Source organism: Manis javanica, chromosome 2 (assembly GCF_040802235.1).
Source record: "Manis javanica isolate MJ-LG chromosome 2, MJ_LKY, whole genome shotgun sequence".
NCBI classification, from domain to species: domain Eukaryota; kingdom Metazoa; phylum Chordata; class Mammalia; order Pholidota; family Manidae; genus Manis; species Manis javanica.
Genome location: NC_133157.1, coordinates 141,155,880 through 141,227,968, shown reverse-complemented (window position 1 = coordinate 141,227,968; position 72,089 = coordinate 141,155,880). Strand labels below are relative to the sequence as shown.

General features: G+C 39.5%; 1 pseudogene; it reads right to left on the bottom strand.

Moving 5' to 3' along the window:
• Positions 1-24,800: 24,800 nt before the first annotated feature.
• On the bottom strand, positions 24,801-51,229 carry LOC108408310 (meiotic nuclear division protein 1 homolog pseudogene; annotated as a pseudogene).
• Between the last annotated feature and the right edge of the window lie 20,860 nt (positions 51,230-72,089).

Below are 72,089 nucleotides of genomic sequence, written 5' to 3'. Positions count from 1 at the left end.
GCATGGGAAGGGTTGTGCAACACAGAAAAGACAAGTAGTAATTTTACAGCATCTCACTACACTGATGGACAGTGACTAATGGGGTTTGTGGGGGGGACTTGGTGAAGGGGGATTCTAGTAAACATAATGTTCCTCATGTAACTGTAGAATAATGATACCAAAATAAGTAATAATAAAAAATTCTTGGGGGTTTTCTGGTTGGGTAAAACTTAAGTTATCCCTGAAGCAGTCATAAATAAGGCCCAGGCTTTCCCTCACCCAATGACTGTGGCAGTATTAAAAGAGTTTTTGGGTCTTTTGAGCTATTGGAGAGTGTTTATCCCACACTTGGCACAAATTATGAACCCCTTATACTGGTTGGTATGAAAGGGCATCAGGTGGGACTGGGATGAAAGATGTGCAGCTGCTTTTACTACAGCTAAGTGAGCAGTCAAGGATGTACAGGCCTTGAATGTAATGGAGTCATCACGGCCCTGTGAGCTATGTGAATGTGATCAAGGATGATTATGGATGGGGTCTTTAGCAGTGGCATGAACAGACCCACCAAACTATTGAATTCTGCTCACAACTATGGAAAGGAGTAGAGGTTCAGTACACCCTGATAGAGGAGCAACTGGCCACTGTGTACCCTGCCCTGCTGGCTATGGAGCCGATCACTGGAACAGCTCTGACCAAGGTAATAACCACCTATCCAAGTGCAGGCTGGGTGTGAGATTGGACCCAAAGGCCATGGAATTGTGTGGGACAGATGCCTACACTGGCCAAATGGGGTGCATATTTACAGTAGCATAGCACCCTCTCTACTAGCCCCTTAAGTGAAGAACTCCAACACTTACTGGGGCAAGTGATGTATACCAGTGGGAAGAAGGAAGAACTTGCTTTTTAGCCATTGGTAGCTGAGAGCTCTTATCAGGAGGGAAAAGCCCCTATACCTGAAGATGCATGGTATACAGATGGCTCCAGTTGTGAACAATCCCCAAAGTGGAGCGATGTGGCTTTCCATCCTAAGACTGAGACAATATGGATGGAGGATGGAGAGGGGAAGAGCAGTCAATGACCTGGGTTGTTTGCAGTATGGCTCGTGATCACTCAGGAGCTCTCACCTATACCTGTGAGCACTGAAAGTTGGGCCATCTATCTAGCTCACAGGGCCTTGATGAGTCCATCACACTCAAGACCTGTACAACCTTGACTGCTCACTTAGCTTCTTGACCCTATGGCTACCAACATGGTACCATGCCAACTTGATGGTTGGTCACTGGCCCTTTTGGGGTCAAGAGTTGTGACAAGACTTATGGGCCTGTGGTCAGACTAAGACAGTAACCATATATCATGTGACTGGCCATTTGCCTTTGGCATCCCCTGGAGATGATGAAGCAGGCACATTGGCCCAGATGTATTGGCCAGAAGGAAAGCCTGCCTCTGATGTACCGCAGTGGTTACATCAACGTTTGTTGCACATGGGGCAAAAGACAATGTGGGCTTTAGCCCATTGGTGGGGCTTGCCGTTGATGTTTGAAGAAGTCAGCAGAGCCTGGGAAGAGTAAATTGTGTGCTCTAGGGGAAACTTACACCGAGTCCGGCAGCAACATAGGGCAATAGTAAAGGGGCCAATACCCCTTGTCAGGTGGCAGATAAACTATATTGGGCCTCTGCCCATATCAGGATGCCATGACTTTTGTGAACACAGCTACTGGACTGTTGGTTGCTTTTCCTGCATGTTGTGCAGATCAGCAAATGACCAAAAGTGGTCTAAAGTGACTCTTTGCAGCCTATGTCTTGCCACACGTAATTGAGAGTGATCAAGGCACCCATTGTACTGGACATGCATTACAAGGATGGGTGCAGCAATTAGGAATAAAGTGGAAGTTTCATGCACTCTACTGGGGCAGGCATGATAGAGATCTAAAATAGTTTGTGGAAATCTGGTGTGAATTCAGACATTAATATTCTACAGGGCTAGTCAGTTCACTTTGAACAGTGCTATGGCATTTGAATGAGATGCCCCAAAAATGATCCTTGAGCTCTCTGGACTTGCCAACACACATTGCTGCCTATCCTATACAACTGTACATGCAAACCAAAGAGGAGTTATTGAAGCCAGGATATGGTCAGCAGAGCCACATCCTGCTGCCAGCCCCAATTGCATTAAACCCTAGAGACTGTCGAGTGTACCTGGCCCTGGACACTTCAACACATGGACCGGTGATGACTGGCTCTTCTGGCACTTTGGAGAAAAGGCCTGCAAGTTGGCCTTCCGTATGTTCCTAGAGTAACAGCAGAATGGCCTCCAAAGATCAAGGTAGTGTACCCAAACATCTGGGAATTAAGAGCATCTTATAGTGAAGTATTGTTTTATCTTTATGGCCAATGTATATTCATCTTGTAGCCCTATATATTGACCCATCTGTAACTTCCACAGGGAGGTGGGTGAATTTCTGGTATACTAGACTAAGATGAGATCCCATTCTTGCCGCTGTCCTATCACAGGACTACTCTCTTGCATGCATCCTAGATGATGGTCAAGATTTGCCTATGCTGGTGTCTTAAAACATGTATCTTATCGCCCTTAAGGTTATTTTCTTCTACAGTCCCTGTGGCCTGGACCCATCCCCTGGCTGCAGCTGCTGCATAATGATTTCTCTGAACTCACTACGCATTCAGCTACTGACCACCAGTGAAATGGGTGAGCTATGCACTTATTCTGCATAGGATTTTGAACCTAGCTGAGTCCTCCAGCTTGAGGATTGTCATGATTTTATTGCTGTTGTTACTGTATGTTCTTAGTCTGGTTACAGTGCTCCAGTTTTCTCACACAGAGGCCATTGGGGATGATGGAGAGCAAGTAGATTGTGAGGAGAGACTTCTGGAGGGGTGTGCTCTGGGTAAAATTGCAATATTTCAAGAACTTCTTGTCTGTCCTTGGTGCATCTCCATATCAATAAGTGTTTCCAAGGGGTGGAGAGAAGTAGTCCATCTCCATATTAATAGGTGATTATGTGGGATAGCAAGGGCATATCTGGACCAGAGAGGTTGGTTTGGTCTCCTTTTTGCAGCCGGGTCATGAGAGACATGCACAAGCAGAAGTGGACGACTGCGTGTAAGCAATAAACAGGTTTCTCCCACTTTACTTCTCCCTTTGACTGATTTCAGCTTTGTAACTCTGGCGGGAAAATCCAGGGGCAAAATACCTGGTGTCTTAAAACATGTATCTTGTTTAACGAAATGAGTTAAAGGGGAAATAAAGTTAAGAAACTCATTTATTTATTATAAGCAGTTGTGCCGTCTCTCTCTTGACCAGGCTGCAGCAGAAGAGAGCTCCACCCAACCTCTCTGGTCCAGATAGACCCTAGCACGCCCTTGTAATTACCTATTGATATAGATGGACTACTTCTCTCCACCCCTTAGAAACCCCTATTAATATGTAGACGCCCTAAAGCCAGATGAGAGATTTCTAGAAATATTACAATTTTACCCACAGGCTTCAAAGGTAGTTTACTCCAGGCAGGGAATATATCCCCTTCCCACCCACCTCCATCCCCAGAGTTACAGACAGTATAGCATGGAGAATATAGCCAGTGATTCTGTAACATCTTCCTATGTTGACAGAAATTAACTGTAGTAGTGGTGGAGAGGATTTAATAATATGAATAACTGGTGAGCCACTGTGTTGTATATGTGAAACCAATATAAGATTGTATATCAACAGTACTTCAATAAAAAGAGAAGAAGTGTTTTTCTTTTTAACTTCAGTAATACTTATTTTTTAACTGAATTTTTTGACTTCCTTGATTAAATAAAGTTTCAAGAAAAATGTTAAGTCTGTTTCTTTTCTGGCCATTATTATTGTTACTGTTGCATGATTGTTATTAGAACTAATTTTATTTTTTAGAAGAATGGAGTGTTAAAATATTACCCACTCAGAGTGTCAAATACACTAGGTACATACCAGTTACAAAGCCTGAGGCTCTTCACTTTCTAATAAGCACATCAGGGAATTCTAATGCAAATGTGGCCTTAAAAAACAAAGGGCTAAATCATTAAAGATCTTTACAATCCCACTAAACTTTCCTTCACCTTTCAATACAGAGGTGCCACGTTCTCTCTCACAATGAACTCACCAGAGACTCCCTACTATACTCACAGTACTTTCTGCATCTTTGGACTGTTATCAAGGGATTGATTTGAACACATTTGCCATTCTCAAGTGTGCCCTAATTTTTAAAAATACGTGTGTATTGTTTCTGCCAAAGTATATCATAAGTTTATTTGCATTTAGGAATTGGAAATCCTGAAATTATTTGGATTTAGAAAATTACATAATATCTATGATTTCACTTTCTTCCTTTTAGCATGGTGTTGGCAATACCTATTTTAGCTACCTTACACTACTCTATAGGTTAGAATTATTAAATTGCATGTATAATACACTGAAGCTCAGATACTCAGTATGGTTCCAGTATAATAATTATATAGTAACTACACAATACTTTTTGGAAAATGCAATTCCATCAGTTTTTGAAATTAATAAAGAACTTGTATGTACTTTAATAAAAAATATCTGGTTATATTTAAAATATAAAGGAATTACTTCAAAATATTCTTAATTGTACATCTTTCTGTCATTTATATCCATATTATGGATTTTTTGCCTGTCATTTATTTATAGTCCTAAGGTTCTGGAAAATGATCAAAGCAAGATGCTTATGTGAATGCTTGTCTTTTCCTGTCCACATTTAAGTCTCCCAGAAATAATTTTCCAATCCCATGTCAAAAAAACCTTTAATCTTTTTTTAAAATTTCCAACATCACCAGAAAATAAGGTGAGAATCACAGATTTCCTGAAAGGAAGTTTATCCAACCTTTGTAAAGAAGTTGTAGTATATATGTCTTTAACACAGTGGACAATATAGATTCAAAAGTAGCAAAAGTCCACATTAAATTATTAACAAAATATTTTCTTATACTATTTTATGAAACTGCTTCAATAGTATTTTTCACTTAAAAACATTTTTATTGTATTTCTGTACACTATCAATAAAGAGTTCAAAAAATGAAATTGAGGAAGCAATTACATTTAAAAAACACCCATTTAAAAAACAATAATTGGAAAGAATTTTATCAAAGAAATGCAAACTTGTACACTGAAAATTACAAAACATTGCTGAAATAAATTAAAGAAGACATCCCATGTTCATGAATTGAAACACTTGCTAAGATGGCAATATTTTCCAAATTGATCTACAGATTCAACACTGGCCCTACCATAATCCCAGTTAGGTTTTTTGCAGAAACTGTCAAGCTCTTCATAAAGTTCATATGGAAATTCAAGGGACCAAAACAGTCAAAACAATCTTGGAAGAGAACAAAGGTGGGGCATTCACACTTCCCAATTTCAAACTTACTACCAAACTACAATAATCAAGATAGTGTGGTGCTGACAAGATTAGACGGATTAATGAAAAAGAATTGAGCATCCAGAAATGAACTGTTAAATGATTTTCAGAAGGGGTATGAAGACATTCCAATGGAAGAAGAATAGCCACATGCAGAAGAAAAATTGGATCTCCTACCTCATACTATATACAAAAATTTACTCATTCTGGATCAGAAACTTAAATGTAATAGCTCAAATGATAAAACTTTTAGAAGAAAGCATAGGAGTAAATCTTTGTGATCTTACATTGGGCAATGGTTTCTTATCTGTGGCACCAAAAACACAAGCAATATGTACACACACACACACGTTTGATAAAATGAACCTCATCAAAATTAAAAACCTTATGCTTCAAAGGACACAATCAGGATAGTAAAAAGATAATACACAGAATGTGAGAAAATGCTTGCACATTACATATCACATAAACAACAAATATCCAGACTATGTAGTGAGCTCTTACAACTCAGTAATAAAAAGACAATCCTATTTTTAAAAGCTGAAGATCTGAATAGACATTTCTACAAAGATATACAAATATCCAATAACCACATGAAAAAATGTTCAATCTCATTAGTCATTAGGGAAATGCAAATCAAAATCACTGAATAATCACATCCACTAGAATGGCTGAAATCAAAGATGATAACAAGGATGTGGAGAAACTGAAACTCTAATATAACTGAGGGAATTGTAGAATAGTGCAGCCACTTTGGAGACTTGATTGGCAGTTCCTCAAAAAGTTTAGAGGTATTACATAGCCCAGCAATTCCACCCCTAGAGAAATAAAGACATACATCTCCAGAAAAACTTGTAAACAAATGTTCAAATGGTATTATTCATAATTGCTAAAAAGTGGAAACAATTCTAATATCCGTCAACTGATTGATGGATAACTAAAATGTGGCATATCCATACAATAGTATATATGATATGAGAATTTCAACTCCCCACAAAGTAAATAGAATCACTGTATGACCCAGCAATTACACTAGATACATACCCATGAGAATTTAAAACCTACGTCCACAAAAATATGATCTCAGATATTTATAGCAGTACTTTTAGCAGTGAAAAAAAAATGCAACTCAAGTGTGAACTGATGAATGTATATGCCAAATATGATCTATTCATACAGTGGAATATTATTGTGCCAACAAAAGTGAACAAAGTACTGATTCATGCTACCATATGGATGAACATGGTAACATATTAAGTGACAGAATCTAGTCAGAAAAAGACATACTCTGATTCTGCTTATATGGAAATGTCCGCAATAGGTAAATTCTGAGACAGAAAGTAGATTAGTAGATCAGTACTGCAGAAAAGAAGCAATGGGACATGATTGCTAACTGACATGAAGCTTCTCTTCAAATAATGAAAATGTTCTGACATTAGATTGTGGTGATGATTACACAACCTTATGAATACCCTAAAAACCTGAATAGTAACACTTTAAGATGGTGAATTTTTTGTATGTGGTTTTAGGAGGAAGCCTCTGTCTCACCTCACATGCCGCCTTCTTTAATCCTCTCTCTGATCATGGAGGAACTGAGTTCCATGGGGGATTGCTGGCTCCCTACTGTTATGGGGTCTGAGATATTTTTCTATTCCTCTTTAAAGAGAAATAGTCTCACAAGGGCACAACTATCTTCATTCTAAAAGCATTCTTATCAATTATTACAACTCCATTTAGCATCTTCTTGACATTTGTGATATAAAATATGCCAAATTCTTCTATGGCCAAAGTTATGTGGTGCCCTATTAAGATTTTGTCAGTTACGCCCATTGGCAGGGGTGGGGCAATCAGATCTGGCTTCATGGAGTAGGTCTTGTTAGAACCAGGCCCTGAAAAATGCTGTAGAATTTTGATAAACAGAAGATAGAGAATGACATACTAAAGAAGGAAGCAGCCCTGGCATGAGGAAGTCTGCTCCGTGAAACAGAGCAGCTTTAACAGATGCTCCTGCAATGGAGGGAATCAAGTCCAAGCACTTCACATGGGTAGAAGCCCAGCCTATAAACAGGGCCCAGTCATAACCAAAGGTTCATACTTAGTTTTCTAGGAGTTGTTAATTACCCAGACTTCACAACAGTGTGAAATCACCCTGTTACCCATGGGTGTGAGAGGAGCATGTGCATATCATCCTTCAAGGCATAGGGCTTAACGCCCTTGGGAAGAGAAACTCTAGAGCTGGGCAATGGGTAGCTGATGCTACAGACCCATGACTAAAGGCATCAAGGTTTGCTGATGGGCAGGGACAATTCTGGGAACTTCACACATTCCTCATCACACCCCGATCTTATGTATATACTATTATTCTCTCCAGTTTATAGAGGATGAAACCAAAAGGGGATAACTCAACAGCCCAAGGTAACAAAGCAAGTAGGATTTGAAGCCCACATCCATCCTTAAGTACCAGTATATTCTCTCAACCTTATTTAAAATTTTTTCAAAATAATCTAGAAATGTTCACAGTGTGAAAACTGGGAATGCCCTTAATTGCACGGGGCCTAAAGTCTAGTAGCTACCAAATGAATGACTACTGAGTAAGTGAATGACTGGATAAATGAATGAATGAATGTAAGAGGCTCCACTGAAAGAAAGATATTGGTTCTGAAAGGCTGAGAGCATTAGAGGACACAGGAGGGAAAAGAGAAAATTTCACATTCCCGGGAGGCTGCAGAGAAAGGATAATTGTCTTAAAAATCTGTATGAAATCTGCTGGAAGACCAGTCACCATGGGCTTGTCCATTTTTGGGTTTCTGGTACAAAAAGAAATATAAGTATGTGTGGTGAGAAGCCAGACCACCTTGAAAGGCCATTGACCATTGCATTAGATCTTTCTCGCATTGGGGCTTTCCCTGGAAATCGATTTCCAGTAGTCCCTAGAGTTGGAAGTTATCATGCCTTTTCTGTCCTGCAGAGTCTTGTACCTTTGGGGACATGAACTTTGATGATAAGGAAAAGCCAGATGACAAGAGCCTGTCCCAGTGGCATTTACTGACATCTATTTGAGACATTGGGTTGTGTTGATGGCACAAAGATCACTGGGAAGATAACCACACATGCATTAGTTCCACACTGTCGATGCAGCCATGTGAACTCACAGCTTAGAGCTGGCAGGAAGGCCATGGAATATCTCGATAGTCTTTGCCCTTCTTAAAGCCCTTTTCAATTATTTGATGTATATTTGTACATAATTTTTTTCTTGTATCAGTGAACCTATACACCTATTAAAGTTTAACATGAAATTATATTGGTCAGGTTTCAGATTTTTTTGCATCTTAACAATGTTTTGACAAATTTTTCATGGACTGGAGAGATTGCCGCTCCTGGGGCTGGCCAATTGTTAGAGGTGACAGAGGGCTCAGAAGGGGCATGCCTTTCATATGCAAACCAACTTATCCCCAGGCTGCACTCCCAGTCAATGGACAGCCAACGTTACAGACCCAGAACAAAAGGCGTCAGGGTTTGCTGACTGGCAGGGAAGGGGCAATTTGGGGAGCTTCCCATATTCTACTATTTCACACATTCCTCACCACAACCCGTATCTTATGTTTATAGTATGATTCTCTCTGGTTTACAGAGGATGAAACCGAAAGGGAATAACTCAGCAGTCCTCTCAGCCTCTCACACAGTAAGCCAATCCCTGCCCTCAATCATCCCAGGGCCAGGTATCAGAAGACTGGGGACCACCTCGATAGCCCAAAACTTGCCAGAATTGTTCAAACAAGCCATTACCAGACCAATCACTCTGCCCTGCTGGCCTTCCCTGCAGAAAGCCCAAAAGACTGGCGCAGGCTGTCACCTCCTGCCTGTGCTCATGACCAGAGGCAGGCTTCCTCTGTGGCCCTGCAGGCAGGTAGCCCCGTTCTCTTGGGAAACGTGAGTAATCAATTCTCGCAGCGGCATTGATATCTCCATGTCCTCACTCAGTCACTTCCACAAATGAAAATCGCATGAGACAGGAATGTGTTTGGGAAATCATGTGTGTCGTCATGTGCTCGCACACAGACCTTGGTGTTTTAATGTATACACACACAACCATATGTATAAATGTTATGAAACCAAGCATATCTATATTTTATTTTAAAATTTGGGGGCATTTAGCTACATTATCAAAGTAGGAAAAAGTGCAAAAAATTGGTTTTAATGTATACATACACACCCATATGCATAAGTGTTATGAAACCAAGCTTATCTATATTTTATTTTAAATTTGGGGGCATTTAGCTACATTATGAAAGGAGGAAGAATTGCAAAATATACAAATGATTTTGACCTGTAAGATTAGTATTTTTGAATAACAGAGTAAGAAAAGGAGAGATTATTTAACATATCTGCACAGACCTTTAATGCATTCCATGCTACTGTTGAAATGGCAAAAGAAATTAAATGTTGTTAGACAAGGTCAAACCTAGTAGAAATTATAGAGAAAGAAAAGTTGTGTATGTGTGTTTAATCTGAGAAAGCTTATCTTCAGAGAACATCGAACTAACAATAACTATCTTTGATATGACTGTAAGAAACCACCTCACTACAGGAGAAGGAAAAGTTACTGGAATTTAGTTCACAGTTGAAGATGTCAGAGGGTGTCTGCTCTGAGGTTATTTGTCATAAAATGCATCTTAAATTTGAGTAACACCATCTTAAGGCTATCTTTCTTCATACAAAGTTTATTAATGTTTTAAAATTCATGAGCCACATTATGCCTAAATTCAGAGTTATTATATCCTGGCCTAATTACTAACATCATCCCCCTTTGCTCTCAAAAGTATGCCAGTTTAGACATAAAATTACCACAAATTGCACATTCACCTGTGTAACCCTCACTTATTCCTAGGCAGAACTGTTTTAGAATATGATTAGTGTCCCATCTGCTGCAAGAATGTTATTATAAAGTGTTTACCCTAAAAGACTCACCGTAAATCCTCTAAAACAGTACTTAATATAAACAGTTCTTGTATTCAATGAAAAACTGTGATTTTATTTTTTAAGTTTACACTAAAACCGTAAGCTTATATATTACCAATGATCACTAAAAATTATTACCATTGTCAAGCCTGTTTTCTTGATTTTACTGGTCGGTTCACTTCAGCGCCTTTAAGCTGCAATCAGATTTCATTATCTGGAAGATGCCTTTGAGGTTTTGGTGAGCCTACAGACTTCTAGGAGAACTCTCCGTGCACAGAAGGCCTTTGAACGTAGAGATATCCTGAGGGTAAATCAAATCAGCTAAGATCTTTCATAAAACATGTGCTCATAACACCCCATGGATATTGAAAACAGCTGATTTTGATGTTATTCAGAATTTATCTGATCTTCGTCTCATATCTGTCTTGCACATTCCATAAATCATGACACTTTTCTCTGGTATTTTCTCCTCAGGATCCAGAATAAGGCCCCCTTTCCTGGGCGTGGCACAGTCCCCTCAGGACCAGGGTGTCTCCTGCCTCAGTCTCCTTCCTCTTCTCTATTCCAGGATTTCTCTGCCTCAGAGACAAACTGACCTGGGGTTGTGGCTCCACATGGCAAACTTTAGTCTTCATGGTTTTATTTCTTTACCAGCATCTCTGAAACCATATAAGAATATCTGGGAATTATTTGTTTTCAAATTTTATTTGCTAATTTTCCTAATACATAAAGTGAAAAATAATCACTTCTTTTCCTCATTTCCCTTGCAATGGCAATTCACTGTTAGCCCATTTTCAGGACTGAGGCAAGCAATAAAATTTGCTGGGAGCCCACAGTTTGGTGAACGAGCCTGTCCCATTGCTACTCAGACTTGCAGAATGGATCCTAATGGCATCATCAGTGTTGCCTGGAAGCAACTTCTTGGTCCTTACTCTGACCTGCTGCATCCAAACCTTTGGGGGAGAGACCCAGGAATGTGCCTTTGAACAAACTCCCTAAGTGATTAGGTGCATTCAAGTTTAAGAAGCATTAGCTGTCCTAAGCCCAGGATCTGATGAGGATTGGTCATCAATAAAGGAACTCTCAGGTTGGGTAGAAATAACTTTTTATTATTATTGCTATTGCCTTGGTCACTTTAAATTACTGGTTCTGGTGATGAGTGAGAGAAAGAGGAGAGCCTAAGTAATGATTCTTGCTACAGAGAAAAGGATTTAAGTACATTAGAGTGCAGGTCTAATTGAGAGGTGGCAAAAATCTAAGACATTAAACATTGCTGGTCAAAATGTGGTCCTTGGATCAAATGCATGGGAATCACCTGAGACCTTATTAAAAATTCTGAATCTCAGATTCCTTGCAGGCTACCTCATAAAGTCTGCACTCTAGAGATCCCCAAGTGCCTAGTATGCACCTTCAGGTTGAGAGAACCCCCAGTTAGATCACCACAGTCCCTTCATGAGACAAGGGAATATTTCACAAAACTTGTAGCTGTTTACAGCCAGTGCAGGAACTGGTTCATCTAAAGAGAGAAGAGATGTTGGTGAAGGAGGGTTAAGTGGCAGAATAGCATTGGAGTTCTTCTCTCCCCACAGACAGCAGGCAAGCTACCTGGAGGACCAGCTTATGGACAAATACTGGTATAATTTGCGGTAGTGAGGGTTGAGAGATAGAGGAGATCCTTAGAATAGCACGGTACTTTGGGCATTAACAGACATGTGACTGTAGTCTTAATCACAGACAGGTGAGGCTGAGACATTTTGGTTGTAACAGAAATACTATACCCTGTGTAATAATCACAATGTACAAAGTCCCTAATGACAGAGGTAAATGTTCCTGGAGGTTGGAATGAGCAATTACATTGAATCACCCTAGCTTGAAAGTTACTAGAATGTTCTTCCCTAAGAATATGATTTATATGCTGTAAGTAGAGGAGAAAGATTTCTACTCTCTGTGAGCAAAGATAGGGAAAAAATATCAGCCAAAATAAAGTATATCTTTTAGGGGATGGCAGTGTCCCAAAACCCCTCTTCCAAAGCCACATAAAATACCCAGACATCATGCATCTGTTCCTGGCAGGTTGTTACATGTAGTAATTTGTGATAATAATAAATCAGTGTGTCCCAAAATTTGTTCTGTAGAACCCTCAGAATTAAATAAATTTGGGAAACATTGCCAGCTCTATCTTCTTCTTAAATATTCACAGTGCATGTGAGCATATTTAATGGCTCTGAGAAATCTGATGATAGCAAGCCTCTCAATCTTGTTTAACCAGTAAGTTCCTGAAGTTATATGATCTTGAAACACTCCTTTCATATGATACCTGTGAATAGTTGTGTGGTTTGGCTTGATACAATGTATCAGAGCACCTTATTTTTTGGTATTTGTCAGATCTCTTAAAACTGACATGAGACAGCCCCCAACAATATTCTTGGTGCAAGAGATTCAACATAACGTTGAAAGATGTTGAGGACACACAAGAAGCAGCTGAGGCTGAGAACTGGCAATATGAACTGTTAGATCAAGAGACCATGGGATTCTATGTTGCCGCCTGGAATGGAGACTAACCCACTGATCACCCGGGAAGCAGGAACAGATGAAATCCAGAGTGTCCTGATAGGCAAATGAGACTGAATAGAGGCTGAAGTCCTGCTGATCAAGCTGCAGATGAGGGGGCACAGGAGTGGCCAAAGGAAAAACGACTTCAAACAAAAGGAAAAAATCTCAGAGTTGAAGATTTGGAAGATGGAGGACGTCTAAGTGATCAGCGATTGTCGTATATTTATGGGTGGGTGAAGTGGGGCTGAGATATTGGAGGTGCGGCAGCTGTGGGCTGCGCAGCAAGGAGGGCAGCAGATTACAGTGTGAGGAGGCGACTGACCCAAATGCCGAGGTGATTAAGGAATAGCAATCGTGTGATGTTTTATTTTAAAAAATGTGTGAGCATGTTCTTAGTGCCCTGCTAGTATTCCTCAGCCCTTACTACTTCAAAGTCCAGAAGCTGCAGAAGGAGCTCTGCCCGGGCGTAGGGCAGGCCACAGGAGCTGCAGAATAAGCACCCTGAAAACAGCCGCCAGCCCGTGACTTAGCTTCCTGTGTCTTAGAAGAGGTTGGCAGAATAATACTATTTCCCTTCTAAGAAAGGAAACAGGTTGTGCATTTTTCAAAGCAACCCCTGTCGTAAGAAGCAGAGCTAGTCTTCTTTTTTTTTTTTGAGAACAAAAATATATTTTATTTTATTTTTTTACTTCATAATCTGTAACCTGCTCCAGATCTGCCTTTGGACACATGTCACCATTTTTCAGCCACTCCTTAGTCTTCTGATATAAAATTAGTTCCCTTAAAGATCTCCCTAGGAATTGTTCATAAACTTAGGAACTTTAAATAGTAAAAAAGTGAGGGAAAGCTAAAAGTAAAATAAGTAATGAAGTACACCTATGAGACATGCAACTTCACTTTGTGGCTGCCTGTGGTAGGGGGCGTCTTAGAAGGGTAATCATCTGCTCCATCTGTGTCTCCTGTCTGAGGTGAGGAATGTTGCATGTACATGGATGTCCATGTGACCCACACGGGGAGGCACAGCTCTGGAAGGCTTGTCAGCACCTGCTTCTGCTGCTTCCAGGTCTAGGGTCATGCAGCACTTACAATTAGGTTCAGCCCTTGGAAATTTTCTGGAACTGTGTGGTTTTCCCTAATACAGAATTGGAGGACTAAAGCCACAAGGGTCATCCTTAGGCATGAGGCACAGGCTGGGGATTGGAATTCCACAAGGACACTTGACTGTATCCACAAAACTCAAACTATGAAAGGAGGACTATAGAGATTAAGCCAGCCCCTCATTTTACAGAACTCTACAGATCTTAGTTCTGGTATTTGGAGCAGGACCCAGGTGCTCTTCTTCTTCTTCTTTTTTTTAATTAACGTATCATAAGATATTATAATCTTATGATGATTTCAAATACACAGCACAGTGGTTCAACATTTACCCATATTATCAAGTCCTCCCCCTCCATTGCAGTCACCGTCTATCAACATAGTAAGATGTTATAGAGTCACTAATTGTATTCTCTGTGCTGTACTACTGTCTCTGTGACATCCTATATTGTAGTTGTGAATTATGTGCCCCTTAATCCCCTTCTCCCTCTCTCCCCACCCACCTTTCCCAAACCCTCCCCTTTGGTAACCATGAGTCCCTTCTCAGTGTCTATGAGTCTACTGCTATTTTGTTCCTTCTGTTCTGCTTTGTTTTTATGCTTCACAAATGAGTGAAATCATTTGGTATTTGTCCTTCTCTGCTGGCTTATTTCACTGAGCATAATATCCTCTAGCTCCATCCATGTTGTTGCAAATGGTAGGATTTCTTTTCTTTTTACAACTGAGTAATATTCCATTGTGTATACATACCACATCTTCTTTTCTTATTCATCTATTGATGGACACTTAGGTTGCTTCCATACCTTGGCTATTGTAAATAGTGCTGTGATAAACATAGGGGTACAAATGTCTTTTTGAATCAGGGATCTTTTTTTCTTCAGGTGAATTCCTAGGAGTGGAATTCCCAGGTCATATGGTATTTCTCTTTTTATTTTTTTGAGGAACCACCATGTTGCTTTCCACAATGATTGAACTAATTTACATTACCACCAGCAGTGTAGGAGTGTTCCCCTTTCTCGGCATCCTCACCAGCATTTGTTGTTGCTTGCCTTTTTGGTGTTGGCCATCCTAACTGGTGTGAGGTAATATTTCATGTAGTTTTAATTTGCATTTCCCTGATGATTAGCGATGTGTAGCATCTTTTCATATGCCTGTTAGCTATCCATATTTCTTCTTTGGAGAAGAGTCTTTTCAGGTATCCTGCCCAATTTTAATAGGGTTATTTGTTTTTTGGGTGCTGAGGTATATGAGTTCTTAATATATTTTGGATGTTAACCCCTTATCAGATGAGTTATTGACAAATATATTCTCCCAAACTGTAGGCTGCTTTTTTGTTCTGCTGATGGTGTCCTTTGCTGGACAGGAGCTTTTCAGTTTGATGTAGTCCCATTTGTTCACTTTTGATTTTGTTTCCCTTGCCTGAGATGTGTTCAAGAAAAAGTTGCCTAAGTTTATATTCAAGAGATTTTTGCCTATGTCTTCTAAGAATTTTATGGTTTCATGACTTACATTCAGGTCTTTGATCTATTTTGAGTTTACTTTTGTGTATGAAGTTAGACAACAATCCAGTTTCAATCTCTTACCTGTAGCTGTCCAGTTTTCCTAACACCAGTTGTTGAAGAGGCAGTCTTTTTCCCACTGTCTATTCATGATTCCTTTATCCTATATTAATTGTCCATAAAGAGCTAGTCTTCTGATGAACTAGTTTTCTGATTTCAGGTTCTGTGTCCTTTCCCTTATATCTTGAATTCCTATGTTGAATCCCTATATTTAAGGTGTGTTCTTGTCCATGAGATGAAAGCAAGAAGGATGGAGATGTGATAACATAATTGGATGTCTGAATAACAGTAGGTAAAGCCATGGGCATAAGACAGGGAAATAATGGTCTAAAGTCAAAATGAACATTATCATGATAAGGGACTCAAGTGTTAATATAAAGCATTAACTAAAATAAGGGATGATCTAGCAGATAGGACTGTTGAAAAACATGTTTCAGCTAATGTGATAAGTCAAGAGGAAAAAGACCAAAGATAGGTATATCTTTGAAAGACCAAAGTCAGGGGAGGTATGGAAACTTTTGAGGCATGCTCATGGTCATTAATAAGAGAAATTTCAACATTATAGAATTAATAGAAAACGGCACTACAGAATTGAAAAGATTACAGTAGAGTTTCAGTCTTCATTTTCATTATTTTATGCCTCTTCCTCTCCTGTCTGACTCATTCTCCCCATCCCTATCTATTCATCTCAGAGTCCTGAGAGCACCTGGCTGCTGACATTCAGGCTATTTAGGTTGATAGCTTTTGTGGGTTAGCAGACATCCAGACTTCTAACCACACAGAAATCCTGCCGTGCTTTGTAAGATGATGGAGTACATGTACTCCTATAAAACATTATTTCCACAATGACCTTTGAAATAATAGTTATAGTCTAAAATTAGTCACATTAGGTGATTGTTTTCATTATCTGCATTCTCTTTTCCTTTCTAATGAGATTAACATAACTGGGATTGATGGGGATTAGCTGGAAGGGCCTTTGTGAAATCAGAAGGCCTGGATGTCTTTCTTCATTTTCTCTCTGGCTAATTGTGATACCAAAAGCAAGCCATATTATAGTCTCATTAGAAGACTCTGTTGAGAAAAGTGGGAGTGGGGAGTCATCTGGAGTGTAAGGTACCTGCTGGTTGAAAAAGTTATGGGGCTAAAACTAATCTCACTATGATGAGTCTGTTGGAACTAGGCATCTGGGAAAATCAGCTGACTACTGACCAACCCAGGAAACTGCTGTTTCCCACCCCCTGCATGGAGATCAGACAGGATAAATAGCCCTGGAAAAGCCACAGCCCTGGTTTGAGGGTGAGGGTGGGGAATTGATAAGTATATGGTATCAAAATGACCATCGACATGGAGGCATGACCATTAATCATCATGATACATCTTAACAGATTTGAAGAGAGTATAGAGCACATGGTGGAGTGGGAGAAAATGAACTATGTAAATACAGAGAAGGGTGCCGGGCTGAGAACATGATTGGTCATGGCAAAAATGGCCAAGGATTTGGAAGATGTAGACAATTCCAGATGAATGTTAATAACATTAATAATCTAGTGCTACATTAAAAGCACTATAAAAAATCTTTAAGTTCATTTTCCCATTTTATTACAAGAAGTTCCAAATATACAGAAAAATGGAATTTTATGGTATAAACCTGTATACCCACAACCTAGATTCTACCATTAACATTTTATTACACTTGCTTTATTGCTATATATCAATACATCCATCCCTCTATTATCCATCAACAAATCTTATTTTTTGCTGCATTTCCAAGTAAGTTGCAGACATAAATACAATTCCCCTAAACTCAGTATTGCTTACAGTTCTTTTTTTATGGAAAAACTTACACACAATGAAATGGGCCAGCCTTAAGTCTACTATTCCTTGAGTTCTGACAAGTGCATTCACCTATGTATCTTAAACCTCTATCATAGTATAGAACATCTCTTTCACCTTCAGAAAGTTCCCTCATGTTCTTTTCTGGTTAATCTATGTCCCTAACCAGCCAGGGGCAGTCACTATGCTCATTTTTACCTCGCTAATTTTTCCTGTTCCAGAACTTCATATAATGGAATCATACAGTATATGGTCTTTGGTGTTGGGCTTTTATTCAACACAATGCTTTTGAGATTGCCCTCAAATTGTGTGTGTTAATAGCTTATCCTTTCTATTATTCATTAGTGTACCATTTCATGAACATACCATGGTTTGCTCATTCCTTCTTCTATTGATGGATACGTGGCCGTTTCCAGTTTTTGGTTATCATGAATAAAGAATATGAATATTCTTGTACAACTATTTTTGGGATATCCATTTTCATTTCTCTTGAGTAATATGTAGTAATAGACCACTAGGGTACGTGCATGCTTAATTTTCAAAGAAAATATGAGGTCATTTTGCAAAATGGCTGTTCCATTTTATACTCCCACCAATAATGTGTGACAGCTCCAGTTGCTCCATGTTGTTGAAAGCACCTGCTATTGTGAGTGTGTAGAGATATCTTGTTGTGGTTTTAATTTGCATATCCCTAGTGACCAAAGGCATTGGGTAGTTTTTAATGAGATTATTGACCATTCATAGATCTTCTTTTGTGAGGTGTCTATTCAACTCTTTTGCCCATTTTTTCATTGATAAAATAATTTTAAGTTGTACAGTGTCTTTTATTTATTCTGCATAGCAGTGCTTTGACAGATACATGTTTCTCTACTTGTGGCTTTCTTGTTCATTTACTTAACAGTGTCTTTTACTAAGAAATTTTAAATTACAATTAAATCCAGTTTATCAATTTTCTCTTCTCATGGTTTTTTTGTTTTCAATGATTTTTTTTCTATTAAGCTATTTTGTTCTACATATTTTTTCTAAGAAACCTTTAATTGACCCCAAGTCACAAAGTTAGTCTGAATTTTCTCCTGAGTCTTAGGGTGTGAGCTTTGACATTTTTTTTTGTATGATCCATTTCAAACCAATGTTTAAGCCCAGTGAAAAGTAGGAGTCAAATTTTATTTGTTTTCTAAATGGGTGTCCAGCTGTTCAGGCACCATTTGATGAAAAGATTGCCCTTTTCCAATTTGATTATTTCTCTTTGCTAAAAATCAAATAACTCTATAACCTTGGGTCTGTTTTCCTTCTGTATATTTTGTCCCATTGGTTTTTGCTGGTCCTTATCTGAGTGTTATGATGTTTTGAAAACTGTAGATTTGCATGTCTTGAAGTCAGGTGGTAAGTTCTCCAACTTTAATCTTCATAAGATTGGTTTGCATATCCTAGGTTCTTGGCCTTTTCATATAAATTTAAGAATTAGCCAGTTAATTCCTACAAGAAATACTGCTGGGATTATAATTGGACTTGTAGTAAATCTTATTTATTTTTGAATGCAGAAAAAGCTGGTGGGTTATTTGAGTATTTGTTTTTTATTCTGACCATACTTTTAACAGAATCAAAAAGACAATAGCATATAAAATAAAGGAAGATCAAATGATTACTGGCTGCAAAGTAGGAGCAAGCAAAGGGTGTAGGAATGGATTGGGTTGTGCATAGAAGAGGCATATTTTCCTCCAATTTTTGCCAGTAATTTATTCACTGCTTCATGATTCTTATATGCATGTTATATAAGTTACAAAGCAAACCACATAGCTCAGTCTGGATTTGTTTCCGACATTATTTACCGATGGTACTATAGCTCTATACCAGGAATGATAGTGGAATGCATACTTACCTGGTTCAAACATAAATGGAAAATGCTGCACAAGGGTGGTGTTTAACCTAAAGATTCCTATCCCATTCCTGTTTGTCAGCTTCCCTCAGTAAGCTTGGTATGACTTTTCTATCATTTTGTCTTTCTCTTCTCTTTTGATGCTTGATACCAGGAATGCATAACTCAACCTTAGAATGGATATGGAAGAAAATGATAAACAAGGAAGGAAAACCAACTTACTTCTTCAATTCCATTTAAATTCAGCTTTTAAAAAAAATAAGAATAATCTCTAAATTAGGCAGAATTTATATTCAAATTATACAAATTACAGAGATACACATAAGACAGGGGTTTGTTCTAGGCTGCTACACCAGTTAACTACAATTCTAAAGATATTACTTTTCTATTTGGCTGTAAACATCCCCTTGATGTGTATAAGCATGTGTGTACAAAATATGTGAGAGCAGATAGTTTGGATTTTGGTATCATCTCTTTACTTATCTGCTCTGTTTGTTAGGGCCAAATCTTTGAAATCATCTAGTAGTCTCAATCTTTAAATGTCTACAGTATTCTCATAAAAGATATCATTACTGGACTTTCTTTATTTTAGAGGCGGGATAAGGGGTCAGGACAATTTGGCCAAGGAATAGTAACTAAAAAATGGTTTACTATTAGATGTTTAGAACCTTCTTGCCTTGGTGAACACTCACCTTTGTAGTCTCACTGCCTAGTCTGTTGTCTGGAATGCAGTATGTGCTTTATTAACTATTTGTTAAATTGGATGTCATCAATCTTGGAGGTCTTCCCTATTTTGGCCAAAACACAAAGAAATTGGCAGGATGATCTTTCCACATTCTTGACTAGCTTGGCACTCTGATTTTAGCATTCAGTGTGATTCAACAGTCATTTTTTGAAAACTTGACAATGTTTTTGTAAGCCTGCTTGGGGGCCCTCTTCCTGGTGCAGTTCACAGAACATCTGTGCCAGAGTGCTCTGTGCATGTGGAATTTACTACTACTTCAGGGCTGGGCCATCATTTTAACAAACTGCTACATGTACTGCTACATAAAGTAGGGCTAGAAGATTATTGACTAGAGCCTCCCTCTGCCTCCTCAAGGACTATTCAAAGTTGCACACTGCTGTTGACCTTCAAATTGCCCTTTTTCCCCTATCCTAGAACCTTATGATAATATATTAATACTGAAGAAAATTCAGTGTAGTCTGGAACTATTATGGATCCCATTCAAGGGAAGGAGGGGCAGGAGATGAATGGCAAGAGAGAAGGAAGAGGATGGATCTAATGGAGAACCTACTAGGTGCCAGGGATTTTCCTGTGTATTGCACATAATATATAGAATATTTATTTAACACACTTTATGTGCCAGGGATTTTCACATGTTACATATTTGCCTCATTTGATTCTTCAGGTTAACATGTGGGTTAGTTTAATATCCATGTTTCATACAAATAGGAAGCTGAGGTTCAAAGAAAGTATTTACTGGAATTTGAGTCTAAGCCTGTTTGGCTGCAAAGCCCCTGTTGTCTCCATTGCATTGCTCTACCCAAAGGGGTTCTGTTAACAAAAGACTATATTTCACAATAGTATGAAACTGCTCACTCTGTCTTTTTTCAAGTTTACAAAATTCCAATTTATAATCAGGACCCCAAGCACAGGAGAAAGATTCAACTTCCTAGGGAGATTTTGGAAACAGAGCTAAGAAATAGTTTTCCTACTTCTCACTATTGTATCTTGTTTCTTTCTTAGCTGTCTCCTGTCTCTGCTGGGTATGGAGGATCTGGATTAGTGACAATGGATAAAAAATGAAAAGGGATGGCAGGCAATGGCGCCCTTCAGTGTAGCAAAAATGTCATTTTTAGGAGAAAGCTTCTATGTCTTGAGTGCAGAGATGGCTGTTGGCCAAATCACCCAGCTAGGAGGTCATGGGGCAGTATATTTCCACCTCCTGCTCAGAAGGCGCCCATTGTCTTTAGGCTGGTCCCCTGGGGCATCCCCATCTCTGCACTGTGGCATTCCAATTAGTCTTTGTGTGGCTGGTACCCATCATCCAAAATTATTCCTCTCTGCTCAGCTACAGAATTATCATTTCTATCCAACTGGCAACAGCTTGTCATCCTTCCCAGATATATTTCCATCTTACCAAAGCTCTTATCATGCCATTCTGCTGCATAAAAATTTTTGGTGTTTTCCCACTGTAGTTAGAGCAAAACCCAACTCCTTGCCATAGTCTATATGGTCTTAGGTGTTCTGGCCCAGCTCTCCCATTTCATGTCCCATTAATTCTATCCTCACTGGCAGGACCCGGCCACACTCCTTGCTTTTTCTCAAATACTCTAAATTCATTTTCATTTTCATTTGCTGTGACCTGGCTCTTCTCATCTTGCTCAGCTCATTTAAAATCTCAGACAGGACCTTTTTTGCCTTTTATCCTATACAGCTTCCTCTTCACCCACATTGGCTTCACTTTTTTTTTTTTTGAGAGGGCATCTTTCATATTTATTGATCAAATGGTTGTTAACAACAATAAAATTCTGTATCAGGGACTCAATGCACAGTCATTAATCAACCCCAAGCCTGTATCTCAACAGTCTCCAATCTTCTGAAGCATAACAAAACAAGTTCTTATATGGTGAACAAGGTCTTACATAGTGAATAGTTCTTACATGGTGAACAGTGCAAGGACAGTCAAATCACAGAAACTTTTGGTTTTGATCATGCATCATGAACTATAAACAATCAAGTCAGATATGATTGTTTGATTTTTATACTTGATTTATATGTGAATCCCACATTTCTCCCTTATTATTATTATTATTATTTTTTAAATAAAATGCTGAAGTGGTAGGTAGATGCAATATAAAGGTAGAAAACATAATTTAGTGCTGTAAGAGGGCAAGTGTAGATGATCAGGTCTGTGCCTATAGACTAAGTATTAATCCAAGCTAGATAAGGGCAACAAAACATCCACGGATGCAGAAGATTTCTCTCAAAACAGGGGGGGTGAGGTTCTAAGCCTCCCTTCTGTTGGTCCCCACATTGGCTTCACTTTTATCACATCATCCTTTGTTTTTTTTTCCCCGAAGTTTTGCAGTCTGAAATCTTACCTTAGATTTATTTGTTAATTTTGTTTTCTAACTTTCTCCATTGGAATGTAAGCTCCATTTGCCCAGGGCCATCTTTACCTATTCTTACTATATTCCTTGTGTTTAGAACAGTAAGTACTCAGTAAATATTGATCATATGAGGGTGTTAACACCAAGGGATGGCTGGCCGTCAATGCAATTCTAGCTATGATGGAAAGCATGTAAAGATTTTGTATAGAGATCAGGAATAGGAGGTAAGAATGAGGTCCGATTTTCTCTCTAAGATTTCTCCAAATTATTGGCATAAGCAAGTCAAAAACAAATACAGGCAGTTCTTGTTTTTCATGGTTCCAATATGCATGAATTTTCAGTTACCACAGTTTAGTTTAATAAACCATTCCCCCAACAACACAGCTAGACTTTCAGTTCCCATGATACATCAACTGTGAGTAACTGAATAAAGTACAAATTTAACTGTGAGCTCTTCAGTGCACACACCATTGCATAAACAGCAGATGTACATTACTACCGATGATCACATCACACCTCCGGGTCTGTTGGATGCGTCTCTACTCCTCTCAGTGCACACACAGACAGTAAGGAATGTAGTTGTGCTGTCTCCTTGTCTCCCAGTGATATAAAATGTCCCCCACATGACATTTTGTGAAAATAGAAACTCAAAAAAGGAAATTGGCCAACAAAAATTAAAAGTGCAGCAAAGAGATAAAAATTGACAATCTTGGAAATGAAATTTGAGTCAAACATAAATAGAATTGTAGAATAAATACCTAATGGTGGCAATGTGAACACAGCTGCCATTGGAGAGACTCTGATGTGCAGCCTCAGGGACAACGTGATGGGAATGGATTGACATAAGTGAACAATGTGGTTGGGAGAAAAGGATGACCGTGTCCCTGAGGAAGAGATGCCAGCAAAAATCACCACAGGAAAGGAATTATTGAAGATATTTCATGTCATCAAAAGCACAAAACATAAAATATTGGGAGCTAACCTACTTAGAGAGGAGCCCGACCATTGACAAGACACAGAAGATGTCCCTTTGTCTTGAGAGTTAAATGAAGGCAAGCAGTGTTCAAACTTTTTTTTCTTCTTCAAGAAATGAAACATTTCCACTCTCAATGTTCCTGCTGTTTTAAATTACAATAAGTAAATATTCATTTTACTGTTTTTCATTTCCCTTTACATTTATAGCTGACAGTAGGGCAGCTTTAGTATTTTGACAAAAATTTTGAAAAGTCACAGGACAATCGTATTTTCCCCCTTTGATCAGTAAGGTTGCTTTGCATGGTTTCCTTGCACATGGGCATCTTCTCAGCCACACACTAGTGTGCAAAGAGGGGACTGTCTACAGACTCACTAGCAACTTTATGCAACTGAATATGACTCCCGAGGAAGAACTATCAAAGAGGGATTTTCTTTAAAAAATAGAATTTTGCAGCAGAAAATTTATCACTGGAGATTTTGCTAAATAGTGTACATTTCTTTTTATATAAGATAGCTTCTTAATGATAAATTGTAAAAGATTTGGTAACTAGAAAAATTGTGAAGTAGAAAACAAATCACCCTTAATGCCACTATTATCTAAAGCTAATCATTATTAATATTTTGGAGGATATTTTCCGAGATTTTTCCTATGTATATATTTTGGTGAGCTATGGAGTGCTTTGTGCCTATTTTCTTCATTTGAAAACTGTTTTTAATCAAAATGTTATGTAGATTAGGCAATATCCAAAAAATTATAAATTCAATTCTAGAAATTTAACCTTAGGAAATAATGGGAAAACTGCAAGGGTATTTGTCACATCTTAGCTTATGAGAGTAAAAATAGGAGATAACAATTTACATACATCTTCGATGATTGATCAGATAAGTTTTGATCCATGTGTATAATGCAATATTATGTAGCTGTTCAGTTATGAACTAAATCTATATTTATGACACGGAAATAGTCTAAGATATTAAGAAATTAATTTAAAAAAGGAAATTATAAGATGTCATGCAGAGAATGGTTTAGTTTTGGGGAAAAAAGAAACCAAGACGTGTGTGTATGTATACGTCATATAAACAGAGGAGTTTGAACACGTGTACGGAGAAGATAGGTGTAAAGCGTGTGAGCCGTTAGTGCTGCGTAAAGGGAGCAGGTGCCCTGCACTGGCAGGGAAATCGGCACCCAGGCTCCATGTGCCCACTTAGGCCCGCGTAGGGTTCGTGCTCTGGGGGGCGCCGGGGCTCTGCGTGTCCTCTTTCCTGCAGTCTCTAGCCTGCAGCCCGATGGCGCGCTCCCGCAGCACCGCCCTCTCTGCCGCCCCTGTGCATTCGGCTCAGGTGGCCTTCCCGCAGTCCCACCCCGAGCCCCCGTCCCTGCTATGCCCCCCATGAGCCCCTACTCACCCGGACCCGCGCTCCCCGGCCGCCCCCGCGTCCTCAGCCGGCGCTGTGTCCCAGCCCCACCGCGCCCGCAGCACCCTCCCAAGGCCCCCGACGGCCACTGCGCCCCCCGCCCCCTGCCTGCCCCCACCAGCTCATCTGCCTCTCAGCCTCCCGGCGCTCTCCGTCCTCAGGCTGCTCCGCCCCCTCGGGCAGGGGCCCCAGTGGGGACGTGCTCAGCGCTGCTGCTGGTTCCTCACCCTCCGGTGAGTCCTGGCGCCCCGGGATCACGCAGAAGAGGGGCGCTACGGGCTCCCGGCGTGCGTACTGGATCAAGGGATACAGCGGACTGATTTCTCTTAAAAAATTTTCTTTCCATTCTCTTTGGCTACTTATTTATTAGAACTTTTGAGGGAAGAAAGATTTTCTGTAATCAAATCTAGGTGAAATATGTTTTTCAGACTTGTGCTTTTTTTTTTTTTTTTTTTTTTTTTGAGAGGGCATCGCTCATATTTATTGATCAAATGGTTGTTAACAACAATAAAATTCAGTATAGGGGGGTCAACGCTCAATGTACAATCATTAATCCATCTCAAGCCTAATTCTCTTCAGTCTCCAATCTTCTGAAGCATAACGAACAAGTTCTTACATGGTGAACGAATTCTTACATAGTGAATAAATTCTTACATGGTGAACAGTACAAGGGCATTCATCACAGAAACTTTCGGTTTTGATCATGCATTATGACCTATAAACAATCAGGTCAAATATGAATATTCGTTTGATTTTTGTACTTGATTTATATGTTGATCCCACATTTCTCCTATTATTATTATTATTTTTATTTTTAATAAAATGCTGAAGTGGTAGGTAGATGCAAGATAAAGGTAGAAGACATAGTTTAGTGCTGTAAGAAGGCAAATGTAGATGATCAGATGATCAGGTGTGTGCCTATGGACTAAGTATTAATCCAGGCTAGACAAGGGCAGCAAGACATCCACGGATGCAGAAGATTTCTCTCAAAGCAGGGGGGGTGAGGTTCTGAGCCTCACCTCTGTTGATCCCCAAATTCTCACCTGATGGCCCCCCTGCGACTGTGCCTGTCTTAGGTTGTTCCTCCCTTGAGGAATCTTACCAGTCTCTGGCTAACCAGTCATCTTCCGGGGCCATACAGGGAAATGTAAAGTTGGTAAGTGAGAGAGAAGCCATATTGTTTGCAAAGGTTAGCTTTTTACTTCTTTGCAGATTTATGCCCTGTGGCTTCTATGCCCAGCACTTGTCTCGAGGTATCTTTACCACCTGGAGGAATTATGATACTCGGTAAATTCGATATGAGGCACGAATTCTATTTAAGGGTTGTAATTAGGAAGGAAGAAGAAAAGCTATAGATGTAGCATATGAAGGAAACATGGGAGGATTGATTATTTCTTTGACATATCTTCTTGTAGAGTACCTTAAGTATGTATAGGTTTTAAACTACTAACTAATTTGCACACACATATTAACATAATAGGAATACGGTGTCATAAACAAAGCAAATCTATAATTACCATCCATCTCCAGTGAAGCCAAGAAAACCATTTAGGCACCCTAGGCATTTGTGAAAATTTATCTATGATATGATGGATATTGTCCAACTGTACTTGAACCATCAGAAAAATTAAAGCAGCCCATTTCTGGGATCTGTTCACATTCCATATGTTCTTTTAACCATAGATAGTCTATAGTCATGAGATTTTGGAGTGCTACAACTTGCACCCCTCCCAACTCCTGGTTGAGTTCCAACAGTACAGATCCGGTCAAATTCGTTGCCTCACTGTATGCACATGCCAGCCTAGACATCTCCGTCCTCATTCCTATGGCAAGTCCAGGAGACGGTGGGCTGGATGCAGCCACAACCGCAGCATCGTCCGGATCCCTGTGGAGGCTTTTTGATGATCATCCCCCGGCACAAGTCCTCCAGAGAGTGCTGATGCCGGAAGCTCCTCCTCATATCGTATCTTAGTTCATTTTCTGGGTATCCAAGCTAGGCCTTGATCTTCTGCATAGAAACAAACAGACCCTTTGCCCACACTTTGACATGCCCTCTATACCACTGTGCAGAACTCATTGGAGGTCAGCACACAATAACTGCTTTTTTTTTTTTTTAATTAAGAGAAAGGAATATTATCAGAAAAGAGTACCTCCATAGCTGATCATCTGACACCCTTTAAGTGATCAACATTAAGGATATTTAAAGCATGCGTTGATCTTTGATTTACCAATAGTTTTATTCTGTTAAGGAGTAATCCCCCTTTTCTTTCTTTCTTTCATTCTTTCTTTTTTTTTTTTTTAATTTTTAATCTACACTTACATGAAGAATACTATGTTTACTATGCTCTCCCCTATATCAGGTCCCCCCTAACAACCACATTACGGTTACTGTCCATCAGCTTAGCAAAATGTTGTGGAATCACTACTTGTCCTCTCTGTGTTGTGCAGCCCACCCTCCCCTTTCTCCCTCCCCACCATGCATGCTAATCTTAATACCCCCCTTCTTCTTCCCCACCCCCTTATCCCTCCCTGCCCACCCATCCTCCCCAGTTCCTTTCCCTTTGGTACCTGTTAGTCCATTTTTGGGTTCTGTAATTCCGCTGCTGTTTTGTTCCTTCAGTTTTTCCTTTGTTCCTATACTCCTCAGATGAGTGAAATCATTTGGTATTTCTCTTTCTCCGCTTGGCTTATTTCACTGAGCATAATTCTCCAGCTCCATCCATGTTGCTGCAAATGGTTGGATTTTTCCACTTCTTATGGCTGAGTAGTATTCCATTGTGTATATGTACCACATCTTCTTTATCCATTCATCTACCGATGGACATTTAGGTTGCTTCCAATTCTTGGCTATTGTAAATGGTGCTGCGATAAACATAGGGGTGCATCTGTCTTTCTCAAACTTGATTGCTGCGTTCTTAGGGTAAATTCCTAGGAGTGGAATTCCTGGGTCAAATGGTAGGTCTGTTTTGAGCATTTTGATGCACCTCCATACTGCTTTCCACAATGGTTGAACTAATTTACATTCCCACCAGCAGTGTAGGAGGGTTCCCCTTTCTCCACAGCCTCGCCAACATTTGTTGTTGTTTGTCTTTTGGATGGCAGCTATCCTTACTGGTGTGAGGTGATACCTCATTGTAGTTTTAATTTGCATTTCTCTGATAATTAGCGATGTGGAGCATCTTTTCATGTGTCTCTTGGCCATCTGTATTTCTTTTTTGGAGAACTGTCTGTTCAGTTCCTCTGCCCATTATTTAATTGGGTTATTTGTTTTTTGTTTGTTGAGGCGTGTGAGCTCTTTATATATTCTGGACATCAAGCCTTTATCGGATCTATCATTTTCAAATATATTCTCCCATACTGTAGGGTTCCTTTTTGTTCTATTGATGGTGTCTTTTGCTGTACAGAAGCTTTTCAGCTTAATGTAGTCCCACTTGCTCATTTTTGCTGTTGTTTTCCTTGCCCGGGGAGATAAGTTCAAGAAGAGATCACTCATGTTTATGTCTAAGAGGTTTTTGCCTATGTTTTTTTCCAAGAGTTTAATGGTTTCATGACTTACATTGAGGTCTTTGATCCATTTTGAGTTTACCTTTGTATATGGGGTTAGACAATGGTCCAGTTTCATTCTCCTACATGTAGTTGTCCAGTTTTGCCAGCACCATCTGTTGAAGAGACTGTCATTTTGCCATTGTATGTCCATGGCTCCTTTATCAAATATTAATTGACCATATATGTTTGGGTTAATTTCTGGGGTCTCTAATCTGTTCCACTGGTCTGTGGCTCTGTTCTTGTGCCAGTACCAAATTGTCTTGATTACTATGGCTTTGTAGTAGAGCTTGAAGTTGGGGAGTGAGATCCCCCCTACTTTATTCTTCTTTTTCAGGATTGCTTTGGCTATTCGGGGTCTTTGGTGTTTCCATATGAATTTTTGAATTATTTGTTTCAATTCATTGAAGAATGTTGCTGGTAATTTGAGAGGGATTGCATCAAATCTGTATACTGCTTTGGGCAGGATGGCCATTTTGACGATATTAATTCTTCCTAGCCATGAGCATAGGTTGAGGTTCCATTTATTAGTGTCCCCTTTAATTTCTCTTAAGAGTGACTTGTAGTTTTCAGAGTATAAGTCTTTCACTTCTTTGGCTAGGTTTATTCCTAGGTATTTTATTCTTTTTGATGTAATGGTGAATGGAATTGTTTTCCTGATTTCGCTTTCTATTGGTTCCTTGTTAGTGTATAGGAAAGCTACAGATTTCTGTGTGTTAATTTTGTATCCTGCAACTTTGCTGTATTCCGATATCAGTTCTAGTAGTTTCGGAGTGGAGTCTTCAGGGTCTTTTATGTACAGTATCATATCATCTGCAAATAGTGACAGTTTAACTTCTTCTTTACCAATCTGGATTCCTTGTATTTCTTTGTTTTGTCTGATTGCCGTGGCTAGGACCTCCAGTACTATGTTAAATAACAGTGGGGAGAGTGGGCATCCCTGTCTGGTTCCCGATCTCAGAGGAAATGCTTTCAGCTTCTCTCTGTTCAGTATAATGCTGGCTGTGGGTTTATCATATATGGCCTTTATTATGTTGAGGTACTTGTCCTCTATTCCCATTTTGCTGAGAGTTTTTATCATGAATGGATGTTGAATTTTGTCAAATGCTTTTTCAGCATCTATGGAGATGATCATGTGGTTTTTGTCTTTCTTTTTGTTGATGTGGTGGATGATGTTGATGGATTTTCAAATGTTGTACCATCCTTGCATCCCTGGGATGAACCCCACTTGGTCATGGTGTATGATCCTTTTGATATACTGTTGAATTCTGTTTGCTAATATTTTATTGAGTATTTTTGCATCTACATTCATCAGGGATATTGGTCTGTAATTTTCTTTTTTGATGAGGTCTTTGCCTAGTTTTGGTATTAGGGTGATGTTGGCCTCATAGAATGAGTTTGGGAGTATTCCCTCTTCTTCTATTTTGTGGAACACTTTAAGGAGAATGGGTATTATGTCTTCTCTGTGTGTCTGATAAAATTCCGAGGTAAATCCGTCCGGCCCCGGGGTTTTGTTCTTGGGTAGTTTTTTGATTACTGTTTCAATTTCTTTGCTTGTAATTGGTTTGTTTAACTTTTGTGTTTCTTCCTTGGTCAGTCTTGGGAGGTTGTATTTTTCTAGAAAGTTGTCCATTTCTTCTAGGTTTTCCAGCTTGTTGGCATATAGGTTTTCATAGTAGTCTTTAATAATTCTTTGTATTTCTGTGGAGTCTGTTGTGATATTTCCATTCTCATTTCTGATTATGTTGATTTGTGTTGATTCTCTTTTTCTCTTAATAAGTTGGGCTAGAGGCTTATCTATTTTGTTTATTTTCTCAAAGAACCAGCTCTTGGTTTTGTTGATTTTTGCTATTGTTTTATTCTTCTCAATTTTGTTTATTTCTTCTCTGATCTTTATTATGTCCCTCCTTCTGCTGACTTTAGGCCTCATTTGTTCTTCTTTTTCCAGTTTTAATAATTGTGATGTTAGACTATTCATTTGGGATTGTTCTTCCTTCTTCAAGTGTGCCTGGATTGCTATATACTTTCCTCTTAAGACTGCTTTCGCTGCATCCCACAGAAGTTGGGGCTTAGTGTTGTTGTTGTCATTTGTTTCTATATATTCCTTGATCTCTATTTTGATTTGTTCATTGATCCATTGATTATTTAGTAGCATGTTGTTAAGCTTCCATGTGTTTGTGAGCCTTTTTGTTTTCTTTGTAGAATTTATTTCTACTTTCATACCTTTGTGGTCTGAAAAATTGGTTGGTAGAATTTCAATATTTTGGAATTTACTGAGGCTCTTTTTGTGAGCTAGTATGTGGTCTATTCTGGAGAATGTTCCATGTGCACTTGAGAAGAATGTATATCCTGTTGCTTTTGGATGTAGAGTTCTATAGATGTCTATTAGGTCCATCTGTTCTAGTGTGTTGTTCAGTGCCTGTGTGTCTTTACTTATTTTCTGCCCAGTGGATCTATCCTTTGGGGTGAGTGGTGTGTTGACGTCTCCTACAATGAATGCACTGCAGTCTATTTCCCTCTATAGTTCTGTTAGTATTTGCTTCACATATGCTGGTGCTCCTGTATTGGGTGCATATATATTTAGAATGGTTATATCCTCTTGTTGGACTGAGCCCTTTATCATTATGTAGCATCCTTCTTTATCTCTTGTTACTTTCCTTGTTTTGAAGTCTATTTTGTCTGTTATTAGTACTGCAACCCCTGCTTTCTTCTCACTGTTGTTTGCCTGAAATATGTTTTTCCATCCCTTGACTTTTAGTCTATGCTTATCTTTGGGTTTAAGGTGAGTTTCTTGTAAGCAACATATAGATGGGTCTTGCTTTTTTATCCATTCTATTACTCTATGTCTTTTGATTGGTGCATTAAGTCCATTTACATTTAGGGTGACTATTGAGAGATATGTACTTATTGCCATTGCAGGCTTTAGATTCGTGGTTACCAAACGTTCAAGGTTAGCTTCTTTAGTATCTTACTGCCTAACTTAGCTCGCTTATTGAGCTGTTATATACACTGTCTGGAGATTCTTTTCTTCTCTCCCTTCTTATTCCTCCTCCTCCATTCTTCATATGTTGTGTGTTTTGTTCTGTACTCTTTTTAGGGGTGCTCCCATCTAGAGCAGTCCCTGTAGGATGCCCTGCAGAGGTGGTTTGTGGGAAGCAAATTCCCTCAGCTTTTGCTTGTCTGGGAATTGTTTAATCCCGCCATCATATTTAAATGATAGTCGTGCTGGATACAGTATCCTTGGTTCAAGGCCCCTCTGTTTCATTATATTAAGTATATCATGCCATTCTCTTCTGGCCTGTAGGGTTTCTGTCGAGAAGTCTGATGTTAGCCTGATGGGTTTTCCTTTATAGGTGACCTTTTTCTCTCTAGCTGCTTTTAAAACTCTTTCCTTGTCCTTGATCCTTGCCATTTTAATTACTGTGTGTCTTGGTGTTGTCCTCCTTGGATCCTTTCTATTGAGAGTTCTGTGTAATTTCATGGTCTGTTCGATTATTTCCTCCCCCAGTTTGGGGAAGTTTTCAGCAATTATTTCTTCAAAGAGACTTTCTATCCCTTTTCCTCTTTCTTCCTCTTCTGGTATCCCTATAATACGAATATTATTCCTTTTGTATTGGTCACATATTTCTCTTAGTGTTGTTTCATTCCTGGAGATCCTTTTATCTCTCTCTATGTCAGCTTCTATATGTTCCTGTTCTCTGGCTTCTATTCCTTCAATGGCCTCTTGCATCTTATCCATTCTGCTTATAAATCCTTCCAGGGATTGTTTCACTTCTGTGATCTCCTTCCTGACATCTGTGATCTCCTTCCGGACTTCATCCCACTGCTCTTGCATTTTTCTCTGCATCTCATCCCACTGCCCTTGAATTTTTCTCTGCATCTCATCCCATTGCTCTTGCATTTTTCTCTGCATCTCTGTCAGCATGTTCATGATTTTTATTTTGAATTCTTACTAGTTAGGTCTGTCTCCCTCTCAGGTGTTGTCTCTGTGATCTTTGTCTGCCTGTAGTTTTGCCTTTTCATGGTGATAGAGATAGTTTGCAGAGCTGGTACAAGTGACCGCTGGAAGAGCTTCCCTTCTTGTTGGTTTGTGGCCTTTTCCTGGGAGAATAGCGACCTCTAGTGGCTTGTGCTGGGCAGCTGTGCCCAGACAGGGCTTCTGCTTCCTGCCCAGTTGCTTTGGGGTTTATCTCCGCTGTTGCTGTGGGCTTGGCCTGGCTGGGGCTGTTCCTCCAAAATGGTTGAGCCCCGTTGGAGGGGGAGCGGCCGGGGGGCTATTTATCTCCATAAAGGGCCTCTGTGCTCCCTGCTGCCCAGGGGGTTAGAGTGCCCAGAGATCCCCAGATTCCTGCCTCTGGTCTAGGTGACCTGTCCTGCCCCTTTAAGACTTCCAAAAAGCACTCTCCAAACCAAAACAACAACAGCAACAATGAGAGAGGGAACAGAAAGAAAAAAAAAAGGAAAAACACGCGATTTTTTTTTTTTTGTCCTCAGGTGCCGGTCCCAGGCACTCACTCACTGGTCCTGCTGCCCTGTCTCCCTAGCACCAGGGTCCCTGTCCTTTCAAGGCTTCCAAAATGCACCCACCCACTGGTCCCGCAGGGAAGGAACGCTTGATATTCTTTGTCCTCAGGTGCTGGTCCCAGGCAGCCACTCACCAGTCCCGCCGCCCTGCCTCCCTAGCACCGGGGTCCCTGTCCCTTTAAGGCTTCCAAAAAGCACTCGCCAAAAAGAGAGAAAAAAAGGGGAAAAACGCGCAATTTCCTCCGTCCTCAGGTGCGGGTCTCAGGCACCCGCCCACTGGTCCTACAGGGAAAAACGCGCGATATTCTTTGTCCTCAGGTGCCGGTCCCAGGCACCCGCTCACCAGTCCCGCCGCCCTGCCTCCCTAGCACCAGGGTCCCTGTCCCTTTTAGGCTTCCAAAAAGCACTCGCAAAAAAGAGAAAAAAAAAGGGGAAAAAAGTGCAATTTCCTCTGTCCTCAAGTGCTGGTCTCAGGCACCCGCCCCCCGGTCCCGCAGGGAAAAACGTGGGATATTCTTTGTCCTCAGCCGCCGGTCCCAGGCACCCGCTCACCAGTCCCGCCACCCTGCCTCCCTAGCACCGGGGTCCCTGTCCCTTTAAGGCTTCCAAAAAGCGCTCGCCAAAAAGAGAAAAAAAAGAGGGGAAAAATGCGCGATTTCCTCCGTCCTCAGGCGACGGTCTCACCGGTCCCGCCACCCTGCCTCCCTAGCAACGGGGGCCCGTCCCTATAAGGCTTCCAAAAAGCACTCGCCAAAAAAAAACCGCTCTGGTTTCTTTCCACCCGCCAGGAGCCGGGGGGAGGGGCGCTTGGGTCCCGCCGGGCCGGGGCTTGTATCTTACCCCCTTCGCAAGGCGCTGGGTTCTTGCAGGTGTGGATGTGGTCTGGATGTTGTCCTGTGTCCTGTGGTCTCTATTTTAGGAAGATTTTTCTTTGTTATATTTTCATAGCTCTATGTGTTTTTGGGAAGAGATTTCCACTGCTCTACTCACACCGCCATCCTGGCTCCGCCCCCTGGCTTGTGCTTTTACAGAATAAAAAATTTGAACTCCAAAACCATGATTGTACCACTCATAATTGACCTTGCAAACTTATTCCTTGACTGTCTACTAGTCCAGGGACCAACAGAACTAGGATCCCAACCCTTACTTTACCTCCCTGGGCCCCACTCAGACTGCCCAGACTGCCTGTTCCAGCTCCCTTCTGTGATTTTCTTTCCAATCTCTGTGTTTTTTAAATATAATTTAAATTTTTATTGAGATATAATTGACATATAACCTATAGTCTCACGTGTACAACATAATTCACTATTTGCATATATTGAGAAATGATCATCACAGTTAAGTCTAGTTAACATCCATCACCACACAGTTACAATTTTTTTCTTGTGATGAGAATATTTTTTATTGTCTCACAACTTTCAAGTATACAATACAGCATTATTAATACAGTGACCATGCTGCCACTGACATCCCCAGGACTATCTATTTTATGGCTGAAAGTTTGCAGCTTTGACCTCCACAAATCTGTTCTCTGTGTTCAGGAGTTTGGTTTTTTGTTTTTGTTAGACTCCACACATAGGTGAGCTCATATGGTATTTGTCTTTCGCTGTTTATATTTCACTTTGCATAATGCCTTCAAGGTCCATCCATCCATGTCGTTTTAAATGGCCACATTTACTCCTGTATTATGGCTGAGTAATATTCCATTGTGTATATACCACATCTTTATCCATTCATACATCAATGGACTCTTAGCTTGATTCCACGACTTGGCTATTGTAATGCTTCAGTGAACACGGGTGTGTAGATAGCTTTTTAAATTAGTGGTCTTGTCTCATTTGGAGAAATACTCAGACATGGAATTGCTGGATTATATGGTATTTCTATTTTTAATTTTTTGAGGAACCTTCTTAGTTTTTAGTTGGCTCCACCAATTTACATTCTTATGAACAGTGCATGAAGATTTCCTTTTCCCTACATCTTCACCAATATTTTGTGTTTTTTGATGCTACCCATTCTAACAGGTGTTAGATAATACATCATTGTGGTTTTGATTTTCATTTCCCTGATGATTCATCATTTCATGTGCCATTGACCATCTGTATATCTTTTTTGTGAAAATATCTATTCAGATCCTCTGCCAATTTTTTAATTGGGTTGTTTGTTAAATTTTTTAACTAACTTTTTTATTTTGGAATATTTTCAGATTTATAACAAAGTTGCAAAGATAGTACCGAGAATGCCCATATATCCTTTGCCAATTCCCCCTAAAGTGAGCACCTTTCTCCATGTCTTTTTTTATTCATCAGTATCTACCAAGAGCCTACACTCAGCCTTACTATATTTGAGGCATAATCATCAAAATCACACAGAAAACTCTAGTGTGCAGTATTTGCTTCTTGGCTATCATTGGTCATATTATTTCAGTACCTTATCTGCCTTTTAAATCAAGTAGAATTTTGTAATTGTTTTGGCCTTGGAATAGAAGGCCTAAATTTAAGTCTTGACTCTGCTGTTGTGGATAATTTCCTCCTCTGTCTACTGTGGATAAGAGTATTATGTCGGCCTCAGGAAGCAGGAGAAGGGCCTTGTCACCTCCTTCGTTACCACTTCTGCAGTGTCTTGTAAAGGCCAGAGCATAGCAGGCACCCATATCAATGAATGAATGATTAAACAGGCAATTTCTATGAAGTTCATTGTCAATTGAAAAATGGCATATAGATGTCAGAGGAGTTTTATCTACTCATCCACAAACAGATTATATTTGTGGTATTCTACCCCATGATTGAAGCCCATCACTACTTCCTATTTGTTTATGATGGAGTCTGCACCCTTTGTGAATACCTGGCAGGCAGTAGACATAGTGAACTGCCTGTCAGTCTTGTTAAGCTATTCTTAAAGATGCTAGGCATCTTTATTGGTTTGTTGTTTTTGCTAATAAAAATTTCCTGACAGCTAATGAGAACTGAAAGCCAATATTGTTCTCTCTGCAGGTATTTATTGTCCTAGAGTGCTGATTTGCATTTTTGTTATATATTGTTTTCTCGATTCTATTTCATGAGAAAGGTAAATGCTTATAAACTGTGCATCTGCATTTTATTACCTATTTCTGGAAGGCAAAAATATTTTCATCTAACCCGTGCCTTTCACCTGTAATGAGTTTTGTGTTTCATTTTGATTTGATTTTCTCACAGTTCCGCTACATCAGTAGGCAAAGTATGACATATTATATTCAGGATCCTTTTGCTGGAAGTGCAAACTAAACATTTCATATATGCTATAGCTTTTAGAGGCCCCACAGGACAATGTCATGATTTCCATGCCCATAACTGTGGGTGAAATAGTCCATTGTTATTACTAAATCTTCTGAACTTACTGGTTTTGGGGAGGAGAAAGGTAAATATCTGAGTATTCCCTGAACATAGCAGGGAAAGTTTCACTTTAGTCTAATACACCCATGGGTCAGTCTCTTTACATAGAGAGTAAAGGTACTGGGAATAAAGATTTCAGTAGTGTGTCAGGTTTGACTGTAAGAATATTATTCTCTTTTTAAAGATGCATACACAAGAATGGAGTTCATTCATCTATAACCTCAAAGATTGCTCTGAATGACAATAAATGTTGTAATGCTAGTTTAGAATTACAGAGTTTTAGAATTGCAAGTTCTATTTTTACTGCTCATTTTATACATGAAGAAATAGATGTCCAGAGGGTCTAGGAGCCTGTCAATATACAGACAGCTAGTAACAAAGTCAAGGAAGAAATATAGGCCTTGGATCTGCATGCAGCTTTCTGTGAACTACAGATGATTTTTCACGATTACTAATTATTCAGTTTAGAGATTGTCCAGACTACTGATTTCCTTCTTTATCCTGCCTCTAGATTAGAACATAGAATATTTTCTAACTGTACCTGATGGGAGATAAATCCTTAGATAATCAATGTTGTACTCTTTAATAGATATAGTAAATATTTAATGGGAAGGAATTTTTAAAAGATAAAACTAAACTTTCTACAAGATTCTATGATCATTATCTTTAGCTTCATGTTTCCTTAAAAGTTAATTTAAAAAAATGTCTTCTTTATCATATCAACATAAACTCATAATAATATGCTATCAGATTTGATTCCAGATGTATCATCAATTAATGTGCTTCATCCTATGATATAAACAAATTACAGATTCACTGCAATCCCTCTCAAAATGTCAATGGCATTTTTCAAAGGACTAGAGAAAATTATCATAAAATTTGTGTGTAACTACAAAAGTTCCCAATATCCAAACAATCTTGAGAAGGAAGAACACAGCTGGGGCATCATGGTCCCTGACTTCAAACTATACTACAGAGCTACAGTAATCAAAACAGTATGGTACTGACATAAGAGCATAGATAATGGAAGAAAAAAAAAGCCCAGAAATAAAACCATGCATATATGGTCAATTAATATTTGACAGTGGAGGCAAGAATATACAATGGGAAAAAGACAGTCTCTTCAATAAATGGTATTGGGAAAATGCAAAATAATTCTTTTGCTACATGCAAAAGAATGAAACTGGATCACTGTTTCATACCATACATGAAAATAAACCCAAGATGGATTAAAGACCTAAATGTAAGAACTGAAACCATAAAACTCTTAGAAGAAAACATAGGCAATAAAATCTTGAACAATGCATTAGTAATTTTTTTTCTGAATTGTCTCTCCAAGCAAGGGAAACAAAAGGAAAAATAAACAAATGGAACTATGTCAAACTAAAAAGCTTCTGCACAGTGAAGTAAACCATCAAAAAAAAAAAAAAAAGAAAAGGCAACCTACTGTATGTGGGAATGTATTTACCAATGATATATTCTACAATGGGCTAACATCAAAAAATATATAAAGAACCAAAACACAACACAATTTTAAAAAATGAGCAGAGGATTTTACAAAGAAGAAATTCAAATGACCAACAGGCACATGAAAATATGCTCCATATCACTAATCATCAGGGAAATGCAAATCATGGCCACAATGAGATATCAACTCACAGTAGTTAGAATGGTCACTATTCAAAAGACAAGAAATAACAAGTGTTGTCAAGTAGTGGAGTAAAAGGAACAAACCCCTGTGCACTGTTGGTGGAACTGTATATTGGTGCAGCCACTGTGGAAAGCAGTATGGCAGTCCCTCAAAAAATAGAAATACCATATGATCCAGTAACTCTCGGAATTTATGGAAGAAAACAGAACTGTTAATTTGAAGAGATATATGCACCCCTATGTTTAGTGCAGCATTATTTACATAGCCAAGATATGGAAGCAACCAAAGTGTGCATCAATAGATGAACAAAAAAGATGTAGTACATATTCACAATGAATATTATTCAGCTATTAAAAAAAGAAGTAGAAAATAATACATTGAATCTGGTTCAACAGTCACACATGGATTACAATAAATAATGCACATCAGTGTAACTTATAACCACACTCTTTGAAATGAAATTAGAAAAAAGTTGAAGTTAGAGATGGGTTAGAGATATTGTGGCTTGTGGCAGAGGTTGGACTGATGGAGACATGGATTTTTAAAATGCAGTGTGAAAATGGGTCTGTTGGTTGAATGAAATTGTTTACATTTTTTTATTTTGGTATCATTAATCTACAATTACATGAAGAACATTATGTTTACTATGCTCCCCCCTTCACCAAGTCCCCCCCACATACCCCTTCACAGTCATTGTTCATCAGATAGTAAGATGCTGTAAAATCACTACTTGTCTTCTCTGTGTTGTACAGCCCTCCCCGTGTCCCCTAAAATTGTTTACATTTTAACACATATGTGGCTTAGTAGAGGCAAATTTTTTTCTAGTTCTACATAAGATTTTTAAAAGGAGTTGCATAGAATTACCAAGAAACCCTTAATGGAATAGTCACTGTCAGTATCCTTACAGAAGAAATAATTTCAAAGTTTACTTATGTCTTGGGTGAAAAAAAAAAAAAGACTAGAAAGATGTCTGAAATGGAAAAAAAAATGAAAGAAAGTGACAGAGAGGATGATGGGAAGGAGAGAACAAGAGGGAGAGAATAAACAGTGATGACATCAGCATTCATAGATGGTTTTTAACATCGTGATGGCTAGAGATAAGGTAGCATGAATAAAGGTATTTCTTCAGCAATTTTCTGCTCTCTAGCATTATTGCTTCTTTCTCTACTTTATTACTCCCATCTTTAAAACACAAACTACCATCCTTGTGGCAAAACTACTAAGTAATTGCCTCCTATCTTCAATTCCTTTTTTTCCTTCCCAATCTCCATACTTTTTATTTCCTTTTCTTGTCTCATTGCATTAGTTAAAACTTCTAGTAAGATATTGAAAAAGAGTGGTGAGAGCGGACATCCTACTTTGTACCTGATTTACTTAAGAGAAAACACTGAGTTTCTCATCATTAAATTTGATGTTAGTCATTGTTTTTTTTTTGTAGATATTCTTTGTATCTACAAGTTGAGAGGTTTCCCTGTATTCCTAATTTACTGAGTTTTATCTTGAATGGGTGTAGGGTTTTGTCAAATGCTTTTTATGCATCTATTGCTATGATAATGTGATTTTTTTTCATCTTCAGCTTTTTGATGTGGTGTATTACATTGATTTTAAATGTTGAACCAGCCCTGCATACCTGGAATAAATCCAACTTCATCACAGTACATAATTCTTTGTACTGTTGGATTAAATTTGCTAATATTGTTGAGGATTTTAGAACTTGGGTTCACTCCAATCCCCTTTTCTGCCATTCACTCTTGAATCACTTTAAAGATCTTTGCAACAGACTGCTTTTACAGCAGCCCCCCAATAACTTGTGTGAAACCAAAGGCTTTTCCTCATCCCTGCCTGTGCTAACAGCAGACTTGGCCAGGACTGATCAGCTCTTCTTCCTGAAGGCTTTTCTTTACCTAGGTTTCCTCAGAATATCATGCTCCCCTTCCTCTCATCTCTGCTGTCCCTCTTCATCTCTCTGACCTTGGACCCCATCTTTACCACCCCCAGGTTCATGGAATTATATACCAACTATACAGAGTCCACTCCCAAATCTTTATCTTCAGTTCAGACCTTTCCTCTAAACTCTAATTATATATCCAATGTTTCTGGAGAAATCTCCAAACTATGCCCAAACCACACTTTTGATTCTCCAAAATCTCCCATGTCTGCAATTTGATCTTCCAGTTGGCCAGGACCTAAACTCCAAGTTATATTTGGTTATTTTATTTTATTATCATACCTCAAGTTAATCATCAGGAAATCATCTTAACTCTACCCTTAAAGTATCCAGAATCTGACTTCTCACTGCTCCACTTCACCATGCCCTGGTCTAAGACACCACCATCATCTTACTAAGATGATTTTAATATATGTTAACACTTTTGCCTGCCATCTTCTGCCTGCTTGCTCTCTTGTAAGCCCCCTCACCAGTCTATTGTCCATAAAGCATCCAGTGTCATTTTTTTTTGAGAGGGCATCTCTCATATTTATTGATCAAATAGTTGTTAACAACAATAAAATTCTGTATAGGGGACTCAATGCACAGTCATTAATCAACCCCAAGCCTATATCTCAACAGTCTCCAATCTTCTGAAGCATAACAAACAAGTTCTTATATGGTGAACAAGGTCTTACATAGTGAATAAGTTCTTACATGATGAACAGTGCAAGGGCAGTCATATCACAGAAACTTTTGGTTTTGATCACGCATCATGAACTATAAACAGTCAAGTCAGATATGATTATTTGTTTGATTTTTATACTTGATTTATATGTGAATCCCACATTTCTCCCTTATTATTATAATTATTATTATTTTTTAATAAAATGCTCAAGTGGTAGGTAGATACAAGATAAAGGTAGAAAACATAATTTAGTGCTGTAAGAGGGCAAATGTAGATGATCAGGTCTGTGCCTACAGACGAAGTATTAATACAATCTAGACAAGGGCAACAAAACATCCACGGATGCAGCAGATTTCTCTCAGAACAGGGGAGAAGAGGTTCTAAGCCTCACCTCTCTTGATCCCCAATTTCTCTCCTGATGACCCCCCTGCGACTGTGCCTGTCTTAGGTTGTTCCTCCCTTGAGGAATCTTACCCGTCTCTGGCTAACCAGTCATCTTCCGGGGCCATACAGGGAGATGTAAAGTTGGTAAGTGAGAGAGAAGCCATATTGTTTGAAAAGGTTAGCCCTTTACTTCTTTGCAGATTTATGCCCTGTGGCTTCTATGCCCAGCATTTGTCTTGAGGTATCTTTACCACTTGGAAGAATTACGATACTCGGTAATTTTTGATATGAGGCACTAATTCTACTAAAGGGTTGTAATTAGGAAGGAAGAAGAAAAGCTATAGAAGTAGCAGATGGAAGAAAACATGGGAAGATTGATTATTTCTTTGACATATCTTGTAGAGTAACATAAGCATGTATGGGTTTTAAACTACTAATTAAATTGCACACATACATTAGCGTAATAGGAATACAGCTACATAGCAAAAGCAGACCTACAATTACCAGCCATCTCCAGTGAAACCAAGAAAACCAGTTAGGTACCCTAGGCATTTGTGAAAACTTATCAATGGTATGATGGATATTGTCTAACTGAATTTGAATAGTTTGAGAAAAATCAGACAAATCAAAACAACACATTCCTGAGGAACTGTTCACATCCCATGTGTTCTTTTAACAGTAGATAGTCTATAGTCGCACTATTTTGGAGTACTGCAACTTTCACTTCTAATTCTTGGTTGAGTTCCGACAGTATAGATCCAGTCAAATTTGCTGTTTTACCGTATGCACAGGCCAGCTTAGATATCTCCTTCATTCCAATGGTAAGTCTAGGAACCGGTGGGATGACTGCAGCTACAACTGCAGCAGCGCCAGGATCTTTGTTGAAGTTTTTTGATGTTCATCTTCTGGAATGACTTTTCCAGAGGATGTTGATGTTGGAAGTTCTTCTTCATATCATATCTTAATTCATTTTCTGTGTAGCCAAATTAGGCTTTGATCCTCTGTATAAACACAAACAAACCCTTCGCCCACACTTTGATATGATGTTTATATCATTTTGAAGAACTTATTGGAGGTCACCACACAGGAACTGCTTTTTTTTTTAAGAGAAAGGAATATTATCAGAAAAATGTACTTCCATAGCTGATCATCTGACACCCTTTGAAAGATCAAAATTAAGGATATGTAAAGCATGCATTAATCATTGATTTGCAGTTAGTTTTATCCTGTCAGGGAGTAATCCCCCTTTTCATTCTCATTTTCTTTTGTTATCATTAATCTACAATTACATGAAGAATATTATGTTTACTAGACTCTCCCCTATACCAAGTCACCCCCACAAACCCCATTACAGTCACTGTCCATCTGCATGTAAGATGCTGTAAAATCACTACTTGTCTTCTCTGTGTTGCACAGCCCTCCCCATGTCCCCCACGCACTATACATGCTAATCGTAATGCTCTCTTTCTTTTTCCCCGCACTTATCCCTCCCTTCCCACCCATCCTCCCGAGTCCCTTTCCCTTTGGTAACTATTAGTCCATTCTTGGGTTCTGTGATTCTGCTGCTGTTTTGTTCCTTCAGTTTTCCTATGTTCTTATACTCCACATATGAGTGAAATCATTTGGTACTTGTCCGTCTCCTCTTGGCTTATTTCACTGAGCATAATACCCTCTAGCTCCATCCATGTTGTTGTGAATGGTAGGATCTCTTTTTTCCTTACAGCTGCATAATATTCCATTGTGTATATGTACCACATCTTCTTTATCCAGTCATCTACTGATGGACACTTACGTTGCTTCCAATTCTTGGCTATTGTAAATAGTGCTGCAATAAACACTGGGGTGCATCTGTCTTTTTAAAACTGGAGTGCTGCATTCTTAGGGTAAATTCCAAGGAGTGGAATTCCTGGGTCAAATGGTAAGTCTGTTTTGAGCATTTTGAGGAACTTCCATACTGCTTTCCACAATGGTTGAACTAATTTACATTTCCACCAGCAGGGTAGGAGGGTTCCCTTTTCTCCACAACCTCGCCAACATTTGTTGTTGTTTGTCTTTTGGATGGTAGCCATCCTTACTGGTGTGAGATGATACCTCATTGTGGTTTTAATTTGCATTTCTCTGATAATTAGTGATGTGGAGCATTGTTCATTGTGTCTGTTGGCCATCTGAATTTCCTTTTTGGAGAACTGTCTGTTCAGTTCCTCTGCCCATTTTTTAATTGGATTATTTGTTTTTTGTTTGTTGAGATGGGTGAGCTCTTTATATATTTTGGATGTCAACCCTTTATCGGATCTGTCATTTACAAATATATTCTCCCATACTGTAGGGTACCTTTTTGTTCTATTGATGGTGTCTTTTGCTGTACAGAAGCTTATCAGCTTAATATAGTCCCACTTGTTCATTATTGCTTTTGTTTTCCTTTCCCGGGGAGATATTTTCAAGAAGAGGTCACTCATGTTTATGTCTAACAGATTTTTGCCTATGTTTTTTTCTAAGAGTTTTATGGTTTCATGACTTACATTCAGGTTTTGATCCATTTTGAATCTGCTTTTGTATATGGGGTTAGACAATGGTCCAGTTTCATTCTCCTACATGTAGCTGTCCAGTTTTGCCAGCACCATCTGTTGAAGAGACTGTCATTTTGCCATTGTATGTCCATGGCTCCTTTATAAAATATTAATTGACCATATATGTTTGGGTTAATGTCTGGAGTTTCTCGTCTGTTCCACTGGTCTGTGGCTCTGTTCTTGTGCCAGTACCAAATTGTCTTGATTACTACAGCTTTGTAGTAGAGGTTGAAGTTGGGGAGTGAGATCCCCCCCATTTTATTCTTCCTTCTGAGGATTGCTTTGGTTATTCGGGGTCTTTGGTGATTCCATATGAATTTTTGAACTATTTGTTCCAGTTCATTGAAGAATGTTGCTGGTAATTTGATAGGGATTGCATCAAATCTGTATATTGCTTTGGGCAGGATTGCCATTTTGATGATATTAATTCTTCCTAGCTAAGAGCATGCAATGAGTTTCCATTTGTTAGTGTCCTGTTTAATTTCTCTTAAGGGTGTCTTGTAGTTTTCAGGGTATAGGTCTTTCACTTCTTTGGTTAGGTTTATTCCTAGGTATTTTATTCTTTTTGATGCAATTGTGAATGGAGTTGTTTTCCTGATTTCGCTTTCTATTGGTTCCTTGTTAGTGTATAGGAAAGCCACAGATTTCTGCGTGTTAATTTTGTATCCTGCAACTTTGCTGTATTCCGATATCAGTTCTAGTAGTTTTGGGGTGGAGTCTTTAGGGTTTTTTATGTACAATATCATACCATCTGCAAATAGTGACAGTTTAACTTCTTCATTACCAATCTGGATTCCTTGTATTTCTTTGTTTTGTCTAATTGCTGTGGCTAGGACCTCCAGTACTATGTTAAATAACAGTGGGGAGCGTGGGCATCCCTGTCTTGTTCCCCATCTCAGAGGAAAATCTTTCAGTTTCTCACTGTTCAGTATGATGTTGGCTGTGGGTTTATCATATATGGCCTTTATTGTGTTGGGGTACTTGCCCTCTATACCCATTTTGCTGAGAGTTTTTATCATGAATGGAAGTTGAATTTTGTCAAATGCTTTTTTAGCATCTATGGGGGTGATCATGTGGTTTTTGTCCCTCTTTTTGTTGATGTGGTGGATGATGTCGATGGACTTTCGAATGTTGTACCATCCTTGCGTCTCCGGGATGAATACCACTTGGTCATAGTGTATGAGCCTTTTGATATATTTTTAAATTCAGTTTGCTAATATTTTATTGTGTATTTTATCATCTACATTCATCAGCGATATTGGTCTGTAATTTTCTTTTTTGGTGGGGTCTTTGCCTGGTTTTGGTATTAGGGTGATGTTGGCTTCATAGAATGAGTTTGGGAGTATTCCCTCCTCTTCTATTTTTTGGAAAACTTTAAGCAGAATAGGTATTATGTCTTCTCTGTATGTCTGATAAAATTCTGAGGTAAATCCGTCTGGCCCGGGAGTTTTGTTCTTGGGTAGTTTTTTGATTACCATTTCAATTTCTTTGCTCATAATTGGTTTGTTTAACTTTTGTGTTTCTTCCTTGGTCAGTCTTGGAAGGTTGTATTTTTCTAGGAAGTTGTCCATTTCTTCTAGGTTTTCCAGCTTGTTGGCATATAGGTTTTCATAGTAGTCTTTAAAAATTCTTTGTATTTCTGTGGAGTCTGTCGTGATTTTTTCATTCTCATTTCTGATTCTGTTGATGTGTGTTGATTCTCTTTTTCTTTTAATAAGTTTGGCTAGAAGCTTATCTATTTTGTTTATTTTCTCAAGGAACCAGCTCTTGGTTTCATTGATTTTTTCTATTGTTTTATTCTTCTCAATTTTGTTTATTTCTTCTCATCTTTATTATGTCCCTCCTTCTGCTGACTTTAGGCCTCATTTGTTCTTCTTTTTCCAGTTTCGATAATTGTGATGTTAGACTATTCATTTGGGATTTTTCTTCCTTCTTTAAGTGTGCCTGGATCACTATATACTTTCCTCTTAAGACTGCTTTTGCTGCATCCCACAGAAGTAGGGTCTTTGTGTTGTTGTTGTCATTTGTTTCCATATATTCCTTGATCTCTATTTTAATTTGTTTGTTGATCCGTTGATTATGTAGGAGCATGTTGTTAAGCTTCCATGTGTTTGTGAGCCTTTTTGTTTTCTTTGTAGATTTTATTTCTAGTTTTATACCTTTTTGGTCTGAAAAGTTGGTTGGTAAAATTTCAATATTTTGGAATTTACTGAGGCTCATTTTATGAGCTAGTATGTGGTCTATTCTGGAGAATGTTCCATGTGCACTTGAGAAGGATGTATATCCTGTTTCTTTTGGATGTAGAGTTCTATAGATGTCTATCTATTAGGTCCATCTATTCTAGTGTGTTTTTCAGTGCCTCTGTGTCCTTACTTATTTTCTGTCCAGTGGATCTATCCTTTGGGGTGAGTGGTGTGTTGAAGTCTCCTAAAATGAATGCATTGCATTCTATTTCCTCTTTTAGTTCTGTTAGTATTTGGTTCACATATGCTGCTGCTCCCGTGTTGAGTGCATATATATTTATAATGGTTATATCCTTTTGTTGGGCTGAGCCTTTTATCATTATGTAATGTCCTTCTTTATCTCTTGTTACTTTCTTTGTTTTGAAGTCTATTTTTTCTGATACTAGTACTGCAACCCCTGCTTTCTTCTCTCTGTTGTTTGCCTGAAATATGTTTTTCCATCCCTTGACTTTTAGTCTGTACATGTCTTTGGGTTTGAGGTGAGTTTCTTGTAAGCAGCATATATATATATATATATATATATATATGGTCTTGCTTTTTTATCCATTCCGTTACTCTGTGTCTTTTGATTGGTGCATTCAGTCCATTCACATTTAGGGTGACTATTGAAAGATATGTACTTATTGCCATTGCAGGCTTTAGATTCGTGGTTACCAAAATTTCAAGGTTAGCTTCTTTAGTATCTTGCTGCCTAACTTAGCTCACTTATTGAGCTGTTATATACACTTTCTGGAGATTCTTTTCATCTCTCCCTTCTTATTCCTCCTCCTCTGTTCTTTATATGTTGGTTCTTTTATTCTGTGCTCTTTCATGTTTCCTTTATCTGCTTTTAGTGGGTAGTTGATTTTATTTTTTGCCTTTAGTTAGTGTTTGGTTGGTCTGCTTTCTTTGCTGTGATTTTATTTTCTCTGGTGATATCTGTTTAGTCTTAGGAGTGCTCCCGTCTAGAATAGTCCCTCTAAAATACCCTTTAGAGGTGGCTTGTGGGATGCAAATTTCCTCAACTTTTGCTTGTCTGGGAATTGTTTAATCCCTCCTTCATATTTAAATGATAATCATGCTGGATACAGTATTCTTGGTTCAAGGCCCTTCTGTTTCATTGCATTAAATATATCATTCCATTCTCTTCTGGCCTGTAAGGTTTCTGTTGAGAAGTCTGATGATAGCCTATGGGTTTTCCTTTATAGGTCACCTTTCTCTCTCTAGCTGCCTTTAAAGCTCTTTCCTTGTCCTTGATCTTTGCCATTTTAATTATTATGTGTCTTGGTGTTGTCCTCCTTGTGTCCTTTCTGTTGGGAGTTCTGTGTATTTCCATGGTCTGTTCGATTATTTCCTCCCCCAGTTTGGGGAAGTTTTCAGCAATTATTTCTTCAAAGACCCTTTCTATCCCTTTTTCTCTCTCTTCTTCTTCTGGTACCTCTATCATATGGATATTGTTCCTTTTGGATTGGTCCCACAGTTCTCTTAATATTGTTTCATTCCTGGAGATCCTTTTATCTCTCTCTGTGTCAGCTTCTATGTGTTCCTGTTCTCTAGTTTCTATTCCATCAATGGCCTCTTGCATCTTATCCATTATGCTTATAAAGCCTTCCAGAGTTTTTTTCACTTCTGTGATCTCCTTCCTGGCATCTGTAATCTCCCTCCAGACTTCATCCCTTAGCTCTTGTATATTTCTCTGCATCTCCATCAGCATGTTTATGATTTTTATTTTGAATTCTTTTTCAGGAAGACTGGTTATGTCTGTCTTCTTCTCTGGTGTTGACTCTGATCTTGGTCTGCCTGTAATTTTGCCTTTTCATGGTGATAGAGGTAGTTTGCAGAGCTGGCACGAGTGACAGCTGGAAGAACTTCCCTTCTTGTTGGTTTGTGGTCTTCCTCTCCTGGGAGAACAGCAACCTGTAGTGGTTTGTTCTGGGCAGCTGCCTGCAGAAAGGGCTTCTGATTCCTGTCCGGCTGCTATGGAGTTTATCTGTGCTGTTCTTTGGGCGTGACCTGCCTCGGGCCGCTGCTCCGATATGGTGGAGCCGCATTGGAGGGGAAGCGGCCAGGAGGCTATTTATCTCTGTGACGGGCATCCGTGTTCCCTGCTGCCCAGGGGGTTAGAGTGCCCAGAGACCCCCAGATTCCCTGCTGCTGGACTAAGTGTCCCAGGACGCTTCTGTCCGGCTGTGTGGTCCCTGTCCCTTTAAGACTTCCAAAAAAGCACTCGCTTTTCTTTGTCCTGGGTGCAATGCAGGGACCCGCTCACAGGTCTTACTGTCCTGTTTCCCTAGTTTCCAGCACCTCACGCATGCACTGTGTCTGTGCTCTGGTATGGATGGCTGGGGCTGGGTATTTAGCAGTCCTGGCCTCCCTCTCCCTTCCTGCTCCAACTCCTCTCCTCCCGCCGGGAGCTGGGGTGAGGGGCGCTCAGGTCCCTTTGGGCCAGTGCTTGTATCTTACCCCTTCGCGAGGTGGTGGGTTCTTGCAGGTGTGGAGGTGGTCTGGCTGTTGTCCTTTGTCTTCTGGTCTCTCTTTTAGGAAGAGTTTCTTTGTTGTATATTTAAAAATATATTTGTTTTTTGGAGATTTCCACTGCTCTACTCATGCCGCCATCTTGGCTCCACTGTTCCAGTGTCATTTTTACAGCTGGTTTCTAGGGATATAATCCCTCTGCTCAAACCTCCAATGCCATCCAATCTCAGGGTAGAAATTCTATGACCTCACTGCTGCTAGTTTCCTTCTCCTAGCCTCCTGAGTGCTCCTTGGACACTCAGCATCTTTCAGCTTAGTGTCATGGCAAGGTTCCTGTTCTGCCATCTGGATTGCTCTTTTTCCAGATACCTCATGACAGGTGCTTTCACTCAGGGCTTCCAAGCCTTTGTTTGTTGACACCTTCATGACAAGCCTTTTCAGACCATCCCATTTAAAGTCCCAGCCCATAAGGCCTGTGGCATTGGCTATTCCTCCTCCCTGCTTTCTTTTTTTCTCTCAAAGCATTTAACTTCTAACACATATCATTTTATTCACTTTTGTGTTTTTCACCAGGTCTTCCCCTGCTAGGATGCAACTTGTACCAGGGCAGAGATTTTGCCTGCTTGTTCACCATTCTATACCCAATGCCTAGAGCAGATCTTGTCACTGTATTGAAATTTTTGTTGAGGGGATGCATAAATAAAACTTGGGGTCCTGCAAACCTGCTGAGAATCCTGCTGGTATAATCTGGGGTAGGTAATATCACTCCTTCAGGACTAAGTTTGTTGATTTTTAAAATAAAAGCAAGAGCTCTCATATGTTGTTTTGATGAACAAATTATATAAATGTATGTAAAATGCATAGTAGTATATTTAGGAAATTCTCCACATATTGTAGTTGTATGTGTGCACTTTAATTTCCACCTAAACCTTCTTTCAGTAATGTTTGTTTTTATACAGAAAAATTTTAGTGATTTTTTTCTTTCTTGGATTATAAGGTATTTGACATATATTAATATTTTAATAGAGTTATAATAGTAGTTGTAAATACCTTGAGTTGGTTTTCCTAAAAATTTTATTCAAGAAAAATTCAATGTGGAGGGTGAGGGGATGGGTAAAAGAGGGGAAGGAAAAACATTAGTGACAATGTTTGATTAAAAATAAATTTCAAACAATTATTTATAAATTATTTCTAAAACATGTTAGCACACATTTTAGTATCCCTATTCATGGGTAAGAAGTACATAGTTTTTAATCCAAGCTGTAATCAAATCTTAGCAGTAAAGGAAAAAAAATCTAGAATAAATGATGTTTATTTTTTCCACTTAATGCTAAATATAAAAGGTAATATTCTAAAATTTGTCTATATTATGCCTTATAAAAGAAAATGGGAAATGCTTTATTTAGCCCAAAGCAACTATGGGTTGGATACCAGCATTTCTGGAGACCAACTAAGTTACTAATACTTTTCTAAATTGTAAACATACCACTTAATATTTTAACCAATAATTGGTATTGCATTAACAGTTTACTGCTCATACCCTCTCACCTAAAATTTGAAAAACAAAATTTACTATGAATAATAGTTTTAAAAAGCATAGTGCTATACAACACACAGCTGCTTAAAAATATAGCCCAAATCTTAAAGTAATTTTCCTTTTATTTTTATTTTTGTATGATTTTGACAAAATGCTATAGGTACCTCAAAAAGACCTAGTCTAAAACTAAATGCATATTTCCTCTGAACTAACTTCCTTTTCTCAGCTAAGGGCATCATCACAAAGCTGGTTGCTGGGAGATTGCCTGGGGGTGATCTTAAGTTTCTTCTCTCTACTCTGATGACATTTGGTTGAGAAAGACAATTAGTGTTTACCATCCAAATATTTTGCACATCCATTGCTATTACCTTAGATTAATTCAAGCTGTTATTCCCTATAAAAACTAGTTTGAAGACAAGCTTTTTGTTGAGCCTCCAGCTTTGATCCCTTCTGATCTACTCTGCATTCAGTTCCTAGAAGGCTGTGTCTTCAGATTAGATTCCAGTTGCTTGTGTGCTCTAGTTCATGCTCCTCAGCACAGGTACATTATTTGATGTTCAGTCCACCTGGGTCTGGAGCCCTAGTACTGTGGGGCAGAGAGAAAGGGCCTCAGACAGAGCATAGAGATCTCCCTGGGCCACCCACAGTGTGCCATTGCAAAAGCAGTTGTCTACAAAGGAGAAGTCACCTGGGAAAGAGGTGAGTCAGAAGATGGCGGGGCCACACAGGTGAAGTGAGGCCCCAAAATCAGGATAGGATGAAAGAGAAATAGAACACAGTGCTATGAAGCAGGAGGCAAGAAGGAGAGATTCTTTTATTTTAATTTTTTACATTTTATTTAAAATTAATAAGATAAAAAAAGTTTTAGGTAAATGGAAATTCAGTACATTTGGTTGGAAAATATTTTAAAAAATGTATATACATATTCACAGGCACATAAATTCTTCACCAACATCAAACAATATGTATAGTCTATATAGTCAAACTCTTCTGTAATTCCAGAATTTTTATCAATTTAATTTTGTTCGAACCCAGTATTTCTCCTGGCCAGAGTTTTATTGTGAATGTGTTACCAGTCTGTTAGCAGCTTCTGTGGCTACTTTATTAACTTGGCATAGTTCTTCCACGACTTGCGGGTCACATTCTTGGTGTTTTTCTGCTTGGGCCTTTATCTGTTGCCTTTGGTCTCTAAGTGAAGAATGCTCTTTTCCTAGCATGGTTCACTTTTCCGTTTCATGCTGGCCTGTTTTAATTTTTTTACATTTTGTTTTTTCCCACACAGCTAACTGATTGAGAATCCCCTACTTCCTTCTCCTTGAATGAAGAGCTTTAGTTGGAAAAGCCCAACAATGATTGGGAACTCCAGTCTTCTCTCAGTTAATGGTACCTTCATGGAAGAAGCTTTAAAGGACTTCTTTCCCTGACAGAATGCCTTTCTTTTGGGGAGCGATCTTCTCCAGGTCTTTAAACTGAAATAGATCTTTCATTTCCAAAAATACTTCCACCATATCTTTTCCTCTGCACTCAATCCTTTTTCTGGACAGGACTTAACCCACCATGGCATGGCAGAAAGCCTAGCATAGGTGGTGCTTCCCTAAAGAAGCCACTGCCTCCCGGTCAGCCAGCAGTCCCAAAGCACAATAGGGCAGTTGCCCTTTGGTAAAAAGGAATGGATTTTCACAGAAATCTAACTGGCTGCCTTGCCAATGGGTTTCAGCCCTGGGCAAGTTCACTATGGATTCAATGTGACCAAAGAAATGGCAGTAGAACGTTCTTGGGGTGAAAGGGTTATTCCCAACTTTATTCCCATGGTGGCAGGTCAATTACTAGAATCCCATCCACTCAGAGCGAGTCTGCATGCAGCAAGCTGGTCTCTGCCTCTGGGCCTCTCTGCCTGTGCAGTCATCTCAGTCTCTGTCCTCGGTGCTGCCACCACTCCAACCTCTGCTCTCCTGCAGCCTTGCAGACATGCCACCGTGTCACCATAGCACTGGGCAGGGCTCTTTACATTGAGTCCATAATAACACATTGCCCACATGTGTGTAGTGACCTAGCCAACCAGGGCTAGATGAGAATCCTGGCCACAGGAACCTTCACTTTATCACACTGGCATAAGGTGAAGATTCCTTTGGTTACTTTTGAAATTGAGAGCATTTCTGAAATGTGCTCAACATGTTAACAATACATAAAACCACTCATTTGTCAAAAACAGAGAGCCCTTTGGCATATAGGTTGTCCCAGCATGTCCCTGTCCTCCGTGCCACTCTGCACCTTGGGTGACTGAATCCTGGAGTTGGAGCTCTGATTGTGCAGGGACCTTGGTCCTTCTGAGTTTGAGATTCCGAGGTCACAGTCTGGAGCAATTGAGGTATGTGACCTGACCTCCTGGAGGGAGCCTGGGAGATTCTGGACCCACTGGTCACCCCGCATCATGTCCTCTAGGGGGTGGTTTGTGGGGAGAGGATTGCACAGGGGCCATGTCCCATCTTCTGAGACAAGTGAAGCCTGCATTCTGTCTGCAGCCTGGGCACCAGCCTTCCAGCAGTGCTGTAAAACCAGGTCCCACCTGTGAACCCCACCTGTGAGCCCCACCTTGAGTCCCACCTATGAGCCACACCTGTGAGCTGATGCCTTGCCTGCAAATGCAACCTTTACAACAGCATGTTTGCAGCAGCATTTCCCACTGATGAGGCTCAAGCTGACTTTTCCTGGCAAGACCTTCCTGCACCTGCCCTGCCCTTCCTTTCCCAAGAGTAAGGCACCTGTCATACCTTCATCACACATGTGCTTTGCACCTGTCACACCTTTCTCAGGTTCCCACAGCTGACTTACTACCCCATCTGCAGCTTTCTTTTACTGGCAGACTGTGGATAAAATGAAGGTTCCTGTGGCCAGGATTCTCACCTGGTCCTGGTTGGCTAGCTCACTACACACGTGTGCACAATACGTTGCTACTGACTCTATATAAAGAGCCTTGCCCAGTGCTCTGGATGATATGGTGGCATGGCTGCAAGGCTGCAGGAGAGCAGAGCAGAGACTGGAGTGCTGGCAGCACTAAGGACAGTGGCCCAGAGGCAGAGACCAGCTTGCTGCATGCAGACTTGCTCTGATTGGACAGGATTCTAGTGATTGATCTGACATCACTGTGGAAATAAAGTTGGGTACAACCCTTTCCCCCCAAGAACTTTCTACTGTCATTTCTTTGGTCACATTGAATCCACAGTGAACTTGCCCTGGGCTGAAACCCATTGGCAAGACACAGACTTACTCCATTATCAGCAAATCTTAGAGGACTTTCCTCTTTATACCTTAATGGCAGACCCTCAAAAATGGCTTCAGTGCTTTAAAAGTCAAATATAATTTCAATTTGTTTCCCCCACAGAGATGGTAGAAAGAAGAAAATCATCACTTCTAAAGGATTTTGTTGAAGACATGTAAGGTGATTTTTATACTAAAATTAGATGGTTCACATTTCCTTACTTTTTAATGTTTTGTTTATTGAGTTCAAATGTTGAAGTGGTAAGAAGCAGCCTAAAGAGATCAAGATTTTATATTGACAAAAATGACATAATAAGAGTAAGTTTAACAAACATGTAACAGCTGCTGAATCCAAAACTCTAAGCTTAGGGGCAGGCTGGGGTGGGGGTGGGTGGCAGAGTGTAAAGGGCTCTGGGGTTAAAACGTGGCTTTGAGTTATTTTGAAACTTTGGTGGGTAGAGTTTTTATACCTCTAGCCAACAATTTAAAGTTTCCAGGTGTTGCAGAGCTGGGAGAAGTGGGGACTTCCTCATCCCTCTGCTTCTTTTCCTTGAATTTCTCCTGTAGTCATCTAATCACGAAGCAAGGTCTCCAACTGTCCAGCAAGATAACCTGTCAGAGTCTGTGTTGTGATAAATTGTATAAATAGCTGTGTGTGATTGAAACAAGAGAACTGCATTGTGGATTCTGCTGCTGTTTGTGTGGTGGAAATATTTCTGACTTCATATGTGTGGTGTTTAATTCTGAATAACAAAATTAGAAAAATGTGGTGGTGGTGGCTTATTGCAGCAGTGGAACTGGAGCAGAGGAACCTGAGGCAGCAGTCTTCTATGAGAGTCCTCAGACTTAAAATTAGACTTGCTAGTGAGTTTTCTTTTTTTTGAAAATGGGCCTTCTGAAAATCGAAGTGATATTTTAAATCTTTTAAGAAATGTACCTCATATATAAGCTATATGAGATTCCTGTAAAACTAAGCTCAAAACATACTGTCTACATGCTACTTGTTGGAAAAAATTGTATAATGGACTAAAGTATCTATTACTTTGTGCATCATCTCCAAATGTTCCCTTACTTACCAGGGTGATAGTTCTTGTTTTTTTCCATTCTTTTTTAAGTATGCAATATATAAGTGTCTGCTCTAAACATTTCTAGCAATATGAAAGCATATATAAAGTGTGTATATATGTGTGTGTGTGTATATATACATATGTATATATACACACACACACATACTTTAAACTCTTTCCTCTCTTCTTGTCATTCCAGAGCTACAGAAGTGAGCTCTATGTTCAGCTGGGTGCATATCTTCCTAAATTCTTTACTATGTGAATTAATTTGCTAGGGCTGCCATAACAAATACCCAAGACTTGGTGGCTTGAATTTATTGTCTCACTGTTCTAGAGGCTGCAAGTCTATGGTGAAGGTGTCTTCATGACTGGTTTCTCCTGAGGCATTTTCCTAGCATTGCAGACAGCTGGCTTCTTTTATTTTTTTGATAGGGATTGCATCAAATCTGTATATTGCTTTGGGCAGGATGGCCATTTTGACGATATTAATTTTTCCTAGCCAAGAGCATGGGATGAGTTTCCATTTGTTAGTGTCCTCTTTAATTTCTCCCAAGAGTGTCTTATAGTTTTCAGGGTATAGGTCTTTCACTTCCTTGGTTAGGTTTATTCCTAGGTATTTTATTCTTTTTGATGCAATTGTGAATTCCTGATTTCGCTTTCTATTGGTTCATTGTTAGTGTATAGGAAAGCCACAGATTTCTGTGTGTTAATTTCGTATCCTGCAACTTTGCTGTATTCCGATATCAGTTCTAGTAGTTTTGGAGTGGAGTGTTCAGGGTTTTCTATGTACAATATCATGTCATCTGCAAATAGTGACAGTTTAACTTCTTCTTTACCAATCTGGATTCCTTGTATTTCTTTGTTTTGTCTAATTGCCATGGCTAGGACGTCCAGTACTATGTTAAATAACAGTGGGAGAGTGAGCATCCCTGTCTTGTTCCCGATCTCAGAGGAAAAGCTTTCAGCTTCTCGCTGTTCAGTATGATGTTAGCTGTGGGTTTATCATATGTGGCATATATTATGTTGAGGTACGTGCCCTCTTTACCCCTTTTGCTGAGAATTTTTATCATGAATGGATGTTGAATTTTGTCGAATGCTTTTTCAGAATCTATGGAGATGATCGTGTGGTTTTTGTCCTTTTTGTTGATGTGGTGGATGATGTTGATGGATTTCGAATGTTGTACCATCCTTGCATCCCTGAGATGAATTCCACTTGGTCGTGGTGTATGATCCTTTTGATATACTGTTGAATTCTGTTTGCTAATATTTTATTGAGTTTTTTGCATCTACATTCATGAGGGATATTGGTCTGTAATTTTCTTTTTTGGTGGGGTCTTTGCCTGGTTTTGGTATTAGGGTGATGTTGGCTTCATAGAATGAGTTTTGGAGTATTCCCTCCTCTTCTATTTTTTGGAAAACTTTAAGGAGAATGGATATTATGTCTTCTCTGTATATCTGATAAAATTCCGAGGTAAATCCATTTGGCCTGGGGGTTTTGTTCTTGGGTAGTCTTTTTTTATTTTTTCATTTTTTTTGAGAGGGCATCCCTCATATTTATTGATCAAATGGTTATTAACAACAATACAATTCTGCATAGGGGAGTCAATGCTCAATGCACATTCATTAATACACCCCAACCCTAATTCTCGTCAGTCTCCAATCTTCTGAAGCATAACAAACAAGTTCTTACATGGTGAACAAATTCTTACATAGTGAATAAGTTCTTACATGGTGAACAGTACAAGGGCAGTCATCACAGAAACTTTCGGTTATGATCACACATTAGGAACTATAAACAATCAGGTCAAATATGAATATTCATTTGATTTTTATACTTGATATATATGTGGATCCCACATTTCTCCCTTTATTATTATTATTATTATTATTTTTAATAAAATGCTGAAGTGGTAGGTAGATGCAAGATAAAGGTAGAAAACATAGTTTAGTGTTGTAAGAGAGCAAATGTAGATGATCAGGTGTGTGCCTGTAGACTATGTGTTAATCCAAGCCAGCAAGGGCAATAAAACATCCACGGATGCAGAAGATTTCTCTCAAAACAGGGGGGGTGAGGTTCTAAGTTTCACCACTGTTGATCCCCAATTTCTCACCTGATGGCCCCCCTGCAACTGTGTCTGTCTTAGGTTGTTCCTCCCTTGAGGAATCTTACCCGTCTCTGGCTAACCAATCATCTTCTGGGGCCATACAGGGAGATGTAAAGTTGGTAAGTGAGAGAGAAGCCATATTATTTGAAAAGGTTAGCTTTTTACTTCTTTGCAGATTTATGCCCTGTGGCTTCTATGCCCAGCACTTGTCTCGAGATATCTTTACCACCTGGAGGAATTATGATACTCGGTAAATTTGATATGAGGCACAAATTGTATTTAAGGGTTGTAATTAGGAAGGAAGAAGAAAAGCTATAGAAGTAGCAGACGGAAGAAAACATGGGAGGATTGATTATTTCTTTGACATATCTTCTTGTAGAGTAACTTAAGCATGTATAGGTTTTAAACTACTAATTAAATTGTGCACACACATTAACATAATAGGAGTCCAGTTACATAACCAAAGCAGATCTATAATTACCAGCCATCTCCAGTGAAGCCAAGAAAACCATTTAGGCACCCTAGGCATTTGTGAAAATTTGTCTATGATATGATGGATATTTTCCAACTGTACTTGAACAGTCTGAGAGAAATCAGACAAATTAAAACAACCCATTCCTGGGAACTGTTCACATCCCATATGTTCTTTTAACAGTAGATAGTCTGTAGTTGTAAGATTTTGGAGCACTACAACTTGCACTTCTCCTAATTCTTGGTTGAGTTCCAACAGTACAGATCCAGTCAAACTTGTTGTTTTACTGAAAGCACAGGCCAGCTTAGTTATCTCCTTCTTCATTCCAATGGCAAGTCTAGGAAACGGTGGGATGGATGCAACTACAACTGCAGCATCTTCATCGCCTGGATCTTCACTGAGGTTTTTTGATGATCATCTTCTGGTATGGGTCTTCCAGAGAGTGCTGATGTTGGAAGTTCTTCTTCATATCATATCTTAGTTCATTTTCTGGGTAGCCAAATTAGGCTTTGATCCTCTGTATAAACACAAACAGACCCTTTGCCCACACTTTGATATGCCCTTTATACCATTGTGTAGAACTCATTGGAGGTCACCACACAGGAAGTGCTTTTTTTTTTTTAAGAGAAAGGAATATTATCAGAAACGTGTACCTCCATAGCTGATCATCTGACACCCTTTTATCCTCTCAGGGAGTAATCCCCCTTTTCTCTTTCTTTCTTTTCTTTCTTTCTTTCTTTCTTTCTTTCTTTCTTTCTTTCTTTCTTTCTTTCTTTCTTTCTTTCTTTCTTTCTTTCTTTGTTTCTCTTTCTTTCTTTCTTTCTTTCTTTCTTTCTTTCTTTCTTTCTCTTTCTTTCTCTTTCTTTCTTTCTTTCTTTCTTTCTTTCTTTCTTTCTTTCTTTCTTTCTTTCTTTCTTTCTTTCTTTCTTTCTTTCTTTCTTTCTTTCTTTCTTCTTTCTTCTTTCCTTTCCTTTCCTTTCTTTCCTTTCTTTCTTTCTTTCTTCTTTTTTTCTTTCTTTCTTTCTTTCTTTCTTTCTTTCTTTCTTCTTTCTTTCTTTCTTTCTTTCTTTCTTTCTTTTTTTCTTTCTTTCTTTCTTTCTTTCTTTCTTTTTTTTTTTCTTTTTTTTTCTTTCCTTTTCTTTCTTTCTTTTTGTTCTTTGATCTACACTTATATGAAGAATATTATGTTTACTAAGTTCTCCCCTATACCAGGTCCCCCGCTATAAACCCCTTTACAGTCACTGTCCATCAGCATAGCAAAATGTTGTAGAATCACTACTTGTCTTCTCTGTGTTATACAGCCCTCCCCTTTCACCCACCCCCCATGCAGGCTAATCTTAATAACCCCCTTCTTCTTCCCACTCCCCTTATCCATCCCTACCCACAAATCCTCCCCAGTCTCTTTCCCTTTGGTACCTGTTAGTCCATTCTTGGGTTCTGTAATTCTGCTGCTGTTTTGTTCCTTCAGTTTTTCCTTTGTTCTTATACTCCACAGATGAGTGAAATCATTTGGTATTTCTCTTTCTCCGCTTGGCTTATTTCACTGAGCATAATACCCTCCAGCTCCATCCATGTTGCTGCAAATGGTAGGATTTTCCCTCTTCTTATGGCTGAGTAGTATTCCATTGTGTATATGTACCACATCTTCTTTATCCATTCATCTACCGATGGACAGTTAGGTTGCTCCCAATTCTTGGCTATTATAAATAGTGCTGCAATAAACATAGGGGTGCATCTGTCTTTCTCAAACTTGATTGCTGCATTCTTAGGGTAAATTCCTAGGAGTGGAATTCCTGGGTCAAATGGTAAGTCTGTTTTGAGCATTTTGATGAACCTCCATAATGCTTTCCACAATGGTTGAACTAATTTACATTCCCACCAGCAGTGTAGGAGGGTTCCCCTTTCTCTACAGCCTTGCCAACATTAGTTATTGTTTGTCTTTTGGATGGCAGCCATCCTTACTGGTGTGAGGTGATACCTCATTGTAGTTTTAATTTGCATTTCTCTGATAATTAGCGATGTGGAGCATCTTTTCATGTGTCTCTTGGCCATCTGTATTTCCTTTTTGGAGAACTGTCTGTTCAGTTCCTCTGCCCATTTTTTAATTGGATTATTTGTTTTTTGTTTGTTGAGGTGGGTGAGCTCTTTATATATTTTGGACATCAAGCCTTTCTCAGATCTGTCATTTACAAATATATTCTCCCATACTGTAGGGTTCCTTTTTGTTCTATTGATGGTGTCTTTTGCTGTACAGAAGCTTTTCAGGTTGATATAGTCCCACTTGTTCATTTTTGCTGTTGTTTTCCCTGCCCGGGGGGATATTTTCAAGAAGAGGTCACTCATGTTTATGTCTAAGAGGTTTTTGCCTATGTTTTTTTCCACGAGTTTAATGGTTTCATGACTTACATTCAGATCTTTGATCCATTTTGAATTTGCTTTTGTATATGGAGTTAGACAATGTTCCAGTTTCATTCTCCTACATGTAGCTGTCCAGTTTTGCCAGCACCATCTGTTGAAGAGACTGTCATTTTGCCATTGTATGTCCATGGCTCCTTTATCAAATATTAATTGACCATATATGTTTGGGTTAATGTCTGGAGTTTCTCGTCTGTTCCACTGGTCTGTGGCTCTGTTCTTGTGCCAGTACCAAATTGTCTTGATTACTATGGCTTTGTAGTAGAGCTTGAAGTTGGGGTGTGAGATCCCCCCTATTTTATTCTTCTCTCTCAGGATTGTTTTGGCTATTGAAGGTCTTTGGTGTTTCCATATGAATTTTTGAATTATTTGTTCCAGTTCGTTGAAGAATGTTGCTGGTAATTTGATAGGGATTGCATCAAATCTGTATATTGCTTTGTGCAGGATGACCATTTTGATGATATTGATTCTTCCTAGCCAAGAGCATGGGATGAGTTTCCATTTGTTAGTGTCTCCTTTAATTTCTCTTAAGAGTGACTTGTAGTTTTCAGAGTATAGATCATTCACTTCTTTGGTTAGGTTTATTCCTAGGTATTTTATTCTTTTTGATGCAATTGTGAATGGAATTGTTTTCCTGATTTCTCTTTCTATTGATTCATTGTTAGTGTATAGGAAAGGTATAGATTTCTGTGTGTTAATTTTGTATCCTGCAACTTTGCTGTATTCCAATATCAGTTCTAGTAGTTTTGGGGTGGAGTCTTTAGGGTTTTTTATGTACAATATCATGTCATCTGCAAATAGGGACAGTTCAACTTCTTCTTTACCAATCTGGATTCCTTGTATTTCTTTGTTTTGTCTGATTGCTGTGGCTAGGACCTCCAGTACTATGTTAAATAGCAGTGGGGAGAGTGGGCATCCCTGTCTGTTCCCAATCTTAGAGGAAAAGCTTTCAGTTTCTCACTGTTCTGTATAATGTTGGCTGTGGGTTTATGATATGTGGCTTTTATTATGTTGAGGTACGTGCCCTCTATTCCCATTTTGCTGAGAGTTTTTATCATGAATGGATGTTGAATTTTGTTAAATGCTTTTTTAGTATCTATGGAGATGATCATGTGGTTTTTGTCCTTGTTGTTGATGTGGTGGATGATGTTGATGGATTTTTGAATGTTGTACCATCCTTGCATCTCTGGGATGAATCCCACTCGGTCATGGTGTATGATCCTTTTGATATATTTTTGAATTCGGTTTGCTAATATTTTATTATGTATTTTTGCATCTACATTCATCAGGGATATTGGTCTGTAATTTTCTTTTTTGGTGGGGTCTTTGCCTGGTTTTGGTATTAGGGTGATGTTGGCTTCATAGAATGAGTTTGGGAGTATTCCCTCCTCTTCTATTTTTTGGAAAACTTTAAGGAGAATGGGTATTATGTCATCTCTGTGTGTCTAATATAATTCCGAGGTAAATCTGTCCAGCCCAGGTGTTTCATTCTTGGGTAATTTTTTGATTACCTTTTCAATTTCCTTGCTCATAATTGATTTGTTTAACTTTTGTGTTTCTTCCTTGGTCAGTCTTGGAAGGTTGTATTTTTCTGGGAAGTTGTCTATTTCTTCCAGGTTTTCCAGCTTGTTGGCATATAGGTTTTCATAGTAGTCTTTAATAATTCTTTGTATTTCTGTGGAGTCTGTCATGATTTTTCCATTCTCATTTCTGATTATGTTGATTTGTGTTGATTCTCCTTTTCTCTTAATAATTTTTTCTAGAGGCTTATCTATTTTGTTTATTTTCTCAAAGAACCAGTTCTTGGTTTCATTGATTTTTGCTATTGTTTTATTCTTCTCAATTTTGTTTATTTCTTCTCTGATCTTTATTTTGTACCTCCTTCTGCTGACTTTAGGCCTCATTTGTTCTTCTTTTTCCAGTTTCCATAATTGTGATGTTAGACTATTCATTTTGGATTGTTCTTGCTTCTTCAAGTGTGCCTGGATCACTATATACTTTCCTCTTAAGACTGCTTTTGCTGCGTCCCACAGAAGTTTGGGCTTTGTGTTATTGTTGCCATTTGTTTCTATATATTCCTTGATCTCTATTTTAATTTGTTCGTTGATTATGTAGGAGCATGTTGTTAAGCTCCCATGTGTTTGTGAGCCTTTTTGTTTTCTTTGTAGAATTTATTTCTAGTTTTAGACCTTTGTGGTCTGAAAAATTGGTTGCTATAATTTCAATATTTTGGATTTTGCTGAGGCTCTTTTTGTGGGCTAGTATGTGGTCTATTCTGGAGAATGTTCCATGTGCACTTGAGAAGAATGTATATCCTGTTGCTTTTGGATGTAGAGTTCTATAGATGTCTATTAGGTCCATCTGCTCTACTGTGTTGTTCAGTGCCTCCGGGTCCTTACTTATTTTCTGTCTGGTGCATCTATCCTTTGGAGTGAGTGGCATGTTGAAGTCTCCTAAAATGAATGCATTGCAGTCTATTTCCTCCTTTAGTTCTATTAGTACTTATTTCACATATGCTGGTGCTCCTCTGTTGGGTGCATATATATTTATAATGGTTATATCCTCTTGTTGGGCTGAGCCCTTTTTCATTATGTAATGTCCTTCTTTATCTCTTGTTACTTTCTTTGTTTTGAAGTCTATTTTGTCTGATATTAGTATTGCAACACCTGCTTTTCTCTCCCAGTTGTTTGCACGAAATATCTTTTTCCATCCTTTGACTTTTCGTTTGTGCATTTCTTTGGTTTTGAGGTGAGTTTCTTGTAAGCAGCATATAGATGGGTCTTGCTTTTTTATCCATTCTGTTACTCTGTGTCTTTTGATTGGTGCATTCAGTCCATTTACATTTAGGGTGACTATTGAAAGATATGTACTTATTGCCATTGCAGGCTGTAGATTCGTGGTTACCAAACGTTCAAAGTTAGCTTCTTTAGTATCTTACTGTCTAACTTAACTCACTTATTGAGCTATTTTAAACACTGTCTGGTGATTCTTTATTTTTCTCCCTTCTTATTCCTCCTCCTCCATTCTTTATATGTTGGTTGTTTAATTCTGTGCTCTTTTGTGCTTCCTTTAACTGCTTTTGTGGGTAGTTGATTTTATTTTTTTCCTTTACATAGTATTTGGCTGGTCTGCTTTCTTTCCTGTGATTTTATTTTCTCTGGTGTCATCTGTTTAGTCTTAGGAGTGCTCCCATCTAGAGCAGTCCCTCTAAAAAACCCTGTAGAGGTGGTTTGTGGGATGCAAATTCCCTCAACTTTTGGTTGTCTGGGAATTGTTTAATCCCTCCTTCATATTTAAATGATAGTTGTGCTGGATACAGTATTCTTGGTTCAAGGCCCTTCTCTTTCATTGCATTACATATATCATGCCATTCTCTTCTGGCCTGTATTGTTTCTGTTGAGAAGTCTGATGATAGCCTGATGGGTTTTCCTTTGTAGGTGACCTTTTTCCTCTCTGTAGCTGCCTTTAAAACTCTGTCTTTGTCCTTGATCTTTGCCATTTTAATTATGTCTTGGTGTTGTCCTCTTTGGGTCCTTTCTGTTGGGAGTTCTGTACACTTCCTTGGTGTGGTCAATTATTTCCTCCCCCAGTTTGGGGAAGTTTTCAGCAATTATTTCTTCAAATACACTTTCTATCCCTTTCTCTCTCTCTTCTTCTTCTGGCACCCCTATAATGTGGATATTGTTCCTTTTGGATTGGTCCCACAGTTCTCTTAATATTGTTTAATTCCTGGAGATCCTTTTATCTCTCTCTGCATCAGCTTCTATGCATTCCTGTTCTCTGGTTTCTATTCCATCAATGGCCTCTTGCATCTTATCCATTCTGTTTATAAATCCTCCCAGAGATTGTTTCATTTCTGTAATCTCCTTCTGGACATCATCCCTTAGCTCTTCCATATTTCTCTGCAGCTCCATCATCATGGTTATGAGCTTTACTTTTAATTATTTTTCAGGAAGACTGGTTAGGTCTATCTCCTCAGGGTTTGCCTCTATGATCTTGGTCTGTATCAATTTGTTCTGCCTTTTCATGGCAATAGATATATTTGTGGGGAGCTGGCATGTGTGTTGGGTAAGAGAAAGTCCCTTCTTGCCAGTTTGTGGCCTTCCTCTCCTGGGAGAACAGTGGCCTGTAGCAGCTTGTGCTGGGCAGCTGCGTGCCTACAGGGCTTCTGATCTTGCCTGGCCGCTATAGAGTTTAGCGCTGCAGTTGCTCTTGGTGTGGTCTGCCTCAGGCTGCTTCTCCAATATGGTGGAGCCAAGTCAGAGGGGGAACAGGCAGTAGGCTGTTTATCGTGGTGAGGGGCCTCCATGCTGTGCTGCAGGGGTTCAGGTGCCCAGAGTTTCCCGTGATTCCCAGCTGCTGGCTAAGTATCCTGGGGCATTTCTGTCCAGCTGTGGGGTCCCTGTTCCTTTAAGACTTTCAAAAAGCACTTGCTTTTCTTTGTCCCTGGTGTGCCTGCTGTGGGGACCTGCTCACAGGTCTTACTGTCCTGTTTCCCTAGTTTCCAGCACCCCACACATGCACTGTGTCTGCACTCTGGTGTAGATGGCTGGGGCTGGGTGTTTAGCAGTCCTGGGCTCCCTCTCCCTCCCCACTCCGACTCCTCTCCTCCCGCCGGGAGCTGGGGTGAGGGGTACTCGGATCCTGCTGGGCCACGGCTTGTATCTTACCCCCTTCGCCAGGCGCTGGGTTCTCGCAGGTGTGGATGTAGTCTGGCTGTTATCCTGTGTCTTCTGGTCTCTCTTTTAGAATTAGTTGTATTTGTTGTGTTTTCAAAAATATATATGGTTTTGGGAGGAGATTTCTGCTGCTCTACTCATGCCGCCATCTTGGTTCTCTCTCAGTTTTATGTTTTATGTAAAACATAAACAGTATGTCTGTGATCCATTTTTGAGCTATTTTCTTGTGTAAATTGTGAGGTTTAGGTCAAGTTTTAATTTTTTTCCTGAAACTGGTTCATGCATCTAAATCGTTGAATGTATGTGTGTACAGTTGTTGGAGCACATTCCACCCTTGTCCCTTCAAAGTCTGGGGACTCTGTCGTGAGAGGCCACTCTCTCCCACCCTCCTTGTCCCCTTTTATTCTTGGTACTGGGAGTTCTGTTTTTCTTTTTTTCTTTGTCATTCTTCCTTGAGTTTTATCAACCTTATTGTTCTTTTCAAAGAACTAGCTCTTGGTTTTGCTGATTTTCTTTATCTTGTTTTGGTTTCCATTTTATTGGTTTCTACTTTCTTTTTTTAAAAATATTTCCTTCCATTTCTTTGCTTTCTTTTTTATGTACCTTAAGGTCAAAGCTTAGACAATTGGTTTGTGACTTTTCTTCTTTTCTAATTGTAGCACTTAATGCTCTCACTTCCTCTAAGCACTGCTTAACTACATCTGTAAATTTTGATATATTGTACTTTCATATTGTCCAGTTCAACAAGTTTCCTATTATTCTTTGAGATATCCTCTTTGACCCTTGGATTGTTCAGAAGTACGTTGCTTAATTTTCAAATATTTGGAGATTTTCCTGTTATCTTTCTGCTACTGATTTCTAGTTTAATTCTATTACTTGTATAATTTTAATTATTTTAAATTAGTTAAAGTTTGAGACTTAGGATGTAGTCTATCCTGTTCAATGTTTCATATATATTCCTGAAAAGAGTATATATTTCCACTTTGGTCTGTAGTGTTCTACACAAGCAGTTGCATTAATATGGTTGTCTGTGCAGTTCTTCTATCCCTTCTCTGTCCATTTTCTCTCTTGTTGTTCAATTGATAACTGAGAAAGAAATTTTAAAGTCTACAGTTGTAATTTTGGAGTTCTCTATTTCTTTCAGTCCCCTCAGTATTTTTCATTGTGGCAAAATACACATAAAGTTTACCATTTAAATCATTTTTAAATGTACAATTCAGGGGTACTAAGCACATTGGCATTGTTGTGCAACCATCTCTGCTATCCATTTCCAAAACTTATTCATCTTCCCAAGTGGACACTCTGTGGGCATTAAACACAAACTCTCCATTCCTGCAACCCCAACTCCCTTGTAGCCTCTATTCTGCTTCCAGTCTCTGTGAATTTGCCTATTCTAGGGACCTCTTATAAGAGAAACCATACAATATTTGCCTTCTTCTTGGTTTTGGGTTGCCTTGAGTCTCGGCCAGGGTGTCCCCGGAGAGGAGAGATGGGAAACTAATCACCAGTTTGCAGCAGGAGAGATGAGATGGAGCAAGCTTACTCCATGTGACCTGGAAGTGGAAGCTCTTCCCTTCAATCGGTTGTTTTATCACAGCTTCTTTAGAAAAGTACATGATAGAGACAGCTTTCAAGGAAACACTTACAAGTTGGAAATTAAATTTATTCTTATAGTGTTTAAAATTATACAGGTGATATATTAGTAATTCTCCTTGCAATAGTTAATTAATGTAGTTCAGGCTAAAAGTGTCCTTTAACCAGACCCTCCCAACTCAGCCTCCTTTCCCTTTCCCAGAGTTACTGCTCTACATACCTTTTTCTCTCAGTAATATATCTTAGAGGTCTAGCCTTATTAGTCCTTATGGAGTGGCCCTACTTTTAACCGATTCACTGAATTTTGTGGTTTTTATTTATCGTAGTTTATTAGGCCATTCTCCTTTTTAGGTACTTTGATTTTTAAAGTAAAGGATGTTTCCTTCGGAAGAATATTAGCATCTGTGTTGTAAATGTTCCCTGAGCCTTCAGCCTCATGTAGTCTGGCCCTGTGAATTTTAGTGGTGCTTGCTGCAATTCTTGATTTGATTGCTAAAAGCTCATAGTTTTTGTTCCTCAGCGTCAACCCATAATCTCAACACTGTTAAGCCAAGTGTCAAATCCCTTTGATCAAAACGAATGTGCTAAATAGAGTGAGAGTAGAAATCATCTTTAATTGAAGTGTAATAACTTCCCCAAGAGTGTAATTAAAATAATTGACTCAGATCAGAACCACAAAAACTCAGTCTACAATGATGTAGCTTTTCCTAAACACTGGAGGGTTTGATTTCTATACAAATTGGCTATTTGCCATACTATGCATCCTCATCTAACATCATTATTTATTTATTTTTGCCAAAATATGGTTCTGCTTTTTGGTTGTTGGGAATGAATTTTACTTGAGCTACAATGTCCATTTTCTCTAGAAATTCATATGTGAAGTACCCGAAATCAGGCAGAAATCTGATGGCACATGGTGGGTTGAGCCATGAGCTCATCTCTAGCCTTTCAGTGAAACAGAAGCAGGGATTAAAAAGAGATGTAACCCATGAAGACAAAAAGCCGAGACAAATACACACCTGAGAGGTAAAAAACATTGCAAGAGCAAATGAAGGAAAGGTGACTGCTTAGCCACTGAAAGCCACAGCGGAGCATATGGACAGAAAACCACCTGGGTTTGTGTCACAGAGCCCCAGACAACTGCAGGGGACTCATGCAGTGGAAGTGCAGGCAGGACGGAAAATCTTATAAGTAAGCAGAGCCCTTTCCCTTTTAAATCTCCTCCCTAACAGCACAAAGACAGAAGTGCCATCCTTCCATTCCTCCTCCCCACCCCAGAACACTGGAGGCTCACTCTCTGGAAATAAAGACCCAGGAAGGCTCTGGGTTCAGGACCAAGAATTGCTGAGGGTGCAGTACGGTGCATGCTGAAGACCTGAAAAATGGAAGTTTGAGTGCTAAGCCAGGATTGCCCTCCAGTCCCATCTGCTCATCCTCTAGAGCATCATCACCCACGTTTATATTCCCACGTTTATATTATAGCCAACTGCTTCCTGGAGAAAATGACTGGTTCTACCAAAAAGCTTCCGAGATTCTGACAGTTTGGGATCTCCCAATGAAATGACAAGATCCATGCCGCCCAGTCACTCTAAGTGATGCACAAGAATCAATGGGCATGATATCTCTAAAGTAGAATTCTGTTTCCTCTTGATCTTACCTGGGTGCTGGTTGTGGCTTCTCCATGACACTCCAGAAAGCTGCAAGGCCCAAACCTGTGGTGTTCAAGGACTTCATGGCCCAACACTGGCCACCTCTTCAGAGCCCCCTCTTGCCACTTTCTCCCTTCCCATGCTTTTGGGAGGGATGGTGGGAGGATAAAAAAATCCAGAGTGCCCAAGAATCCTTGGGAACACTAATTAAAATACAAAGCCCTGGGCTCCAGATTCTGATGCAATACATGAGCTTCAAGGCTCAGGAAGCCGCATTTCAACAAGTACGGTGATTCATATGGAGATGGATTAGGGACCAGGACTAGGCACACTCTGTGACCAGGCTGAATGCTGGCGCATTTCCTGTAGCTTCCTGATGTCTTACCTCAAATGCTTCCACATGCTGGATTCACTACCTAGAAAACCCTTCCCGTCTCTCATCTTCTGCCCTCCTTACCTCCATCTCTACTTGACTCTTTATCAGTTCCTTTCAGGATTTAGCTTACAAGTAGCGCCTTCTGGGAAGCCCTCACAACTCTGTCAAAGCTGGATGGGTCAGCCCTTTTCTTCGTGCATGCTGAGTGGTTTACACTATCCCCACCTGCCCATTGTTTTCTGTGGATGAGCTGATGAGCTCCTATGGCCCTGCCTTTGGTGAATGCAGTGCTGTACCAGGGCCATTAAGTAAGTCCTATCCGGCAATGCAAATGCCACAGAAGTGGGTGACATGGTGACCTCCTTCCATCCTTCTGTTCAACATAATGCCCGGTGTGAACGTCCCTTAACCTTCAATATACATCCTGTTGGCTTTGCTTAGGGAGAAGCATGGGAACACCCCCCTCCCATCCCCAAAGTACAGTATTGAGCTCAGAATGACCTAACTTTCAACAAGTCATTTCAAGGGGAGAAAATTAACTTCACATCTTAAGTAGATGATGAGTTGCTTTATAAATATATTTAAATAAAGCTGAAATGAAGATCTTAAACCACTGAGGGTTGTTTGTGTGGTTGTTTGCTTTTCCAAAGGTTTCCTTTTTAAAAGAGAAACAGTCCTGACAAGAGCTAAAGCTATTGGCAATGATGTGAAAAAGATGATTAATTTTTGAGCTTTCAGGTGAAAAGCTTGCTGAATTGAAAAGCCCAGCGTAATGGTGTGAGCAAACCAGACTTTAGCTGAAGAACTAGATTAGGCTGAGTTGCCACCCATGCTTTTGGATGCCCAGAGTACAAGGGATGTTCCCTCAAGCCTAGTTTTTGAATTGCTTAAATTTTTACCCGTAAAACAGGAAGCAATTGTTTGACTTAATTCCAACATTCTTGTATTTATTATCAACATATTTTCCCCACTCCTACTGACAGCGTGTACAGTATATGCAATCAGTGATGGTGCTAGGTCCTGTCAACTGGAAACCTGAGTGTTCACTTGGTATTTCTCCGAAGATATGTGCAGCCTATTGCTGTCTACATGTTACTGCTGGCTGGGAGAGAACTTGAAATGTGTCATAGATTGAATTTTAATGAATAAAATAAAGGTGGAGGAAAGGGAGCCATTGAATGCTCTATTGGGATTCTGTGGCAAATGTACCGTAGTCTCGTTTGATTTTGTTTACTGTGCCAAATGAGCCACATCTCAAACATGTTTTGTTTGAATATGATTTATGAAGTATGTTTAACACATGGTCCTATCTTGGTGACTTCTTCCAAAGCATTCTTGTTTGTTGTGTCTATTATAATCATTAGCACCTACTACTTCTCTATAGTCTTTATAGATGCACCATAGTTTTATGGCATTTTATTTTGTAAAATAAATGCAAAGGTAGTCTTTAGCATTATATTTGTTGGCTGAGTTATGTCATTAGAAAAATACATGCACAGTACTTGAGTTCATTCACAGGGTGCTGAATACAGATCAGCTGCCATGCAAGACCAAGAACCAGGCTGACCACTAACAATAAGTAGGCTGTCTTTTGTATGCCCTTGAGGTGCTGTGTTTCCACCTTTGGTTACCCCTCTCCCTCCTTGTGTCGGGCAGCACTCATTGGCCCTGAGCCCATTACCATGTCAGCTTCCCCCAGGCTGTTCTGGCCCTCAGTCCCCATTGCTCCAACATGCCCTCCCTCTGCTGAATGTTCCCTTTCTCCAAAGGAAGGTGCACATGCTGGTGCTTCACACTTCTGTAGCTTTGTTTTGCCTCATGAAACCAAGGACAGCACTGATCTTTCAGGCAGAGAAGCCTACTCTATTTCCTCTTGTCTTTAAAAGCATGACTAAGAGTACCAGGCAGGTGAACGTTCAGCTTCGGTGGTGAAATATCTAACTTTGTGCAGAGATAGTTCCATAAGAAAAAGATGATGAAAGTTCTCATGAGGCCCTATTAACTGTCTCTAACTTTTAGATTAGCCTTCCTCCTTTTTGCCATGATATTGATCTAGGGATCAGAAAGAACCTTGGGTGTCGTTTCCTAGCAACAACAAGCTTTAAATTATTATGAGGTTACGTAAGCTTGCCAGAACACAAACTATGCCAGAAGCAGATACCTGGCTAGGATTAACCAAAATCCATTACCTTGAAAAGTCCCACAAGTCCAGGTTGCTTTCTTAGGTGTAAATAAATATAATGCTTCAAAGATAAATAATATTGATGTTTTGGGCCTTTACTGCACTTGGAACTGTCTCTGTGATTGATGGTGTTTTCTTTTTTCTCATCTCATTCAGTCACCTGTTCTTGCCTCCCTACCCTCCCTCTTCACAACCTGGTCAATCATGAGTCTCCCAGCTTTCTCTACTGAACATCTGTCAGCCCCTCTTGTTTATGCTACCGTCACCTCTCACTTACCTCACTGACCAGCCCATGAAGATGAAATGCAAAGTACTTAAGTTAATTTGGCGCAAGTTTTTCTTTTCCTCTTTGTAGTGCTCCATGGCACTAGAATTTTCTGTGAAACATGATTCTCAGATTCCTAAAGTTCATAGTTAAGGCAATGGTGCATACAGGAGCTGAGATGGGCCTGTGTGGGAAGAATTCATCAGTATGGTGATAGGCTGTTTCGCTCCCTCTGTGACCTGGGGCATGTGTTCTGAGAATTGTCAAGAAAGGACGTCCCTCTCGCTTGAACTGGGTTTCCATGTGTGTCTAGGCAGACATGCAGGAGTGGCTGCCGCTTGCCTTTTCCTCTGGGTTGTGTCAGCACCAGTAGGGGCAATCATTCTGTGAGAGAGTGTGGGGGACATGCCACCAAGACCTTCCAAAGATGGAAAATTGAAATCCCTGTTATTTGATCATTTTCTTTGTTACTGGAGTGATCTAGTGTTCTTACCAGGAGCTAGTGTTGACTCCTCAATCATTAGAAAGTTCAGGAAGATTGAAATAACATACACCAAAGTGTTGAGTAGTTTATTTTGATGAATAGAATTAGGAGAGCTTTTTATATTTTCCTTGTCTTTTGTGACCTTGACATTCTGAAGAGTTCAGGCTAGTTGTTGACCTTTACTTTAATTTAGTCTGATGAGTCCTCGTGATTAGATTCCGACAATGCATTTGGGGCACAAGCATCACAGAAGGAATTTCCCTGGATTAAGGCTTTGCCCACACATTCTGCTCTGCATGTGACCTCAGATGTGCCTCAGAGATGACCTGTGATTTTGTGGGTTGTTCTATAAGTATTCCATAGCTGTTTTCTCCTCTCTTATGCCTTCCTTACCCAGGGCAGAGGAGGGGGCAAGTGAGGGAGGAGTGTGGGTGGCCGAGACACAGTTTTAACCCATTTCCATAATGTCTTGAGTGCTACCATGTGCTGGGCAAAGTGTGTGCCTGGGGGGAAGGAGTTCACTTATTACTCTGACTTTCTAGTCTTGGACTGAATGTATTTGCATTTTAAATACATTTTACACTTATCTTTTAAACCTTAAAATAAACATCCTCAATCTCAAAAATTTTAATTCAATTGCTCTATGAGCCCAATGAGCTGTTACCCACCTCAATGTTTTCTAAAGGCATCCCTGGTGACCCTAATGTGAAGTAAGAATAGGCTGGTACCAATACTTTCACACGTGAAGAAATTGTAGGAACTAAATCTATAAACATGCAGCAGTCTCGGGAATAAAATGCTTCCAACACCCTGGACCCCTAATTCTTAATTTCAGGATTTTACCATCTTCCCTATTCTGTTTCCATGCCTGGACCCATGTCATGACTAAGAAACACAATCTTGTGAAATCCCAATTTCACGTAGTTCGCTTTCTGACCATTACCTCCTAACTTGGGCTCACTTTGTAGTATCTGGGCTCCAGCAGTCCTACAACCCCACAAGAACTTATCATTTGTCCCCACCACCACATTTTCCCTTCCCCTAATACTCTCACTAGGTCACTTGCTGCCATATTCTGCTTAATTTACTGGCCTATCACCGTAATCCTTTCGTTTCTCAAACCCCAACCCCATGGCCCTGCACTTTAACCACTTGCTTGGCAAACCTCAATCCTTCAGCTTTCTCCCTGCTCACACCTGAACCCAGGCAGCAGAACATGGGTATACAACAAGCAAATCAAAAGTCCCAGTTCGTGGTGACTGCTGAATGGTCTCACCTTAAGTCCAGGGGACGCTCTGCGTTGTCTGACTATCCGCCCCTGTTGCCCTGGTCCAGTGGCTCTTAGCCTTTCTTCTCCAACTTCCAGTCCTTCCTGTTCCCCTCTCCGCACCGGTTCTTTCCTATCTCTGGGGAAAAAAATAAGGACATGTAGAAACTCCTACCACCACCTCAACCTGCTTCCTGCATCTGAGCACACTGCCCATTGTGTAGATGGAGTGTCCCTAACCAAGACCTGCCCTCAGAGCCCTCTCCTCCCATCTATTCAAACACGTCAGCCCCCAAGCTTCCCTTCTCTCTCTCCCACTGTCAGCTGGTCTTCACTGGATCATTGCCGTTCACTTTCACATGTGCTTTTCCTTGTGCTAAATATAGACTCTTGACACAACTCTTCAGGCCAGTGGTCACCCCCTTTCTTTGCACGGCCTTGCTCCTGTTAGAAGCGCTGTCTATAGGCACTGCATGCAGTTTATCTCATGCCATTATTTCTTGAACTCACTTTATTATTTTTTGAAATACTGTTGACATATAATATATCCTTTTCAGGTGTACAACATAGTGACTTGACATTTATATAAATTGTTCTTTCTATGATAAAAAA